Below are 71,889 nucleotides of genomic sequence, written 5' to 3'. Positions count from 1 at the left end.
TATCCTGAAGGCGGTACCGTGTATCAGGATGACAATGCACCAATACACACAGCAAGACTGGTGAAAGATTGGTTTGATGAACATGAAAGTGAAGTTGAACATCTCCCATGGCCTGCACAGTCACCAGATCTAAATATTATTGAGCCACTTTGGGGTGTTTTGGAGGAGCGAGTCAGGAAACGTTTTCCTCCACCAGTATCACGTAGTGACCTGGCCACTATCCTGCAAGAAGAATGGCTTAAAATCCCTCTGACCACTGTGCAGGACTTGTATATGTCATTCCCAAGACGAATTGATTGTATTGGCCGCAAAAGGTGGCCCTACACCATACTAATAAATTATTATGGGATAAAACCAGGTGTTTCAGTTTCATTGTCCAACCCCTGTAGCTCTAATCCATTCAAATTCAATGTAGAACTTCTGTGAACAGCGGTTTTCATGTTTTGCCACAGGTTTTTGGTTGGATTTAAGTCTGAGCTTTGATTAGACCTTTTTAACACCCGAATATGCTTTGATTGAAACCATTCCATTGTAGCTGTGGCTGTATGTTTAAAGCTGCTGTCCTGCTAGAAAGGAAACCTCCACCCCAATCTCAATTCTTTTGCAGCTTACAATTTTTTCTTCAAGGATTGTCCATCCTCCTTCCCATCAAATCCTAACAGCTTCCTTGTATCTGTTCCAGCATGATGCTGCCAAAATTGTTTGAACACAATGTTTAACTTGGAGGCCAAATAGTTAAATTCTGGTCCCATATGGCCACAGTACCTTCTTCTACATGTTTACTCTGTCTTCAACTTGACTTTTGTCAAACCTTAATCAGGATATGGTTTCTTTAACAATGGTTTTCTTTTTGCCACTCTTGGATAAAGGTCATCTTTGCATTGCTAATAGTCATCCTGTCGACAGACTCGCCCACCTGAACCTCTGCAACTCCTCCAGAGTAATTATAGGCCTCTGGACTACTTCTTTTATTAATGCTCTCCTTCGCAGACTTTCTCAGCTTAGATGGATTTAAGGTCTTAGGCCCACGGAACATCTGTATCTAATCAACAAGAGCTGTATACGCATACCACAGTTTTCAGATTTTTATTTGTAAAAATGTTTCACATTCATAAACTATATGTTGGTCTTTCACATAAAATCCCAGTATATCATACTAAAGTTTGTGGACATAATATGACAAAATGTGATAACTTTTAAAAGTTATGACAACAATTTAAAGGCACTATAGTTCTGTTGCTTGACTGCTTGACCTGGACCTTAGACGTGTTCACCAGATATGTGGCTGTTCACTCTAGTGGACAGATTTTAAAACCTATCCAAAAAATGGATTATGTGTTGTGCCTTTCTTTAATTACAGTTAAGAGAGTTGTGCCATCTGCTAAATGAGAATTACATGGAGGAAGATGACAACACAATCAGATTTGACTTCTCTCCAGAGTATCTACTGTGGTATGTTGCTGTGTTTAATGATTCCTAATCAATTAATTTTCAAATATTGACACATTTACAGATTAATAATTCAGTGGGCATTTTTAATTCAACCTACCTTCCAATTAATGTTCAGTTGAAATAGTTGGACAGATTCTAATCGGTGTTGTCACAGCCCAATAAATTCGGCTTCTGTGTTTTAAAGCAAGGGAACTGTCTATTCTAATCTCCTTTTTTAGAGATATGCATTGATATTTTTCAACCCCTTGGGCCACTAGCATCAAACCATATAACACTTTGGATTTAATATGTTCCATTAGTTTGAAAGGAGCTAAAGCTGATCGTTTGTCCCTGAGGATAAGGAAATATTCCTTGCATTTTGTATTATAATGAAAGAGAAAGTGTTATTTAGAGACATATGTAAGTGTCAACAATCTCCTAAGGGCTTTACAACCTCCGGACTGGCGGATCAGATGGCACTTGGGTGTGAGAGTAGACACTAACAAGAAGTTAGTCGGTTTCATTGCTGCTGTCCCTGCTGAGGTTCGCATTTACGAGACGTGAGTAACTCAAAATTCATGCAAAGATATGTGTGATGTAAAACTTTATGACTGGCATTAATGCACAGACCATCAACGCCGAGGGCCTGAAATATGTTTTGCAGGAAGAAACGACTGGTGCAGATCAAATTCCTGTGCGTTCATAAGAAGCTGCGCCTCAAGCGGATGACGCCGGTTCTGATTCGGGAACTTACCAGAAGGGTCAACCAGCAGGGGCTCCACCAGGCTGTTTACACAGCTGGCACAGTGCTGCCCACACCAATAAGCTCCTGCAGGTAGTATCTGCTGCATATGAGTCACATTAATGTAAAGGCAAAGCAGAACTATAACTATCAGTTATAGTTCTGCATATAGTTAGCGTCATACATAGTTCTGCATATAGTTAGCGTCATACAAAACAATGATTTGAAATTGCATTTTTTCTTATCTGTACATACAGGGCTTTGCCAACGTTTTCATCCCCTTTGACCTTTCCACAGTTTCACATTATGAATACAGACTTTAATGTATTTTAAGATTTTATGTAATGCAATATAGCTTAGAATAATACAGATTGGGAAGGAGAGTGAAAATGAAACCGTTTTAAATCTTGTTTCAAACGAAGGTCTGAGAAGTGTGGCAGGCATTTGAATTCAGTTCCGTTTACCATGATACCCTTAAATAAAATTAACTGCAACTGCTTTTAGTAGTTAATTAAATAGGATGACCGTGGCCTGTAACCAGTGGATTGCTGGTTCAAATCCCTGCTTCATCCGTCTCAGTCGTCATGTCTTTGGCCAAGACACTTCATCTGCCAAGTCTGCTGATGGTAGCCAGAGGGCCAGGTGGCGGCAGTTGCATGGCAACATCGCTTTTGTCAGTTTTCCCCAGGGCAGCTGTGGCTACAATGTAGCTTACCACTGTCAGGTTGTAAATGTGTGAATGACTGGGTGGATGACTGATTGTAGTGTAAAGCATTTTCCAGTCCTTGGACTAGATAAAAACACTATAGAAGCACAGGCCATTTACCATATAAACACAGTATAAATGGAATTGTTCTGTAAAGGCCTGATTGTTAAGAGAACATCAGTAATCAAACAGCATCATGAAAACCAAGGACAGAGCAGGGATATAGTTGTGGAGAGGTTTAAAGCAGGTTTAAGTCATTAAACAATATCCCACATTTTGAACATCTCATGGAGCTCCGTTCAAGCCATCTGAGAAAAGTATGATACAACTGCACAAAGACTGTCATGTTTCCAGAGAGTTTCCTGATCCAAATGCAGAATCAAACTCTGAACACTTGATAAATCCAATAAATGTTCATTTAAAAAGTGAAGATTTTCCAGGAGAGAACTTGTCGTAGAGAGGATTTGCTGAAGAGACCCTGGTTTGGTGTGGGAACCAACCAAAGGTAAAACCTGAGAAGTGCAGAAGTCACAGGAAGTGAGCTCAAGATGAAGTAAGCAGACAAACATAAGTAATCTTCCACAGAGAAGGAAAAGTACTTAAAGAATTTCATCAAGGATATACTTGGGCTTGACTCTACCATGAACAGTTGATCATCAGTCAACAACATCAACAAAGTCTGATCGTCCAACAGCTCCCTAAACCTCCAGGAGCCAAATGGAGGATTGTTGACAGGCTTTCAGCAGGCAGTGACGCCCTCCAGCTGAGATCATCTGTTCAAGAGAGTTCTCACACAAGTACACAAAATCACACTCACACACCAGGATCATGACAAAGACATAGCCATCCACAGACTGGGCAATGAGTGAAATAATCAAAGAAGTCCCCAAAAGGTTCACAATTCTGGAGGAGCTCCGGAAATCCACAGCTCAGATGGAAATTGACAGGACGACTGTCGGCCATGCATTTCACAAATCTAGCCTTTTTGGAAACGTGGCAAAAGGAACCGTTTGATGAAAGAAAGTCGTCTTGATATTTGCAGTGTGCCACAAACCTTGCATAGAACAAAGGAAAAAAGTGGAAGAAGGTGCTTGAATCAAACTAGATTAAAAAACTACGTTTGATGGTAAACTTAACACTGCAAGAAGGTTTACCTTCTAGCAGGACAACAAACCTAAACATATTATGTATTAAAATGGTACAGTTATAGTTCAGATCAAAACAAATTAAGAATCAGTGGCAGGAATTGAATTTCTTCGTTGTGGCTAGCCATCTACTCTGACTGAGCTTGAGTCATTTTGCACAGAAAAATGGGCAAACATTTCAGTTTCTACATGTGCAAAGCTTGTAAGAGACATAACCCAGGAGAGTGGCAAGTTAGATGCTGCAAAAATTGGTTCTACAGAGTATCACACAATGTATACCCATTGAGACAACCATTTAATATTTTCATTTCACTGAAAATCTATGTGACATGATCCAAGGAAGTAAAAACTTTTGCAAAGTTATTATTCAGTTAGGTCATACATTATCTTGAATATGGTTTCTTTTAAACATCTTTGGTAATTTTCTTCTAAACATCTGGTTTTGTTATCCCTGCTCTAAACTAATAAATCCTTCCAGCCAATGGCATCGCCCTTTGAATCCCCGTAAGCTAATGGAGGTCAACTACCCTGGTCTAAAGCAGAACATGAATCTGCAGCGAGCCTTGAAGTTTAACCGCTTACCTGAGGTTAGTGGGTGCTGCCATCTAGAGACAAGATATGTTACTGCTACGGAAGGGAAAGAAATGTTGGACTGGAAAGATATATTAAGGACACTGATTGAAGCATTAAAGTTTAGTCTTAAATATTTTTTTTACAAGGTGACAAAGATAAACGGTCTGCGTCCTATGAGCAAAGAAGATGCATCAGGGATCCAATCATTACTGGAAAAAAACCTCTGCAAGTTCCACCTCAGCCCCCTCTTATCTCTGCAGGAAGTAGAGCACTGGTTCTTACCAAAGGAGAATGTGAATGACACCTATGTGGTTGAGGTCTGACCTCCCTGTATTTCTACCTTTAATTCCTTATAACAGAGAAATACTTTTTTGTTAAGAATTTAAGCTGCGCTGAAGCGGTGAAAAATTGATTAACCTTCCGTTCCTTGCAAGCAGGCAGACGATGGCACTCTGACTGACATGGTGAGTTTCTATACCGTCTCCTCCAGGGTGCTAAACCATCCTGTCCACACCGGTCTCAGAGCAGCTTGTCTTCTTTGCATTGTTGGTAACCCCACAGGGGTGGCTGAACTCATGCAGGACACGCTGGTCCTGGCTAAATCTGTGAGTCTATCTGAATATAAGCATTTCTGATTTAACAAGCAAGCCCAATGCTGTAAAAACAATTACACTTTTCTTTTTTCTCACAAACAGAAGGGCTTTGACGTCTTCTGTACCCTCAATGTGATGGATAGCATAGGTTTTCTGGACAACCTCAAGTTCACCATTAGCGATAAGAGTGTCCATTACTACCTGTACAACTGGAAGTGTCCTCTCATAAGCCCAGACAAGGTACACAAAGTAGTGCATAATTGTGAAGTGGAAAGAAAAGCATACATGTCTTTTTGTTTTTACTAAACATAAAAATCTGAAAACATCCCAAGCACAGCAGGGTGGAAATTTGTCATAAACAGATTTTGTAGATTGTGGAAATTTGTTTGTACACAGTTCTCGTAAGTAGGCACCAGAGCTTTTACTTTGGGCAGAAGTCTTACTCTTTTCTTGTTAAATCATCATTGTGTAGATTTAGTTGCTGTGTTTGGGGTCATTGTCATTGTCATTGATAATTAAGGTTGAGCCAAGCTTCAGCCTTCAGGCAGATAGCCTTGCATTTGACTCGAGTCATTTGGTATACAGTGGGTTCAGTGATTGCCTCAGAGACTCTAAGGTGCCCAGACAAGATAAGTCCAAATCATCATACCTTTACCACCATGCTTGACAGTTGGTAGGAGGTGTTTGTGGATATACTGAGTTTTGTTTTCTCCACAGTACTGTGTACTGTGGCCAGACATCTCTACTTTGGGCTCATCTGTCTAAAGGACATTTGTCAAGTAGTCTTGTGATTCATTCAAATGCAGCCTTACAAAACTTATTTTAGGGAAAATAGACCTTCTGATGACAAATTCCAAAACAAGCAATACTTGTTAAGACATCCTCAAGCTGTTTTGCCATGAACATTAACCTACTAACTGAGAACTGTAAAATCAGACATCCTGGGTTTTCCCAGTTTATCTGAGCGTTGCACGATTTGATTTGGGGTGAATTTGCTAAAAAGCCAACTTTTGGGAAGATTAGTAACTGTATGACATATTTTCCACTTGTGAATACCCTCTTTCAACATAAAATAATGGACTTTACATTTTGGAAATAATTCTTCCTAGACTGATCGTCAGCAATAGTGGCTTCTCTAATGGCTTTGATATTCATATTGGTATTGATATCTTTCCTCTTTGACATTGTAATAAGACACACCTGTATGCATTCATAATTCACACTAACAGGTGTTTATTTTACAGGTTGGCCTCGTGTTACCCAACTAATCTGAAGCAATGAAGATGAAAGGATCTCCACCACTACCAGTGCTTTCTGGATTCATTCCAGTGTTCAAATATAAAAAGGAAAAGCACTAGGACCCCCATCCCACACACACACACACACACACACACACACACACCCCCCAAATAAACACATACATAGAAAAGTAGTCGTAATATTATTTGTAATTATGTGGTCCTTGCTTGAATGACAATTACTCCTTGTGTTTAATGTTTTCAGGGCATGCAAATATTGTTTTTGACTTGATGGAGCATCTAGTAAACAGGTCAGCTGGATGGATGCTCCTTTTACATTGTAATTTCTGAGTTTGTGTGTGTACTTGTCCATGCACGTGTGTAAGATTGTGCATGGGTTTATTGGTCATATATAGTGACAATGTATAGGCAATTCATAAACTCTGTGGTCATAATGTTAGTTTGAATCAGTCGAAAAACCTCATAATTCACTGTCACAGAAATGCCCATGCATCCATGTTTTGTGTGCCTGCTGCAGTTTTAGAATGTCAAGCATAAATGCAATCAAGTAAAACTCATCTTTTAAATCAGAAAGCAGATTAGACCAAAGGAAAATACAATAAAGTCCTTCCTGCTCTAATGTCTGAAATGTAATTCTGTTATTTTATTTTAGAATCAGAATCAGCTTTATTGCCAAGTCTGTACAGACAAACAAGGAATTTGACTCCTGTACACTTTGCTCTCAGTGAGGATTTATAAAGAACATCTTTTTAAATGTACAAATATATACAACTGACTTTACAATAGAATATAATGTGAGTCCAAGTATGCATGGTGTTGTTCTGGAACTCTGACTGTCAAATGTTCTTCAGAAAAACAGCCTGGGCGAAGAAACTGTCTATAGACAGCGGTCTGTAGCGCCGACCTGAAAGTTAACAGTCTTAACAGTTTGTGTGCAGGGTGTTTGGGGTCTGCAGAGATTTTAGCTGCTCTTTTCCTGACCCTAGACCTGTATAAGTCCTAGATAGAGGGAAGGTCAGCTCTGATGATTCTCTATGCAGACCTGATTATTCAGTTATTGTATTTCTGCAGAAGAGGCAAGCATTTTTGGTTAGATCTTTCAGCAGTTAATGATTACAACAACGACAATAAAGCGTAGCACTGTGTAATAGTTAGACTGTGTGAGCCAACTACAAACCAAAAGTCACATGTTGCATATTATTTTAGTTTGAGCAGTAGGGTGCGCTACAATATAATGTGATTATTGGCAGGTAATGCATCTGAAGCAAATAGTGTGATACTGCAGATGACAAACTACTTTGGCTTCCAAATAAATGTAATTTCTAAAAAATAAAAAAAGTATGGATTTGTAATTTGTAAGTAATGAACAGTGACAAAAGAAGTGAGAGAAAAAGACTTATTCTAATCAATATACCATAACCATATGTCATCAAAGGAAAGTAAATTTGTTGAACTACACAGATCAATCATTAAAGACATGTATATAGAATATTTTTTGCCTTTGTTTTTACTTGTTACAATAAATAAATAAGCAGTATTAATGCAACTGAGGCCAAATATTATTCTATGTATTCTTAGAGCTCTCCAAAACCTTTTTAGATGGAACAATAAAACACATTAGAATACAAAATTATGTATTTTTTCAGTAATATGGAATAATACAATCTACTTTATATAGAGGAAGGTTCCTCACCTTTCAAATTAAAGGTGATAGTTGTGTATTTTTAAAGTGAAATTCTATTATAAGGTTGTAAGCAATTAACACTCCACCTACAACTATTCTGGCATCTTTATTTAGAACAAATCCAGATAAACGGTTAGCAGAAAGCTTGTGGCTAGTTTGAGAGGGGCTCGTACCATCTTAAAATAACTGAAATCTCAGAAATGACAAAGCATTTAATGCTAACACTAGTTTGTGAACTTTAAAACATTGTTTAGTTTGCATGGATGGTTGTTCACAAAGCAATATTTTACACAGTAAATCGAGGTAGGAGGAGGTGTACCATCAATAATCTTAAAATGATGTGAAAACAAACCATATTGGACACTGAACTTGGGGCTGCTCTGTGAGCTCCAACTTTCTTGTTGTTTGTCCATGTTGGAACTCTGGGAATCTGGCTTCCCACTACAAAGAGAGAATGTCACTGGCCCTTGTCAGACTAGCTATTAGCTTCAGCCTCCACCACCACTTCTATGGACACATACATATAGTTGCATATAGACACGCCCAACGCCCAAAACCTTTTTCCTTTACCCCTCACCTTTGTCACCTTTCTTTTTTCCCTTGTTGTAGAGCAGGGCTGCCCAGGTCCAGTCCTCGAGGGTTACTCTCCTGAAACTTTGGGATGCATCCCTTCTCCAACCCCCCAGAATCAAATGGCTGAATTGCCTCATCAGAATGTTATTTGAGGCCTGCTAATGAGGAATTAATTTGATTCTGGTGTGTTCAAGAAGGAATACATCTAACTGAATAACTCTCCAGCGCTGGACTTGCGTACCCCTGTTGTAGAGAAAATCTGCCATGATATTATAAGGGATCCAGATCCATAAAACTTTTTCATCAAACTATCAGGACTGGATACACGGAAAATTTAAATGACAAAAATGAAAATGCCAGAAAGGTTATTAAGGTTTAATTAGACCATTACTTCAAATATCCAGAACTAAGAGAGAGAATTTATATTGCATAAATAGCAAATTAGCAGCAGTAATGTATTAAAGTAATCTACATTAAACACATTATTTTGTATTTTCTGCATTAAGTTAATATTTAAACTTTCAATTGGGTTTACGTTCTTGTATTTAGCAAAACGTCAAGAGACAATAGAGAATGGGGCGTTTACCAGCAGCACATGAACGCAACGCTGCGATGGGGTTTGACCAATCAGGAACCAGAAGGCATTTTAAGTTTGAGGAGACCCGACTTCGCAGCAACACTCACTGCCAGTTTTGCAGAACAGCGTGGAGCTGAACGTCTCCCTTCGATGTCTACGAGAAATGTCCGTTTAAAACCGGACTGCATTCCGAAAAAGAAGGCAAGTGTTGATTTATTTCTGGTTTCCTTCACGCTCTCACCGGCAGGACGTTAGTTACCGCCTAGAGCGACGTGCACAGGGCAACGTTAGCAGGAAAAAACAGCTGATGTGAGTTTATACTGTGCTGCGGTTTCCTCACACTTTTATTGGTGCGCTGACTTCTGAAGAGACCCTGATAAGATAAAAAAAAAAAAAAAAGCAGCTATCTGCTTGCCCGGGTATAAAATTGGGAGTTGCTGTTACTGTTTTGTAACAAATGAGTCGTTACAGTGTAACTTCTCTGTTCCTGTGGTGGTTAGCGAAAACTGTGCGCTTCCTGTGAAGATATCAAGTCATCTGAGTGCCGTTTTGTGCAATATTGATAATTGACTCTTATGATTATAGTACGAGAGGCTTCCCTTTCATTCATATTCAGCAGCTGTCACTGCAAGAACTGGTTCCTCCCTGTAAAGACACAACAAAGCATGCTGCCTTTCATCTGACACTTTTAAACCATTCAGTCTAGTCTTATGCTTTAACTTTTACTTGTTAGGTTTACTGGGTTTCTAAGGTTGTTACAGTAATAGGGCTTTTATGTTAGAGGTGTCCTGCCCTCCTTCCATCCCTTGCTCTGAACTCTCTTTCTGCAAACAGTCCCAGAAAGAGGTCAACATTTGGGACAGTGCTGTGCAAACCCAGCTGTGAAAACAAAGTGAGTTAAAAAAGTGTTAGGAAAGTAAAAAAAAAAAAAAAAAAACCCCACAGAGGCCTTCCGTTCTGTGGTGGAAATATTCTTGTACTTTACCACAGATTACATTATCAGAGTCTGCTTCAGAACAGTTTGGAAACAGCCCTATTTGTCTGTGTCTTTCTGCAACGCAACGCATACTTATTGAGCAATGCTGTAGGCCTAGGCAAGGGCCAGTGTGATATTTTTACAGTGTGATAATCATTAATAAAAATAGAACATCTTCACTGCATCACAACAATCAGAAAGATTTAAAGGCATATAAAATGATAAAAATGTATCTATAAATCTAGTCCATGTTCACACATACTGCTCAAGAGTTTTCTTGCAGTCATAAAGGCTACTAGTAAACCCCACCAGAGACGAAATGTGAATTACAAACAGAGAACATTAGGCGTATTTAATAACTTTCTGTTCTGTAAACTAATGCCTTCTGAGACCTCTCTGATGGGTGTATACAGAATGTGGAAGAATTGTGGTAAGGGTATTCATTTTTTCAAGTTTAATAACGATTTACAATTAAATAGCTAAATAAATAGAAAACAGATGTTGTTAGTTTGTTTAATAGAGGACAAAAATGTAACATGATCTAATTACTTTTATTTAAAACAGAAAAGAAACAATTATTTTAACAAAAATATTGATTAATAGAGCCTAATTATTTTAACATTTATTTAACTTTATTTCGATTTTGATGCAAAGACCTAAGTAAAACTGTAGAATAAAACACCAGCTAGTTTTAAGAGCGAATTGTGCATAAGTTTTCACATTAATCTGGTTTGACACCATCAATATTTCCACACCGGTTTTGTCCTTTTTTGTAAGGGAGGTAAAGTGTAATTCACTCATTTCAACCAGCTGACTGGCAGTTCCCTGCAACGAGTGGGGGAGGGGAAATACAGTCTGTCACTTTCTGTTGCATGTTTTTAAAAGAACTTCAAATTACAGGAAACGTATGACAGGAATGGTTCGATGGTTTTGAAACCGTAAAATTTTAAAACTTTGTTTTACATTGGTACTGGAAAATGGCCCATGCCTATATGGGATTTATTTAATTCCATTTTAAAGATGCTGTTGGTACTCTTATTGTGCAGCTGTTAACTCACCTCTGTGCATTTGTTCAGTTTGGACAAAGGTTTAACAGCTTCTCTTGGATCCAGTGTAATCTTGCAGTGTGTGTGCTCTGTTTTTACAGTTGCAGAAAGAAAGTTATCTTATTTTAGATGAGGTAACTATCATTTTAGGAGTAACTGTTTCTTTTTCCCTTCACATAATGAACAGAACGAATCTCAGTGAGCCATCATTTCCAGGGGTTATGGTATTTGAGGCTTTCCAAACTGTCATTTTCCTGCTCCAAGGCATCCCAGCTGCCTGTGTCTCGACAGGCCTCCAAAAAGCTTCCTGATTTACGGTGTTGTGCAAAATAGCAAGAAGAAAAGCGATGCATGGCTTTGTAAAACTTTTTATTTCTCCACCAAGCGTGACGTCACATGGTAAAAGTTGTCTTACTATTATTCCTGTGACTGTGTTGAGAAGTATAAGTGAGTTAATGATCTGCAGCCTGGATATAACACAGATCAGCTGGAGCAGAAGGTGTTCATGCAGGCGCCAATTTTCATCCATAGCCCAAATACATGTTTTGTTCTTTTTGTTGCATTTTCTTAAAATAATGTATAAACACCAAAACAAGAGACTGTTGTTGATGATGAACAAAAATGGATGTTATCTGGTATTATTCACCTGAACCACTTTTGACAGTCAATACGGGGTTGGTGTTACATTGTCCTTGCAGGAATCTTGTTTTTAAAATCAGGGAAGAGTTTCTCTATAACTGCTGTACAACTTTGTCCCAGATGAGGGCTTCTGTTGCAGAGACTTGTTTTGATCTGTACTGGAATTTCTTTAGTTCAACTTTTATAACCAGGAAATAGTCAGGTTTGAATTCCTGGACCACTAATTTACTGATATAAAACATTACAAGGTATGCAAGGCTCTGTATTACAGTCATGTATCCTTAACAGATGTGCAAAGTCAAGAAAAACTGAAAAGAAAAGTGTTGATCAAAGGTTTTACATTGCTTTGTCATTTTAGGATATTCAGATATTTTTCACAAATATAAGGCATTGTTTATTTTGCTTTGTGTAGTCAAACTTTACAGCATTACACTCCAGTCTTCCAAGGTTATGTTAGTGCTACCATCTTCCTGCATTAGTCACCGTCCCCAAGATTTGTTCAAAAATCAAATTAAAAACTTCTCTCTTTCTGTGAAATCATAATCCTGCAAGCAGTCAAGGGTGTGTTCTACAACCTCCTGATAACTTCATTGTTTGGGACTTTATGGTGTCTACTTTGTGACTTTTTAATGGGCTGTCATCACCAAGAACGTAACACATTAAGTACAATGTTGGAGGTCTGTGATGCTGCCCTGAGTGCTATTCATTAATGCACCGTCTCTACATAAGAGTAGTACATAAGATTTTCTCTTCAAAGCTCTAGTCTAACTGGAGATCTCCAGATCCTACCCCAAGTATCAGATCAGAGTCTTGATTTTGTCCATAAGTGCTTATGTGGAACTGCATTGAAATATTTTATAAATTCAATTATCAACAAGTCGTATAAAAACAGAGGAAAAATGTTATTACATCTTATTGTTAGCCTAGCTCTTTAGCAAGCTACTCTACATGAGCCAGATGGAGATGTGTCATTTGAAAAGTGTATATGTACCTTGAGGCAGATACACCTTTAGAAACAAATGATAAAGCCAAGTATGTGTTGTCAGAACACTGGTCACTAACTGAGTTAACATGTTGGAGCATTATACTAAAGCAGATGCTCCGGTTTGGAAAAAATATCTGCTGCTGTCAAGAAAAGCTCTTTGACGTAACTGTAAATCATCGTCACTTAGTAAGAATGTGTGTTATTGATAAAAGGTGGTGTTTTACTTGACTGTGTTGTATAGCTACCAGGTTTTCAAGAAATGCCATTGTTTTTTATGTAGTATTGTAGTGAGACTCTGCATTAGCAAGGGTCTAATCTTACCTTTTTTAATGTTATATCTGATTTCAGTTGCATTTTAGTTGCTGTAAATGTTCCAACTTTTCTTTCTTGTCTTGCTGATATGAAATAGTTGAATGTTCTCTAAGAGCACGAACAAGAAAGGAAACAACATTCAGTGAGTACTGCAGATTCTACTCCACCCTCTCAGAGAGATCTACCCTGACCATTACCCTGGCCTGAGCTGTGCAGTACTTGGCTTTTTCTGAACAGTTAAATAAAATGTGTCAGCTGAACTGTAAAAGTTGGCTGCAGTAATTTAGACAGTAAGCCCCCACGCACGACCATCCCTCTCTTTTTTCTGGGCCCATCTTTTTTCTCATTTGCTCTCAGTTATAGTTGAGCTGATCCAAAAAGTCTTGCAGTACAAATATTTACATAAGGCAGAAGGGAAATGATAGTGGGACAAAAACGATGTCCAGAAGGAAGAGTATGGGGGAGTCACCCTCAAGCTACGATTTATTTATAAAGCTCGCTTGCAGCTGTTGGACCCCTTCCAGCCTCTGAATCAAAGTTATTGCATGGCACCTTTGTTTTATAAGGACACATAGTAGTTTCCATTGCATAAGGGTAAGCCATGCTGCATTTACTCTTTGTGTTACAGAACTTCAGTTAAAACCACCAATGATGGAAAACAAAGCATTAGAATAAAATGTGCATTGGAAACAAGTGAAATAATGGCCAACACTTTCCATTTATGTCTACCAGGCGTTCGTTGCCTTAATGCCCACGTGAGTAACAGATGTTGCCAATAAACATCAATGAATAATACATGGATGCTCTAATGTATAATTGGTAAACCATATGTAGGCACCAGGCTGCTGCTTTCAATACAAATTGGAAAAGGGATTAATAAACAATGTGAACTGACCCGACTGAGAGAGCAATTCCTTTTTTATACCTTATTTTCACTTACATTCAGCAACCTCTGCAGTTGTATCTACATAAATCTGGTTTCTGCTTTAGAGTTCTAAAAAGACGATTCGGACTAATTTGGTAAACTTTTGTGGACTGGTATGAGACTTTCATTGTTCCATGGTTTGATGGTAATTACACAAGAACTGTAAAATAAAAATAAACATGAACAATTTAAACACTTTTAATTAAAACATATTCTACATATTGTGTAGAATGTTACACATTTTACCATTCTGCTCTTTTTACCTTGACGCTGGGAGTGTGACAAGCTGATATTAGTTCATTTTTCAGGCTATCTACTCGGGTAGCCAGCCTGCATTCTGCTGCTTTACAGAGATGCTGCTTTGTGCTTGCCAAATGTAGTTTGAAAACAGTGTTGGCCACTAATGATATAAAAAACAGGCATAAATGCAAATTGGTCGGCTTTTAAGTGTTCAAACCATCATTAAATGATCAATGCAACTACTGTAAATGCTCTATCTCTGTGTTAACCCATCCCCCTGCAAGACAGCAGACCCTTTAACTCTTCCGGCCCCCTGCCCAGTTGCATTCCAGCTGGCCAGATGGTGTGTGCTCTGCACAGTGGACACCAGAGAGCCGCCAGGAGGGAGAATCCCCACCAGCAGGATTCTCTGGATGAGACATTCCACCTCGATTTTCATCCCTCCTGATGTTTTTCTTCATCTAGTTTTCTTCTTGCTCTTATTTTACAGAGAGTCAGATATTCTGGGAATAGAGTCCACACTGAAGTATTGTTGGCTCGTAGAAAAATGTCATTAAGGTTTCTTTAGGATGACAGCTCTGTTGTTACTCAGCAGTGAACTCTGAGGGAGAGCAGCAGTAGAAGTAGGCCACGATTTACAGACAGTCCATACAGCAGCCAAAAGTATGGTTCATGTATACATACTTAGCCAGAGTTATTGTCAGAAGTGTGGTAATTGTTGGCCACATTTACTTTGATTGGAAAATAGGTTGTTGTCATTCATTTTCTGGCCAGAGAGCTTTTGCTTTAACCTGTCAAAATACATTTGTCTAATTTTAAATCAAAATCCTAGCACATCAGTGTAAAATAAGCACATCTAACAAAGTGGTGTCAGAAACTCGAAGGAAAGAAAATACACTAAATGTGCAATGGAATGAATAAAATTAAATAAAAAAGACAGGATCAGTGCTTTAAATAAGTCTGGTTGTCAAAAGCTATTGTTCATTTGGACAATGGCAAAAATGTATGCAAATGAAGTTTAACGGGATGGAGCAAATATAGCACTAAAGATGTAGCTTTAGAGGTAAGGGCTTTAATTGTAGCTCTTCCACTACATATGTCTTCCAAAAACTATGTTGGTGTTTGTTTCTGGCTTTCATGCCAGGCATTCAACTTACCATGTCCGTTGTGCATGGACACATGTGTGTATTTGATTGTTTGCATGCATATGATCCCCTGGCTAGATAAAGCCCCATAAACCCCACCCTTCCTTCTCATCCCTCCGGCTTCCTTGATTGCAGTCTTGTTGTGTGAATGCCTCATAGCCTGTTTTCTGTGATGTTCGTGTTGCATGTCTGTCAGTTTGCATGACATTGTGCGTGCTTGTGTATGTGTTTGCGTGTGTGTACATCTGCTGGTTTGCTTTCCCCTACGTCACATTTAATGGTTCCTGTGAAAGCAGCAAATGGAAAGCCGGAAGACTGGGACAAAGAGCCAGCCTGTAAATAGAGGGTGAAAACACACACACACATGCTGCTCTGATGTGTTTAACACTGAAGCTTTACAGAATGCAGGCAGCACTCTTTGTCGCTGTGGTGACAGAGACAGCTCAGACCTGAGCAGGTCAGTAGGTTTTTACAGTGTCAGTTACCTAAGGCATAGCTGAAAGCAGGCATGAGTATCCACCAGGGGGCTATTATGTCAACTGCCTTTCGGGTGACTGGCTGCAGTCAGCAAGAATTCTGGTGAAAGGGATTTAGGGGAGTTTGTGTCTTCGTGAGGCAGAGAGGGGGAGGAGGGAGGGAGGGATTACTCCCAGGCTCTGTTTTTGCTCCATCCTCCTCCTCCTCAACAGCAGATCTTTCCCCCTGTTCCTCCTTAGAACTTGACTACAGACCTTTGACATCCTGGAAACACATGTTCAGCAAAAACCAGTTCTGTCCAGCATTTATTATCTCCTTCCCTCGTTCTCCCTTCTTTGACCTCTGCAGTTCTTTTCATTCTCCTGATGTAGATGCTTTACTATTTCCTCTGAGCTCTGTGCATCCTCTTGTGCTTTTTGTATCCGTTTCTCCATCTAGGCTTCTTTTCTTCCTCCTGCTGCTTTTCCTTCCTCTGCCTCCTAATCCTCGTCACCCCCTCTGTCCTCCTTGTCGTTGTGGCTGAAAAGGTCGAGTGGAGTCCAGTCTTGTGAATGAAGAGCTTGTGCTGTAGTAGACAAACTCGCCCACCTGTCAGGATCATCCTTCGAACCTCTCTATTAATGGAGGCCCTTCTCCCCTCAATGGAGTGTTGTTCCTCTAAAATTGCAATTAAAACTTCGTTGTTGGAGGCAGCGTGCCTAAACCGCCTTTAGTGCACAAAGATTAGAGTTTATTGTGAAACACGTTGGCCGCGCTGCATGTGGCTGATTGCTGTTTAAGGGTGGCTTAAAAACGGATGACTCGTTCTCCTTCTCTCTCCCTCCTTTGCCTTGTTTGTGTCATTTTAATTTATTGAAGCCATTGCTTGATAATCACTCATTAGGTCAGAGTTAGTGGGTGAACATCAGCCTGTTTTCTTTCAGTTAGAGATGCACCAATCTGAAGTTTGTATCCAGGTTCAATCTCTACATATTAACATTTTTGCTAATATTTTAAAACGAAGGTAAAACTATTATTGATATTCTAAAGCCTCTTAAATTAAGAATTGGTGCAGCTAGCATAACACAACACGGGAGTCTCTATATGTATCTTCTACAAAATGTTTACCCTCACCTTAGCTGTGAGATTTCCAACAGGCTGCCAGCATTCATGAAATCCAGCACATTCCAGGACAGAGATTGAAAGTATAAAGCAGAGTCTTTATTTGCTGACTGGAAAACCTAAAGATATGTCGCTATTGTTTTCTAGCTAATTATGAAAATTAAATATGAGATTTAAAAATGTTTTGTACTTATTGACAATTGAATATTTGGAATTTACATTTTCACCCAGATATCCTGTATGTTTAATTTAACTCAGTGTTTCATTTTGAGCTTTTCATGAATCCTAAAACTAGCTGAAAATGACTATTTCTAGTGAAAAATATGTTGGATTTTTTTAGGTTTTTTTGTACAGACCCCAGGTTTTCTCTGTGAAGCAAACTTTCCGCTCTCCACCTTTTTCCCTCAGGAAGAAAGTGGGTCAGCTGCTGGCCGCCTTTTATACTGTTTCCTCTTGTTTTGTCCAGGGCTGCAAAGCGGTGTCTTAATGAGTTTCTGATGTCTGTGGTAATTTTAGGTGGATTCCTGAATGTTAACAGTGTTGGGATGTTGTACACATACAAAACAATTACAAAACCCTGTCCAAATGCTATTTCAGGTGCTTGAGGATTATGCAGGTTTGTGTATTTTAAACCAAGAATGTGTCAAAATTCCCACAGTTTCAGGGATAAATCTCTTAAATATCACTTCAGGGTTTAAAGTTGAGATAGGAAAGGTCTAAGAACACTGGTTAAGCAGGACCCAATGGAAGCCTATTTAGACTGGTTTAATTTGTCTTATTATAAGGTAACATAGTCTACTTGTGCCATGGCTATTGTCATTCGATAATGAATGGTAAAAGCTGGGGACTCTGCAGTGAAAAACAAAATGCTGGTGTAGATTCTAAGTCATCCAGGTCAGGGTAGTCAAAAAAGGATTTAAAAGCAACTGGACTTCTTGTATTTCTTGAAGACATTTTAACCTCTTTCAGAGGTCTTTGCATGTGAATTGAACCCAGGGGTTTAGAAATCTGGCTACTCCCCATCAAGAACTCAGAACTGGACAAGACTTTTAGAAAAAGTTGAAATGTCTTCAAGAATTACAAGAAGTCCAGTTGCTTTCGATTCAGTTTGTTAGAGACATAATGTTTGTCTTCAAAGTGCTTTCGCACTTACTTGATGAGTTTGTCTTTTTGTTTCCAGGCTTCAGGTTACTCACTTTGTAAAATAAAAAAGGTTGAATTTTATTGAGATCTGCAGCTTTTTCCATGCAAATTCACAGTTCTTGAGGAGGGCTGTGGCTGCATTCCTGTTCCATCATTCTTGTATGAGCATGTGATTTCTGCAGGAAAAAACAGTGCGTTGGGCAACAGGTCAGCATTTACCTTCAGACAGGTTTCTGCCTGCTCTTTATCTTGACCTGAAATATCCGTTTTGTGTGGTCGTTTTTTTTGCCCTTTTTGGTATGAATAAGAAGCATTCATTTCTGTGTGAAGCTGACATATAAATTAATTCTACATATAGTTGTATATTTCAAGCATGTATTTTTGCTAATGTTGGTGATTATGGCTTGAAGCCAATGAAAATCCAAAATGTACTTCCTCCAAAACTTAAAATATTATTTAGGACCAATAAAAAACATGATTTTTTTTTTTTACATGGAAATGGTATTTTATGCACCACACAATCATGGAGAAGACTGCTGACTTGACAGTTGTTCAGCGGGCAGTCATAAAAGCTGATTGTTCAGAGTGCTGAATCCAAGCATATGCATGGAAAGTTAAGTGGGAGGAAAATGTTTGGTGGAAATAGGTGCTCATTCAACTGGATTATAGCGCCCTTGGACAATACAGAATATGTGAACTGCAGTTGGTCATATCCAGCACGTGCTGCAAATGTCACACTGCTTGTGTTAAGTCACTCTTAGCTTTTTTCCACAGAAGGAACACTTGTTCTTGAACCAGTTTAGTTCGGGTCCCCTCGAACTTTGGTGTTTTGTTGAGCACCGACACGCGTTTCCACCAGTTTTGGGAACGAAGCATGAGTCATCAACAGTGGGTGTTACGCAACACGGGGGGACAGCTTGGTAGAGAGACAGCAGAGCTTGCTGAATGTGTACCCTGGAACCTCTGTTGGTGGAAACATGCGTCACCGGTTCAAAACCGGGCTCCGAACCACATTGGTGGAAAAGGGGTATCTGTAACCAGAGACAAAGCCATTAGCATCGTACCCGAGCTAAGCAGACCAAGGAAACAGTGTTGTTGCTCGATGGTCCAAAGTCCTCTTTTTACATGAAAGTAAATTTGGTTTTATTTGGAAATCAGTGTCCCAGAATCTGAAGAATGAGAGGAGAGGCACAGAATCCACGTTGCTTGAGGTCCAGTGAGAAGTTTCCATAGTCAGTGAGAATTTCAGTAGTAATGTCATCTGCTGGTGTTGGTCGAGTGTGCCTGATCAAGTCCAAAATCAGCGCAGCCATCCACCACGTCCTCTAACAGATGTTTTTTTCAGCTGTAATGGTTCTCTGTATTCATTTGTTGTACATTTCCACAAGAAGCACTGTGACAAGTGAAACAAGACGCTTTGGAGGCCCTTTGTTATTTGCTTTACACGTTGATCCTAAGGTTGCAGTACTTTTTTATTTTTTAAATGCAGATTCGCGTAAATATTTTTACACTAACTTCTTCCTCCTCTCAAGTTCAGCTGCGATTAATTTAATAGTCAAGACACTACAGCAGCTGTTGAGACTGTGTAACTAATGCTGACTAATGTTCAATGCTATAATTAAAGAATACTAATTTTGTGCACAAAGAAGTATATGAATTGCGTTCTTTCACAACATAGAAACAATGCAAACCCTAAACTGGAACGTCACACTTTTTATTGTGCACAAGTTTTATTTGTCTGGATGGATTCAAACGGATGAATTCAAACGGCTTGATACATCATGTTTAAGCGATGTTGTAACTTCTGCATTTGTGATAAATTACTACTGGTAATACGTCCAAGACATTCATTATGTAATCTCAAGTAATTGCTTGTAATCACTGATCTTTTGTTTGGGGTGGAGAGGGGGTTAACATTTAAACTGGTGTTTTAAAAGAGGAAATTACATTTACAGTGCCTTTCGATAGTATTTGGCCCCCTTGAACTTTTCAACCTCTTGCCACATTTCTGGCTTCAAACATAAAGATATAAAATTCTAATTTTTTGTGAAGAATCAACAACAAGTGGGACACAATCGTGAAGTGGAATGAAATTTATTGGATGTGTCAAACTTGTTTAACAAATAAAAAACTGAAAAGTGGGGCGTGCAATATTATTCGGCCCCCTTGCGTTAATACTTTGTAGCGCCACCCTTTGCTGCAATTACAGCTGCAAGTCACTTGGGGTTTGTCTCTATCAGTTTTGCACATCGAGAGACTGAAATTCTTGCCCATTCTTCCTTGAAAAACAACTCGAGCTCAGTGAGGTCGGATGGAGAGCATTCGTGAACAGCAGTCTTCAGCTCTTTCCACAGATTCTCGATTGGATTCAGGTCTGGACTTTGACTAGGCCATTCCAACACCTGGATACGTTTATTTGTGAACCATTCCATTGTAGATTTGGCTTTATGTTTTGGATCATTGTCTTGTTGGAAGATAAATCTCCGTCCCAGTCTCAGGTCTCTTGCAGACTCCAACAGGTTTTCTTCCAGAATTGTCCTGTATTTGGCCCCATCCATCTTCCCATCAATTTTGATCATCTTCCCTGTCCCTGCTGAAGAAAAGCAGGCCCAAACCATGATGCTGCCACCACCATGTTTGACAGTGGGGATGGTGTGTTCAGGGTGATGAGCTGTTTTGCTTTTACGCCAAACATATCGTTTTGCATTGTGGCCAAACAGTTCGATTTTGGTTTCATCTGACCAGAGCACCTTCTTCCACATGTTTGGTGTGTCTCCCAGGTGGCTTGTGGCAAACTTTAAACAAGACTTTTTATGGATATCTTTGAGAAAGGGCTTTCTTCTTGCCACTCTTCCATAAAGGCCAGATTTGTGCAATGTACGACTTATTGTTGTCCTATGGACAGACTCTCCCACCTCAGCTGTAGATCTCTGCAGTTCATCCAGAGTGATCATGGGCCTCTTGGCTGCATCTCTGATCAGTCTTCTCCTTGTTCAAGATGAGAGTTTAGAGGGACGGTCGGGTATTGGTAGATTTGCAGTGGTCTGATACTCCTTCCATTTCAATATGATTGCTTGCAAAGTGCTCCATGGGATGTTTAAAGCTTGGGAAATCTTTTTCTATCCAAATCCGGCTTTAAACTTCTCCACAACAGTATCTCGGACCTGCCTGGTGTGTTCCTTGGTCTTCATGATGCTCTCTGCGCTTTGAACAGAACCCTGAGACTGTCACAGAGCAGGTGCATTTATACGGAGACTTGATTACACAAAGGTGGATTCTATTTATCATCATCAGTCATTTGGGACAACATTGGATCATTCAGAGATCCTCACTGAACATCTGGAGTGAGTTTGCTGCACTGAAAGTAAAGGGCCCGAATAATATTGCACGCCCCATTTCTGTTTTTTATTTGTTAAAAAAGTTTACATATCCAATAAATTTAATTCCACTTCACAATTGTGTCCCACTTGTTGATTCTTCACAAAAAATTAGAATTTTATATCTTTATGTTTGAAGCCTGAAATGTGGCAAAAGGTTGACCAGTTCAAGGGGGGCCGAATACTTTCGCAAGGCACTGTATCTGCCTGTTAGAACAAGCTTTTTCATGGACTCTGCCTGTTCATTCTCTTGAAACGTTTTGTTGTATTGCCAGGTTCATGGGTAACTTCCCTTATTAAACAATTTCTTGTAGTGAAATATTTTGGTTATCGTCAGGAAGTAACATCGGGCCTTTGTTGAGACAGATCTTCCTTTCAGTTGCCAGTGACAAGTCAGCAACATGGGTGAAACAACAGGAACACCAAGGCAATATTTGTTCTTGAATATTTTCGTTTTCACTCCCAGCACCCCCTTTGTGATTACATCTAATGTGGTTCTGTCATTGATCACCTGTTAGATGTTATTGTCCCACTTCCCTGTCAAATACAGATGGAAGAAGATGTTTTGTTTCTCCAAATCTGTTCATGATTGTGAACAGTTTTTTTGTTCTCTGCATATCTGCTTGTTTCTGCACACTACCCCTTTGCTGTATTTCTGCTGAAATAACTGTAAATAGGTACATTTAGCACCAAACCATCATGCAGTGTTTCGTTGCTGTTAACAAAGCAAATGTTCTGGATACATGCGTATTTGCTGAAAGGAGTGAGACATGACTCACCATCATGTTTTCAGTCCCCTCTTTGTTTCTTAAAATAACTGTGGCAGCTTCCAAACAAAGCACCCTAGATGTTCTGGGTCTAAATGGCCAAACTTAAGCGGACTGTGTAGCACTCCTTTTATAGGTAGACGCCGAGTTGATTATGTAAGTGTGCGCATAGTCCTGAAATCATCATCCAAACTCAGGAGCTCTTGCCTTCATAAGGCAGGCTGTTTACTTTGTTTTGGAGTAAGATTCAGTTTACAGGAAGCCCTAAGCGTATAGTAACAGCTTTGTGCCGTGACTTTATCACGTTGTTTTATAAAGTACTCTGTTGGCCTGTTTTCTGCTTTGCTCATCCAGCTTGTTGTGAGGTCTGACGTACTAAAAGTCTCTGAACGATAAAGGTTTCTGTTGTACATAGGGTTTGTTGTAACGCTTTAAAATTGCCAGATTTTAGTGGTGGTGATCTTTTGGAGACTCGTAAAACTTTTGCTGCTTTACACTTATTTTTTCAATCCAGGCTTATCAGAATGACCATTTTCAGAGGAGCATTGATTCATTCTTTAGGTTTAGGTATCTTTTATTCTTGAATGCCATAAATAAGTGAGAATGTGGGCAACATTTATTACTTTTGCAGTTTTGGTGTCCTATTACACAACATTTTCTGGTACAAAAAGGAGATGTTTGCCAAAGGATACTTTTGGACTATTTCATACCTTCATGTTTCAAACCCATTTAACATGCAAATATTTAAAATTATTTTCTATAAGCTACAATAGGGGAATGTGAACATATCAATCCAACAAATAATCTCTGCAAGGCAGGTCGCTTGTAGTTATTTTAGTTTGATCGGGGGTCGTCATCTGTCATATTTCTAAGCATTGGCCTAAGCAGAATCACAATCGATTGAAATGGGTTTGTAAAAAGGCCAAATGATTTTCCATGATGTGAAAAAACTGATAGAATTGCAAAATATGGCAAAGAAAAAATCTCATCGGCCAAGAACATAACTGATGAACGAGTAATATAAAATCAATTTTACAGTGAAATCACACATAAAATTAAAAATCTAACTGCTAAGAGAAATAAACTGATACACAACGGATAAATATGTGAGTATGAACTGGAAACGGAAACGAAGTGACCTCTGCACAAACGTTTTTCTGATGAAGGGAAAGATTAGAAATTAACAGATCTCTCAAACAAAAGCCTGCATTTCAGTCTCCTTAATTCTATTTAAATGTACAGATTAGAGGAGTCCTGAGCTACACACACACACTTCTATTCATTAACAATTCGCTTCAGGATTTCAATTCAGCATTTTTTTAATGGGGCCAGAAAGCTCGGCTATGGGTCAGTATTTATAGACTAAAAAGGGATTCAGGGTCATAAAGGTTCAACTCAAGGTTTGTTCAAGCTTGTCAGCAGTGCAGAATGGACCCCTTGAGTCAGCTCGTTTATTTCCCTATTATCCTTCGTTCTTTCCCTTTAAGTCCCTCATTACTGACATTGTCCAGACACTGCACTCTGAAATACGTTTTCACATTTCCTATAAATGTGAAAACATATCTGTTGAGTTAGGTTAGGCCCTGTAATTTGAGGGAGACCTGGGTGTTTCAATAAATTGGTTTCCCTTAACAGTAGAAGTATACTTCTCTCTCTTTCTCTTGCTTCTCAAGGCATCATGAGCACACTTGAGCTGGGAGTAATCTCTGTGGAAAAGCCCCTAGGCTTGATGTACTGAGTGGTCAGATGCAGCTCATAATCATTATTGCTGTTGTCAGCTGGTTTGTATTTATGCGCATGCCATTTTCATGCCTCTACATCCATGCAAGTCGTGGTTTTCTGTCCTGACATTACTTAATGGAACAAAGTGACTTCAGCTCAACCTTGTGATCTTTCTACCTTTTCACTGAAGTCCTTAGTTTTTCACACTCAATTTAAATAATGTTTTTACTGTTAAAATATGCACATTATATACATGTCTTAGAATAGTCCAAAGGCCACACATAAATCCAGTAGGGAATCTGAGGAAAGACTTGACGGTCAGACACTGTGCATCCCACCGGACTCAGCTTGAGAAAATAGACATGCACGCCTCTTTCAGATTTTTATTGGTAAAAAAAAAGTTGAAAGCCATGCATCATTTTTCTTTTTATTCACAGTTGTGAATTATTGGTATTTCACATAAAATCCCAATAAAATGCAGGAATTTATGGTTGTAACCTGACAAAATGTAAAAAAGGTTCTAGAGGTATGCATACTTTGCAAGGCACTGTATATATCCATTATTACATATATAACATATATGTAATAATATAAGCTGAAACACTTTTATACTCATGCTGTATTTCTCTTGCTTTGGTTCTGTTTTAAATGTTGAGTCATTGTGAGGTTGGTGACTAGTACAAGTCCCAACTAAAATAAGCAATGAAGTGGGCTTATAAAGTTATTTTTATGCATTTTCACTTTCACTTTTTCTTTTTTTTCCTCTTTCTATTCTAACTCGGCATCATTTAGTGGAATAAATGTTAAATAATAATTTTAATGTTTTGAGCTTGCATGCATCATTTTTATGGGGTAAAAGAGTCCAGATGCCACAACTGTTAAGTCAATTATCTGAAATTATACAGTACGGTGCAATGATAAGCTAACACGGTTTTCTTTCTTTGTTTGCAGCATTGTCATAGTTTTGGAGTAAACCCTTGCTGTCCAGGGAGCATCCACTGAAAGCTAAAAACTAGATCAGTTTAACTACTCACCTAGAATCTCATCTCTCACAAAGATTTGAACTACCGGTACATGATGGATGCCGTAGACACCTTGCAGAGCTCAACCTCAGAGACCAAGGCTGAGCGGATTGCTCGCTACAAGGCAGAAAGAAGGAGGGAGTTGGCAGAGCGCTATGGCAACACGGAGGAATTTACCCCTAAATATATCCGAAGGGAGCAGAAAATTAGTGACACATCCGAAACAGAGTCCTCTGGAACTAAGGAGAGAGAAAAACATGAGGATAATGGGTCAGAGCCGAAGAACTCCAGGAGGGGTTTAAGAAATAAAGTTGCAGACAACAGTGATGAGGCCACCCAGGAATCGGAAACAAATACTGACCTTAAAGCAGAGACAAAATCAGAGGTTATGTCCTCCATAAAGGTGTCTTCTAATTTCAGGTGAGTGCAGAACTAACACAAAACTGTTTTGCTGAATGCTTGAGCTGGGCAGTCAGCGAGACATCAAGTTTACGAGTGTCGCTGCAAGCAGAGCTGCAGATGGCAGAGTCATTGGGAACGCAGCAGTACGCAGATCTGTTTTAAAACATGTTGCAACACGTGCTTTATTTCAATGTTCTTTTTGGAGTTGACTTGCATGTGCATCTGATAAGACTGTTACTGAGTCATGTATTATGAATTTCTTTTGAGGTATCTCCCAGCAAAGTAAAGGCAGCCTTTATATAAACGTAAAACAGTAGAGACAACTTGAGCCATTAAGGGAACACTTAGAGCTGTGTACTGTTTGAAGTAAACACCATGAGAAGCTCTTCCAAAAATGGGGATGTGCACAAAGCAGAGGCCTAACAAATTTAATTTGCCATTTTGCCTGCAGTTACACACGTACCGCTTCATTTGAATCATTTCATAGGTTGATGGAAGTATGGGGTTAAATAACTAACCAACCCATGTTATCAGGAGTGCTGGGAAGACTTAAAGTTTGCTCATTGCTTAATAGTAATGTTCCTCTGGGGTTCGCACATAAGTGGAGGAACAGCATCTCCATCTGCGTGCACATATCTGAACTTGTTTGTTCCTAAAGAAACTGCCAGAGGGAGCAGCAAAGGAGAGACATGATTTGGGACAGAGTCAAAGTTTTGGTCTTGTGGGGTAAAAAGGTATTAAACACAGTCTAGGTTTTTTATGCCTCTTGCTTAATTAAGTTAGATATAAAGATACCAGACATGTCTGATTTGTATTTGATTTACAGAAAGTTGCCAGAACAAAGACTATGAACAAGATTTAGATTTGAGCTCTAAACAGAATATTCTTGACTGAGTCTTGAGGTTTGGGACCTGGATATTATGAACAAACTTTATCTCATGTAGTCAGGGGTTATGTTCAGCTAATAATTGAGCCACAGACCACATCTCTGTCAGGAATGAGTTAAAGCCTTGATATGCCTCCTATATCTGCGAGCACAAGCTGCTTTCATCTCACCTACAAGCACTGACCTTAATCAGTGAATGCTTGAGCGTACAAGTGAACTCCAGTTTCCTTCAAAATTGGAAATCAGTTTTATCTTAACTTCAGAGTTGAACTATGATGGCTATTAAAAAATTAAGTAAGCAGAATGTCTTTATTTCAAGGCAGTATTTTCTTTTGCTGTTTTTAGTGGTGAAAGTATTCAAAAAGAAATGTTACCTTTTAACTGAATAAAACAAGTCAATTAACATTAATGCTAACAGCTAAAAAAAAAGGTCAAAGTTTATGGCATAAAAAGTATTTTATGCAGACCAGATGGCTTGAATTTAGATATAAAAACGTTTATTTCAGTCATTAAAGACTTGCCTTGGTTTCAGAAAAAATGACGTGAACATCTCTGGAAGATGCAGTACTTGTGACTGAATGCCTGTTAGATGTGAACTGATTTACTGCTTTAAGTTTACTTAATTTATTTAAGAAAAGAAATACGCAAGATTTTTTTTCCAGGTGAATCACAGAAATGAACAATTTTGGGTTAAGGTTTCATGTAGGGTGCTAAAGGTACTAGGTTCTGTTCCCTTGTTGATCTTGCATACCTATCATGTTTTTCGCATCACATCAGGTTTCAGACGGTGTTCACTGCATGCCGAGTCCTATTATGTTGTTTTTTAAGCGAGGACTCAATGCAAAACAATGAATATGTTTTTGTCAGCTAATACCAACATTTTCAGATGTTACCAGGGTTCTCACCATAAGGTGAAAGGAAGGGGGCACAGACTCAGCACATGTGCTATAGCCGACATAATAACCACACAAGGGAGCCCAGATGTCAGTCAAAGGGCGGATACGCTCATAAAAAATGAGCGTATGGACCTAATTTCAGCTTAGCAACTTTCAGTATAGCGTCCCACTACGCTGAAATGCGCTGGCAAAACCCTGGTTATGGGTTTTAGGTAGTAATTACATTGCTTGGGTTCATTCAAAGTATCGAAACAGATCTATGTAATTTCATTATCAAAAAGAAAATTAGCATTGGGACCTTTGTTTAGAGATTGGCACAAGTTTATTGCCTTCATAGTCAACATGTTTGTCACAGGAATAGTATAAAGGAAGCTGGAGCTAAGCTGCTCCAGTGATAAGGAAACCAGTCTGTCAGGACGTCTATCTGAGCCAAACAGCAGTTCTTCACTCAGAATATCAGACTTGATGGGTGTCATTCCAAAAATCTACTGTATGTTTACAGTCAGTTGTTAAAAATTTCCCTTAATTAAAACAGTAAGATTTTTTTTTTTATGACAACGGAAATTTGTTGTTGCGATCCCACTGCGGAAAAATGCGATGACGACGTTGATTGAACACTTTAGTATCTCAGTCACTAGAAACATAGATCAGGTGTTGGGATTAAGGGCAGTTAGAAGTCCAGCCAACTGGCAAAGTATATTATCAATATGTTGAGCATAGTGATGTTGCAATGACTGATTCTGTATACTGTGCAATTCTAATTAAATATTTTATTGAAAACCCTGTAATATAAAATGTCTTATTTTAACATCATATAATCAGTCAAATTGCAGTATGAACATGCATTAGTGAGATTCCATTAAAAAGGGGGATTCAGTTGTTGGAAAGTGCAGTTTTGTTTCAGAATTTTTTTTTATTAGGTGGGAATCCAAAATTATTAGCAATATTTGTTTGTGCAAAGCATAAAACATCTCCTGCACATGTGTTATATTTACACCCTATTGGTACAGTTTGTGTATGGCGTAGCTTATTGGAGCAAGAGCAGATTTACTTCAAGCAGCAGCTGTAGTGTAAATCTTTTTAACTTTCCTCTGAATTACGGTGTTCTCTTCTGTGAACTAACAATCTTAAGATCTTAAGGTTTTAAAAAATTTCAAAAAGCTCAGCAATGTTATGTTTTAAGTCCTTTTTAATGAGATTCCAGAAAATCTGGTTGAGTGTCCTTGAAGTTGTGTGACGTTTTCTTTGGCTGTATGGAACATAGAGTAACCAAGTGTTGCTCCTCCCCCACGTGTTGCTGCACATTGCCAGTCAGCTGACTAAAAAAAGGCTACTACACTTTTGCCAATTATGTCTGTTTGGAAACATTTCCAGGAGCTCAACCCATTGGTCTTAACATAAAGCAGTTTCTAAACTACAGTTGGCAAGCTGAGCCGTACAGAACTGCAAAATGGGTGAAAATATAATAAGCAATAAGCATAAAAAAAATGACTGCTGCATTTATTGGATATTTATTTAATATTTTTGCTTAAGTTTATATAAAAATAAAAAAAATAGATGTCAGAAATACTATTATGGGGTGGTTGTGTGGTTTAATGATAAAGTAGGTGCCCCATAAAAGGAGACGATGATCGTTGACGCAACAACCTGGGGTTCAATTCCCGACCTTGGGAACGTTGCTGCGTGTCTCCCCGCCTCTCTCTCTGCCTGTTTCCTATCTGATTACCGTCATAATAGCCACTAGTGCCACAAAATCTAAAAATAGTTAAAAGGATAAGTAAAAAGAATACTGTTATCATAACGGTAATAATTCATGTGTTGCAGCAGAAAAATAAACTTTTTGTTATAATTAAAAACCAAACCATGTTTAAACTTTTTGTGTTAATGCTGTGAACTGAATAAACTGTTTTTTTTATCCTACCATGAGAGTCTCAGTCTTACTGGATCACATAAACAGTATAAGCATTAACACTCATGCTCCTATAGTAACAGAAAAAATATCACATTCAATTTTAAATTAAACCAGCTTTATTTATGAATCTTGGCTCCATACCAAGTTTTCCAAGAGCACATGCTTATTGATCCAAAGTGACAAGTAACATGGTGTCATGCAGTTGCTTTTAACTTCTACTAATTGCCTGTCATGTGCTTACATATATTGCTTTGTTGTGTTTTTAACAGAGTCTAATACAGTTTAGAGAACATAAAGACTTTAAATCAACTGGAATTTATGGAGCCAACAGTAGCCTGGCTTAGGGCCTGGATTTTGATCTTGCAGCTTGCCACTTTCTGTCCCTAACTAACCTTTGACCCCTCGCAGATGTCCACTATGATTCTCCTTTTGTGTCCCAAGCATCCCCCTCCACTCCTCCTGTTGCATCATTGCTGCCCCCCCACAGGCAGCTGCTGTCTCCATCCATTTTTAACGGCCATTACTAAGAGATGAATTGCCCCCTTTAGATGCAACATAGGCAGTGCTGTTACATCACTGCAAACATGCGGCAAAAACAGGCGCATGTGTTAATGTGTTGAGTGCATAGCAAGTTAGACAAATTAACTGGGTAGCTGCCGTTCTATAGTTTCTAGATTTTCTGGACTGGGTTTTAAATGGGTCGATGGCTGTAAAATTTGCTCTATCTTTCTCTTTCTGAAAAGCTGTACTTATAACAGCCATCCAATTCCATTAGTCCATTATGCTTGTGAGCAAGCTCATTTATGTTTGCCTTTCTCTCACTTTGTTAGGCTGCTGGAAACTGATGACCCAGAGGAGCCTAAGGGTAAGATGAACCCTCTGCTTTCACTGCACTCAGATCCTCTATTGTTCCACATGCTGCTTTCTCATTCAACTGTTGCCTATTACTCAGTCTGAAAGGAACACTGATCTCACTGCTGATGTCAGATAACCTTTTGCATGCTGGCATTTTAGTAGCCTTCCAGTCAGGCAGGAGGGGTGAAACAAACTGTAATTCCTGATGCAATTAGAAATAAGATTTAGTTTTTAACATTCTGTCTAAATACTAACTTTGCTTGCTGATTTGTTCTTCTGTTGATTAGAATGTACAGTTATGTGGTACAGATGTTTAGTTCTGCATTCTTTACATTCTTATTTTTGAATCTACTGCTGTGTGAAGATCATTGGGTTGGACCACTGGCAGCTATCACCTCTAATCAGCCACCATCTGAGCTCATCCTGATCAGGATAGGTGCTTTTTTTCTAGGAAACTGGATTTGATCTGTTAGAGAATGTGTTATATTAAGGTCTACCTGACTCCAGGGGCTATAAGACACAGAGCTCCAAAGGGAATCAGAATCACCTGACCTTCTCAGGAGAGGACATACAGTGCATCAATAAAGGTTAGGGGTTAGGGTTATTGGGGTAATGGCTGGGGGTTGAGGTTATTAAGGGCTGGGTTAGGGCGCAACATGAAACAGCAACCTAATCCTGGAGATCCTGTCCTGTTGTCAAGCTTTTAATCCTGCACTAGCTGCTGTCAGACTCTTCAAACTGTGTAATGCACCCATGATACAGATTTTTACATCATTACCAAACATGGATATTTTCAAGATCAGGACTGTAACCCTAATAAACCTCAAGGATTGATAAGAAAACCTAATGACTGCATCCACCTGTGCTGCATGCGCTACTTTCTGATCTGTTTTTGTGGATGTGCTATACATCGGCAAAGCGGGACTAAGCTGCAACACCAGCCTGCCATCCTGCACTTTGCACACAAATTGTAATTTTTTGAGTACTGTGTTCTGAACAGATACCTCAGCTCGTCTAACCAGAAAGTTTGATGCACATAAAGCCGAAACCTGCTGCTCTGTTAATAAAGCTGGTTTCTTAGTGCTCAAAGTGTTGTTGGTGTCCTTACATCGCACACAAGGTTGTACATCTTATTAGGTGGACTTTCTAAGCTCTAAGCCTGCCTCCATCAGCAACATCAAGACTCTCCACTTCCTATGTGAACAATCCCTGAAAACGCTCATAGATTGTGCTGCTCTGGTAGTCCAGCCATGATAGACAAGAAAAACACGCACCATCTACTTTTTTACGAGGTAAAAAGTACATAACCAACTGACTGCAAGCATCAAGAGGCAGAGGAGGGTGGTGCGCTACTTTGTGCTTATGCAACCAGTAAAAACGTCCACACTGTCTCAGGCATCTTATCGTAAACAGTTTAAATCTTGGAGATCCGTACTAAAGGCTTGAAACAAGAATCAGGCCCGAGTCATATTACAGTGATGTTACTTTTATTTTTTATTTCACTTTGGGAAATAAAAGATACAGTTTCTTAAAATTTTTACCATGCATGAAATGCATTTGCATTTTTTAAGTCTTTCGCAAATAAAATCAAAACATTATATAGAATTTTTGATGACAATTTGATGTTACTTGACAAGTTTCCCTGATCATTCTGCCGGTTCACTCTGAACTTGTTATCCAGACTCAGCTCTGCTAAACTGTAACCATAAAACCCTTTTACTGCACACAGTTTGTAACTATTGTTAGTTTTGACTTTTGTTGATGATGGGAGGACTTCACCTCTGCTCCTAGTCTTATTAAACTGATGTAAAGTACTGCTCTACTCAGCCTACAAGCTTTATATTTGCTTATATTTTCTGCTCCAGGTCAGAGGTCCATCCAATAATCTCTCCACAGCTCTAAGAGGGCCATGTTGAAGGACAGATGCAAACACTTATTGAATAGTCTGTTAACCTTAGTGGGAGATTTTCCATTTCTTTAGTTTTCTTTTCTCTCTCCCCCTCCAGCTTTGGCCTTGAATCACTGATGATCTAAAAGAAAAATACTGGACCGAAGTCAAAACTATGAGTGCAGTTTGAGTGGAGTCACCAGTCTGCAATGCTTAATGTTTCCTCGTTTGAAGTAAATCATGCTAAGCTCTGAACAGCAGGGGAGCTTGGAAACATAAATCTTAATGTGGAGGCTTTTTCTTTCATTCAAAACACTTAGTTTTTCAGAGACAGGCCATTATTTTGGCCAAAAAACATTGTCAAGAAAATAAAAAGAATATTTAAAGAGAGAGAGTGGCAGAATTGGGGTGAATTAAGAAATTAATGTTGTGCTTGAATATTGTTAAATGTAATGGATTCCCCATGTTCATATTAGAAGATGATAATCTCAGTGCTGGTTTTCATCAAGTAGATCACATGAGACCTAATTCTACTTTTCCCCCTGCACTGATGTTTCTTTGCATGGAAAAATCTCATATTATCATTATTATAAAGATCTGTTGAGCCCTCAGTGACTCTTAAAACCCAACATGAGGCAATTTTTCCATTTACCATCTTGAACTAAAGACACTGAAGTTAACAATGATGGCGACTTCACTGTTTACATTTTTCAAGATGTTATCCCTTGTGAGGACAATTTTCACTTGAACCCCATACACTTCTCCATACAGATCGTGCTGTACAGAGTGCAGCCAATCACAATGGCAAACCAGTATGGAACAAACTGCATGAATATGTTTGCACTTGTATGGTTTTAAATATGTATGAGCTACATTTGCATAAATGTGTTAGATTTTGTGTTTTTTTTTTTTTTTTTTTGGCTTCTAGCCTCAAATAATCATCAACAGGACTGTAAATCTCATTAAAATGTCCCATTAAAAAGGACTGTAATTCATCTCAACCATTCACACTGACTTATCACGTTATGTTAGCACAGCGGTATTGTTTGAGCATTTCTGTACTCTGTAATTCTCATTTTTGTACTCATAGTAAACTTAAAGTAAGTTTGTGTTCTTTTCAGCTGATGAGACGCCTGCAGATTCTGCAAGCAAGATGTCTAATTTTAAGGTAAATATCCATCCATAGTCCTTCCCATTCTTAAAGGGCTGTGGGGAGGGGGTAATAGAGGGTGGGTCGGTGCCCATCTCCAGCAGTCATTGGGCAAGAGTCAATACACACCCTGTATGGGTTACCAGTCCATCACAGGGCAAAACAAAGACACACCGGACAAGCAACCATGCATGCATGCCCTCATACCGAAGGGTATTTTAGAGTAACCAATCTACCTAACGGTGAAGTTTTCGGACTGTGGGAGGAAGCCAGAGTACCCATAGATAGAGATAACCCATATCAGCACAGGTAGATAGTAATGCTGAAAGATCCCAGGTCGGTAACCAAACCCCAGACCTTCTTGCTGCAAGACAACAGTGGTACAGGCAACCTTATTAAGGTAAGTATTTTGGTTTGCATCTTTCTCTGTTACCTGTGTGATGGTGCAGTTGTTGCACTGTTGCTTTCCAGTAAGAAGGCCCTGGGTTGTGCCTTCTTTTTGTACCCCCGTATTGCTGTTTCATCCTTGTCTTCTTCCTTATAATATCCATGTAAGCCCTTTGCTATTGATTGTGGTCCTGATCCTCATCCCTGCATCCTTAATCAAACCAGCACGGGTGGCAAAATAATGCTTGATCAATACAAAACATCATTTGGCAAATGGGTCTTTTTCGTACTCGTACTCGTCGTCTTCCACTTCATCCGGGACCGTGTCGCTGGGGCAGCAGAGACACCCAGTCTTCCCTCTCCCCTTATAATTGGAACACACCAACTTATGAAGGGGGGCCACCACCCCGGTCTGCCTGTCCAAAGGCACTGTCCCCGACCGCCACGCAGTGTTGAAGCCAACCATGACAGCCTTACAACATCCAGAAACGTGAGGTACTCAGGGTGGATCTCATCCACCCCCAAAGCCCTGCCACCGTGGAGCTTTTTAACCACCTCGATGACTTCAGCCTGGGTAAGAGTCCAACCCCGAGTCCCCAGCCTCTGCTTCCACCAGGGAATGTGTGACGGCAGGATTGAGGAGATCCTTGAAGTACTCTTTTCACCACCCGTTAATGTCCCCAGTCGAGGTCAGCAGTTCCCCACCCCCACTGTAAACAGTGTTGACGAATAACTGCTTCCCCTTCCTGAGGCGCCGGACGGTTTGCCAGAATTGCTTCGAGGCCAACCGGTAGTCCTTCTCCACGCTTGGCCTCACGGTAACCGGCAGCCGCCCCAGGAGTCCCACAAACCAGGATCTTTTTCGGTCCTGGAAAAACTGAATAGGAATCAATGGAAACTGTAAAAGTACAAAGTGGCTTTTGGAGTGAAATGATCAGCACCAGCTTGCATATTGTCCCTGTTTATGCAAGGAACTACATGTTAATTGGCTCCTTTAGGTTGTCCTAGTTTGTCTTCTGTGGTGCCCTGTAGTGGATTGCCTCTCATGAGTCGACCGCTGGAGATAAGCACCAGGTCCATAGTGAATAGGATAGGCATTAAAAATTTACCCTTTTGCTTTCTCAAGGCTTTCAGATTATAGTACTGAACATGTGTTTTCTTTTGTCCTGGAAGGCATTAAATAAATATGACAAATAATTCTCTTTAGTTAGTTAAAATCCCCGAACTGTTTACATCCCAAGGAAATTAGCACAAGTAAATGTTATTCCACAGAAGTGTTAGGAACAAGAATAACTGAGTATGTTGTACAGTGCTCTCATTTCATCACGTATTCATGTTAAACCTGTCAATATGAACCTTTTTCTGGCAAAATGACTGCCACCTGTCTCTTGGTCTTTCTTGTTGTACATTTTGAATGGGAACAGCTCACATCTTTCTGAGCTGTCCTTCTTTTTTGCCAGTATTTAACTATGGAAATCCCCAGATGCGTCGGCATGACGCCATAAATTCAAGCTTAAAAAAACCTGAACTCAGATTTGTAGGTGATGTCACAACCTGTGTCTGTGTTTAGTTCTTTCCATTTCACTTGCTGCTTTACTCCCAGCCTTTTCCAGTGCAGCTGTTGCACACTTCAACGTTTCTCTGGACGTTTGGCTCCATTAATAACAAATTGAGCAATTTCTTAGCACACCGAATGCTCTTGCACCTGGTGGCAAACCTGGCCAAATTTATGACTTCAGCTTGCAGTCTGTGGAGATCTTAAAGCAGTTGTGGGAAGATTTTTTTATGCAAAAAGATGATCTATGGAACAAAATTTGAAAATATCCCAAATCCTAGGGGAGATCTGCACATGTGAGATTAAAAATGAACTGTGAACGCATATCTGGTTTTCCCAGGCTGCTTAGGTTTCAGAAGTGCTTTGAGTTCCTAATGTTTGATGTAAATAGCTGTTCTAATTTGGCATTTACAGACCAGCCGCAGAGCCAATCCTGGCCAAGTAAACCCAGATGGTAGCAAGTTGCTCCGACTAACAAACTTTGTGGGTAAACAGGTTCCCATCGTACCATATAATGCTTCATCCCATCCATGCTCTTTTCTGACTTGCGTCACTGTTATTGTACTGTGTCTCATTTGATGGTTAATTGTGTTGAGAGTTGCCATTTGTCTGTCTTTACTTTCCTCTGGTCATATTTCTCCTCCACAGTTTCTGCTGAAAATCAGCCAATGTTTAAATGAGAGGAGATGGCATCAGAATGAGGTTCATCACCTTTTTAACATAAATGAATGCAGAAACAAATTCAGATAGACTTCTGAAAGGAAGATTATCTCAGTTATAATTTACTTTTTTCAGTTAAAATATCTGTCTTGGAGAAGACAGTAAATCCTGCTGGGCGAAAAACAATTTCCCCTCTCAACGATCAGTGGGCAGCATTTAGTTCGTAAGAGGCTTCTCTAATTTGGGGTATTTAAACAATTTGGGGTATTTTCTTCACAGTTGGAGACCCACCTATCCTCACCAGGTCTGACCAGGGGTTTACTAAAGTGTTTACTCGCACAGCTGCAAGCTTCACTCTCAGCATGTGTGAAAAAGACTCAAAAAGACAGAAACGGTAGATGCATAAATCGTCTGTTCAACAAGTAGTTTGAACTAGTTTTGCACTTCTCAAGATAAATCTGTTTAAAAGATAAGGACTGCCAAACAGAAGTTGTACTTTTGTCCCAAAGTTATCTTAATAAGAAAAAAAGCAAGGTTTAATTTGAAAAGGTTGAATTATAGATTTTAGTTTAAACAATCTCATATAGATGTAACAACCTTGAATGTGGCATGAGATGACAGACGATATGCCTAAAAACAATCAGTATAACAAACAGTATTAAGAACAATACAGCAGAACAGAAATAGGACTATCCAAAGCCTCGGTATTTCACTGACTCACTTCCTGCCGGATATAAAGTGGCTTTCCAGGTGTGCCGTCCTGGTGCGACCACCTCTTGCCCTCGATGTGCCACGCCCTGGTCTATTTAGGGCGGCTGTTTGAAAACGCCTCAGCATAAGTTATGAAAATAACTATTTTTATGCATGTTCGTATGGACGTTTTCAAACTTCAAACAGTAAAGACAGAATAAATACATGAGGCAATCATAATGTCATTCTACATGCTGACTGTCCTCCTAAAAAGGACATGATTTCTGCTACATCCTGCAGGTAGCAATGAGCAAATGCCCTCTCCAGGAAGATCTGATGTGCTAATTGTATTGCAATATCTTGCCAGTGTTGCATTTATCTGTGAAAACCCCTAATAGTACTCTCATCTTGGTGTCAAACTGTTGATATGATCATATAGATGGTTTCTAACAACTATTTTTGAAATTTCATCACCAACATGTTTTAACAGCGCCAATTAGGGAATAAGTAAAAGTGACAACCAAGCCTGTTCTTTTCTAAATTACCTTTCATGGCAATTTTCTCCGTTTCATTTCTGGAAAAGAGGCGTGAAAAAAAAAATATTGCAAAAGTATTAAATGGGAAGGGGCACTCTTTGCAAATATCCAGAGGTTGAAAAAGTTAACACTGGGTGCGCATTGGAAACAATTTCTGTGGGTTGTTTAGATCAAAAGCGACATTTGGCCACAATGAACAACCTTTTGTGTAGAGGAAAAAAAGTGTGCAGCATCAGTCAGTCACAGAAGGAACATTTTGTTGGCTGAGGGAACACTGGATTCCACGAGTTACTCAAGGAAACATCCCACTGCTTGTTTTAGAGGGAAAATAGAACAACTCTAAACATGCCTCAAAAACACCTCAGAACCCACAGTAATCCAAAAATGTGAAAACTTTAGGGATTTGTTTCTATCCCTGGACTTAGATTTAATCAAAAATCTTTAGACAGGCTTTTAGAAGAGCAGTTTATGCAGAATTAAAACCATTTAAAAACGGTATAGGTGGGTTTCCATTACACTACCCCTAAACTTTTATGCCCTGAAACCTAATTATGCTGCATAATCTCACCTGGGCTGTTTGATGTCTGCATTTCTATGGAAGTTTATGTGTGTTTCTCTAAATTACATCCACTGATGCTGAGAGTCTTGCCCGGCTTGCTCCTCCTCAATCGCCTGCTGAGGGAGAAAAGAACAAAAGCGTCCCCTTCATGAAAGCTTCACTCTATAACTTTGCAGAGGTGAGACGAACTGCAGCGGCCATCAGGATTACAACCAGATGTTATATAGCCATAACTTCTGCTTTTCTTAATGATACATATTTCTTGGTGTTTGTGGTTGGTTTTTCATGTGTACCTCAGATGATAAATGCTGTACAACATTCCAACTGTTTAAAACACTTAAATGTACATTTGATTCTCCATATGCAGCCCAAAGCTGATTTAAAATCCATTACAGTTAAAAATTAACACAAAAACACAAACTGTAAAGAAGTTTAACTGAGATGACTAAAGTATAAGGCCGAGACAACTCAATTTATCCAAAATGCTTTGCTCCCTCCATCCACAAAGCTCCAACTGTAGGTTCAGGGTAATATCAAATGTCCTTCCTGCTTATGATGACTTTTTTCTGATGAATTTCTACCTGGGTGCTATGTATACCCTGCTAGATGCCCTGGAAACAGAAGAGGGTTATAACAGCTGCAGAAAGCCTCAGTGGTTCCTGAAAAAGTGAAAATACAACCCACATTTAGCTAAAACAAGTTGCTACATAGTTATAACTAGTGATGTACCTATTTTCTGGTAGAAATAGGAAAAAAGAAATCTACTGATTGTTCAATATTTAAGTTGCCTAACAAAGGAAAATGGGTCGATCTCTCTCTGTAGCTGACTGATTGGTGCATCTCTAGTTATAACTCAAATTTGTGTCCAAACAAAGGTTTTTCTTATATTGAAAAATATTTTATATAATCATGCCTGGAAAGGTTAGAAAAAACAATGTTCAGTCATCTGTCTCTTTCTTTGCTGTCTACAGCAACAGAAATTGTAACAGGACTGCATGGTGATGCAGGTGGTAGCGCTCTTGCCTCGCCGCAAGAAGGTCCAGGGTTTCAGTCCCTTCTGCATGGAGTTTGCGCGTACTCCCCATGCTTATAGGTTCTCTCAAGGTACTTTGTCGTCCTTCCACAGTCCAACAACATGACTGCTAAGTTAGATGTTTACTCTAAATTGCCCTTAGATATAAGCGCATTTGTGCATATGATAGTTTGTCCTGTGTGTCTCTGTTCTGCCCTGACATTGACTGGCGACCTAGCCTTGGTGTGAACCAACTCTTGCCCATTACCCACTTGACATGTTTGGGGTTTTTTTGTGTATGTATTTTGTCCTTTTCTTTTTATTTTAGTCTTTAGGTCTTCCTTCCTCAAATTTATTTCTCTGTGCTCATTATTGTTAGGTGTTTTCCTTATTAGTTCCTCCAATTTTCTTTCAGTATTCTTTATACATTAGAGTTATTTCCTGTTAGATTCTCCCTGGATGTCTGTGTGTTTCTTCTCTGCTCTGGTCAATTAGCCTCCCTCCCTCAGCTGCTCTGCCATCCATCTGCCTCAGCTGCTCTTCTTTCTATCTGATTAGCTCTTCCGGTTCACTTGTCATATTCCTCCCTTTGCCTCAGTATACTGTATATACTGGTTCTTACTGTTCATTACTGGATTCTCCTGTCTGCCTGTCTGTTTCCATGCCCGGCATTTCCACGGCTTCATGTTCGTTCTCCCTGTGAAAGACCACTTTTGTAAGTACTCCTCTTTACTTCGGTTTCTTTTTTCTGCGTTTGCATCCTTACAAAACTGAAACATGACACCTCTGGAGATAGGCACCAACCTTCAAGTTGGCATGCTGTTGTTGAGCAATATACTGCTCAGAGCAGCTCTGCTAGAGCATTGCAAGGGTTAACTGCCATTCTTAAAGGCAGGGGTGGAGCCTTATTTATTCAGTCACTTCCTATTTCAGGATATTCGTTACAGCTGGTGTGGGACTTGACAGGATTTCTTCCATATCTTGGGCTAATCATTATTCTCCTACTCCTCTATACTTGTAGGAAGCAGAGGGGACTGAGGATGGTAGCAGACTCCAGCGCTGTGATGATAGAACAAAGCATCAGTTAATCAGCAGTGACAGAGAGGAATCTTTGACCAGGTGAGCAGGTCACAGTGAAAACAGCCTAGGTGGACTATTTTGTTAGATTTTATTAAACCTCTTTCCTTCTTATGAAATTTGTGAGGTGTAGAACAAACACACTAATAATAGACTCAAACAACTTAGAAAGAAGTGCCACCCACATGCAGCAAACAGAGCATGGTAAATGGTGCACAGAGGTTATTACAGATCTATTGAATGCCTGACAAATGTCATAAGCAGCTGAAAGGAGAAAGTAGGTAGGTAAACCTGCACAACTAGCCTGCAACAGTCTATAAACACAAACACACAATGGTTTGTACCAAGCCAGAGTGAATGTATGATCAGACTGTAGACAGCATTGCATGGTATGTAACCTTTGAGTTTTGAGTGCATGTTAAAAATATGAGTTCATTCTTCCTTGACTGTTGGAATCCCTATTCACAATGTTCAGCTTCCCGCCTAATCAAGAAACATTAGAGTTCATGTTCCTATCTCCACTTGCATTGGTCTTTTTAGCAAACTTTAGTTACACACAATAAGATCTTTCACAGATTAAAAAGGAAGCTTTCAAGAAAAACATGATATTAACATTAAATAGTAATTTCTCTAAAAAAGCGAAGCTTGAGGAGACTAAAAGAAAATCCTCAAAACCAGTTAAATTAGATAAGTTTTTCGTCCACCTTTGGTGTTTTATGTCAAAGCACGGTGGTGCAGTTCGTAGCACTGTTGCCTTGCAGCAAGAAGGTCCTGGGTTCGATTCCCACCCAGGGGTCTTTCTGCATGGAGTTTGCATGTTCTCCCTCTGCATGCGTGGGTTCTCTCCGGGTACTCCGGCTTCCTCCCACAGTCCAAAGACATGCCTGTTAGGTTAATTGGTCACTCAAAATTGCCCTTAGGTGTATGAATGAATGTGTGCATGGTTGTTTGTGTATTGCCCTGTGATGGACTGGCGACCTGTCCAGGGTGTACCCCGCCTCTCACCCATAGACTGCTGGAGATAGGCACCAGCTTCCCTGTGACCCACTATGGAATAATCGGAAGAAAATGACCGACTGACTGACTGTCAAAGTTTCCTTTAGGAAGATGCTGAAAGCATAATTGCCATTGATGATCAGTGTATAATGCAGAAACAGAAATGCTGTATGGAGTGCTTGTATAATTGTGCCTCAGTGTAAAGCACATTGAGTGGTCAATAAAACGTTAGGGGCTCTTTATAAATGGACTTCCCTAACCATTAACAGATTTGTCTCTTATGATTATGCTGAATCAGTCTCCTATCAGACTCTTAGAAACAGGATGTAGTCTCGAGACGCATTCTCTCTGTCCATGTCTCCCCAACTAGGATGTATATATATATATATATATATATATATATATATATATATATATATATATATATATACATACATTAACATAACTAACGGTATAAAGCAGAATCTTTATGTATTCCATAGACAACATGAAGCCATATCTTACCTCAGAGGTTTGAAAAAGGCTGCCGACATTTCCAGAATGTTGATAAACAGGTTAAAAGCTCAAATACTTTGAGTCGTCTTCCTTCAGTAACAGCTTTCATACTGAAGGGTGTTGAGGTTATTGCGAATGTCTAGAACTGAGATTTGTAATCGTGTTTTCCACACATATTAGAAATTTATTGTCTCCTGCTAAGGTCTATCTTTATTGTGGCTGCACATTTTTAAGAGATGTTTCAGAGGAAATGCTTCGTGTGAAAGACAAATGGTTGCCCTAAATGTCATTTAGACATGTGTAGATTTTAAAAATTTAACAATTACTTGCTTAGACCAATAAAATGATAAAAGTATGTAATCTTGCCCATAGGCAGCAGATGTCCTAATATTTTGAGCAGTTATTTCATTTTGAGGGGGATTCCCTTGTTGTGGCAGATTTTGTTAGAAAGCACCAATTTATTATATGTTTTGTAAATATTAAAATCTCCAACCATTTGCATTTAACTTTACTTCATATAATGGATTTTTTCTGACATTTCCATCCTTCTATATTTAGAGTGTTTTTAGATAAATAAAATTTAAATAGTTGTTACATTGTTTTTTGTATACTTCCAATCAGCTTTGTCATTTATGCTATTATTTCAGCCTCTCCGATGCTGATAAAGCAAAGGCAATGGAAGAGTCCACAGAGGGATTTTCCTGGAAGGAGCATCAAGAGCCTACTGCCATTACAGAAGAGAAGCAGGTTAGCTTTAATATGAAAGTCGATGTATTGTGCAGCTCGAAAACCTAGATTTGGATGCTGTTATCTGTAACTCAACTACAGTATTAAAGGGGTCTCTGTGGATTGTGTTTGGATGGATTGTATCTTTTTGCACTGAAAAAGACCACATGCAAGCCAATTCCTAAACTCTTACGCACCTTGAAGTTTGGCTGGCTTTTTTCAGGCCTGGTTCAGTTTATTTTATTTATTTTTTTGTCTTTTGAAGTCAATTTGCAGTTTATAGTTCATTTCCTTAATATGGAGTTGCGACATAAATACTCACTCATTCTTTTCCATAAGCAGACATAATGTTATTTCTTTGCCCAAATCTTAAACTGACTCTCACAGGTGATGAAATTAACTCCACACAGTTCTTCATACACACAAAGGTCCTCAGCCACACTCTGCACTCTGGTATTTATTAAAGAAGACCACCACGTTAGCATTACGCTGTCACACCCAGGCGGGACTCACAATCTGCTTCTCCTCCTAAATCAGCACGCCCTCCCAACCTTTGGCCCATCAGAACAATGTGTGGGAATAGTTCCAGCTGCTGTTGGTTCTCCTAAGTGATAACATACTGAGCTCACACACTAAATACATTACTTGTGTTTTTTAAAAGAAAGTGGTGTTGCAGTTTTAAATTCCTGATCACAGCTTTAAAGTGTTGAATATTCTTAGATGGCTCAACCTCACAGCTTTATTTTACATCTGTTCCCCGTTAGACTGTAAAAGAAGGAGAAAAAAGTCTGAATTTTGATTTTGTTTTTTAAAGATGTATTACAGATTAGGGCTGCAACTAACGATTATTTTGCTAATCAATTAATCTGTCAACTATTTTGTCGATTAATAATCGGAGAGCAAAAGGTCCTTAATAGGAGATTTCTGGATAGAGCATATTTACAGAAATAGAAGGTTTTTCATCTTAAATGCAAAATGTATGTTTTTTGGTACAATTGTGGCCTAATAACTGCTCTGAGTGGATCGTTCTTTCAGCAAATGTTTCAGAGTCTGTATACTCCAGTCAATGATTATTCGATTACTAAATTAGTTGATGGTAATTGCAATAACCGATTAATCGTAATTAATCTAATCTAATCAGCCCTAATTACAGATTTTTTAACAAATAAAAATCCCCCTCAGTCCTTTAAAACAAAAAGGAAATCATGCATTTTTAAATTAATTACATTCTATACACCATGGTGTTGTTTCTAATGTCTGTTCTCTACATCTGCTTTTCTTGTAATTAACAAATTTGGTAATGCCCCTGATTTAACACACAACCCTACACTGTGGTTAATAGCTGGATGTCATTAAAAGCAGGAACCGAGGTTCTTGGGTGTAGAAGCTGATGTTTTTGCCATTATTTTTTATCATACTTTAGATGAACAAAATGTTTTGTCATTTCCTCCCATCACCATTGTATATATATTTTTGTACCCACTATTTTCAAGGAAAATTGGCCTAAACTTTTATTTTCTTCATATTTAAAATTGATATGAATTGGCAAAATTAACCTAGAGCCATATGAAATCTTCAGAAAATAATATACAATAAATAAATTATACCTGACATTTGAACAGTTTTTTTGTCAGTCCTCAAAAATACCAAATGCTAAAAGAATTAAACCGATACACATCGGTCTGAGTATATGGGTACGGATTGCTTGTAACATGGGTTTTCATGTTTTTTTGGGGAATATACAGAAAGATGAATTGTTGAAACTTGTCGTCTTAAATAGTTGTCTACAGGCAAAACCCATTGCAGGATGTACTGAAAGTTAAATCGGGTCTCTTTTTCTTTCCCTGCCACAGCCCATCAGGTTCCCCTCAGATAGAGCTTCTCCCCCTAGCAAGAACAGAGAAGCCTCACCCCCTCCCAGTCCTCTCGGCCAGTCTACGTCTTCACTGCAGCGCCAAGACTCTGGGCCTCAAGGCATCAAGGGAATCCTAAAGAAAAGCCGCTCCACCAGTGTGGAGTCAGACCACAGTGATGGCATAGCACCTGGGCACATTCCTCCTCGGCAAACCAGTGTCACCTTGAGCCACCCTGAGAGTGAGGAGGAGGAAGAAGAACAAGAAGAAAAAAAGGAGGGGGAGGAGGAGGAGGAGGAAGATGATTATAATGAAGTTGAACAAGAGGAGGAGATGGAGGAAGAGGTCAACAGGGAATTCTATAAAGAGGAGGACTCATCAACTGATGATCTCCCAGATGGTAGCAGCATCAGCATGCACAGAGAAGAGACCAATAGCAGCAGCAGCAGCAGAGAGAGCTTTGATGAGATGCGGAGTCCCTCACCTGATGAAAGCCTGGAGACCACCTCAACAGTGTCCGAGGACGTCGATGAGCTGGAGAGCAGTTTGGATCGCAGTCAAGGCTCAGCGGTGAAACAAAGGTCAGGATATACACAAACAGGCATATGGTGATGAAAGACAAAGTATAAGTAAAATGCAATCATTAACAGTGAAATAATTTCAAAACTCAAGCCTAACCATTTAGGTTTTAAATGTATCTTCTGCCCATGTAATCTGTGGAGGTGCTGGTCAGATGAGACCAAATTGTAGCTTTTGGCCTGTATGCAACAGTAAAACTGCACGTCACTCTGAGCACACCACTGTGAAACACGACGGTGGCAGCATCATGCTGTGAGGATAAAAATCTTCAGTGGCAGGGAAGCTGATCCGAACTGATCGACAACATTTTTCTGTTTCCTCTTTAGCATGTTGTTGGTAATTATGGGATATAGCATGATTATGTGAGTCTATCCTGGGTTTAACATCATGTGTTTGACTTAAATTATCAGAACAAACAAAATATATTTACACAAACCTGAGCAGTAGATGTTGCTGCTTAATGCTGTTATTATCTTACAATAGAATATTGAATCCAATTAAAAACTAAACTGTGGTGATGCCTTTAAAAAATAGAGATGACACCTTTTTTTCAGACTGGCAGTTCTGTCTGGTGGGGACGGTGAAACGAAAGACAAACTAAAGAAGGCAAAGCCGTCGGAACTGATCCAAACGCCACTGGCTAATCGCTTCAGCCAGCTCCACGATGCTGAGAACGCCTGGAAGAAAAAGGTCAGTTCCCATGAGAGCCCATGAAGGTTGCTGAGTTTATCACACCTAAAAATGCTTCATCAAATAAGCTTGACACAAATGAAATAAGCTTTTTTCATTCAAAATACTTTAGCCGTGCCAGACAGTCAATTAAGATATAAAAATATTGAACTGCAAAATAGTTTTTCTTTGGACATGTTTGAGCATTTGTAAGAAAGTGGAACCAAACTTAACTTGACTGTTGATTTCACTTAAAGTTTTTGTAAGAATCACAAAGCAGAATTGGAGGTTATAGATGACCCATATCTGACGCATTTCTGACCAGCCAACAAACTTGCTGACGTGCTGTTTTCTTGCTGAGTTCCTCTGCAGTCTGGCAGACAATTTATTTCAGATTGGGATAAGTATGGAAAAAGTAAAGAAAAATATGAGTATTTCTAGACTTTATTCAATATCCCATTATCTCAATATTCTGTCAATTCCTTCTTCCTTTCTTCTTTTGGTTCTTTCTTTCCGCTTTTCTTCTTTGTGTCCTTCCTTATCTTCCTTATGTACTCCCTTTGTTTAATTCCTTGGATCCTTGTTTTATTCATTGTGTTACCTTCATTTTCTTCTTTTCTTGTACTTTCATTTTTTCTTCTATCCTTCCCTGTGTTCTTCCTTGTATCCTTTCTTTCCTCTTATCCCTCTTTTCTTGCTTGTGTCTTTCCTTCCTATGCTCCTTCCTTCTTTCTTTCTTCCTTGAAAAAGATTGTTTTGATCTTACTGAAGTAATGAAGTGAAGTACGCCCAACCAATATATGGAACGTTTTTGGGTCTGGGAGGGTCACAGCAGCTTTTCAGAGCAGACGATACCACGTTTTTTCCTCTAAATTTTACAGCCGTATTTTGTGCGTGTGGCAATATGATTTTAATCATTAACTTTCATTTGAGTAGATAAATTTAGTTTGGCTTTGATGTGACAAAGCCAAAGCACATTTATTATCGTCTTACTCAGACTTTGATGATGGGAGCCATATTTATAGCCATGCATTTGTTTTACGATGGCACCAAGTAAAGAAAGTAAAGATTTTTTTATTTTTTTTGTACAAGTGGCAGTAATGAGCGAACCCAGCCAAACACTGCAGCCTCCACTTGGCTATGTGCAGAAGTAAAGAAAAACTTGGCTGTGGACACATCTCTCCTGCTGCTTCATCAGCATATTTCTTCCTGCTGCAGCCAGGAGGGCTTGTGGTTCAGAGCTCTGGGGTTGTAACAGGTTTAAGAGAGCAGATCCAGGGCTCAGCTTACGAAGAGAATAGGAACCCCCAGCTTCCATCCACTTGTAAAAATAAAATTCTACACCATGACCAAACACCTGAAAACACTCCAACCTAATGCTTCCCTCTTCTTTAGCTTTGATACTCCTATTTTCTCTGCTGTTCTCTAGGTTGGAAAAATAAATTTCTCCACAAGCCAGCTTTTGTGTTCATCACGGAATTTCAATTCTCACCAATATTCGTATAAACATTCAGGTCAAACTGTTTTGTACATCTAATCGTGGATTAGTTGTGCATATTTTCTTGTGCAGCTTGCACACCTGTACAGATGGGCCTTTAAACTAACAGAATATATACTAGCTCATATATATTCAACGTGGACAAAGTGAAACAGTCCGTTGTTGTGTATTTATGCAGAGCATCTTTTGGCCTAATGTCTGTGAAGATCAGTGATCCTCTTTTGGGATTTCTGGTTTGAGCTCATGCTTCATCCAAAGATGAGCTAACCTTAGATCCACTCCAGGTCTGGAAAAAGCTACACAACAAAATTAGACCCTTTTCCCTTGTAACATGCTCAATTATTATGTCATATTTTATTAGTGTGGTCTGTGTTGATAATGATCCATCAGCCCAAACTCTGTGGAGATTTTGTAAATTTTCCATTGACAGCACAAAAACGGCATCATCAACACTTTCAAGGACGAGCGAGGGCTAAGCTGTTGTCCAGAAAGTCTTTGGATTTCTCCCTGATGTACAGACCTGAAATACTAACACATGTTACTGGCCCTAAGATACTAGCACTGATGCCATTTCTGCATCAGCTCACAGAAGACCATTCCTGTGACATTTTTCTCTTCCCTTTTTGAGGAAAGTGCTTTGTATTTGAAGTTCTGGTGTTAACGTTCATTCGGGCTTACACAGCTTGATCAGACATTTGCGCTCTTTGGTGGAAATGTGAAAGGAAGGAGAATGAAACATGCACGTTTTTTTGACTGTGATTAGGTCCAGATGTTTGCTGCTAAGCCTTTCTGTACACCATGGTGTTGTAAAGTGATGCCTGGCTGTAAATCTGATTTAAAAGGAGGCCAGTGGTGTCATGAAGAATATTTGTTAGCCATATGTTGCCTGAATATGATGACTGATGAGAACGTCTTATTTTCCTGCGAGAAAGTCAGACAACAGCACGGAAGAAGCTGCATTGTGACTGTAAATGAAACTCTGACATTGTGTTAAGATAGCATTTCAAATATGTTATATTAAATCAGTGTTTGAGGGTATTTGAAAATGCAGGATTTCCCTTTGAGATGTCCCAGTTTTATACACTTGTAAGAAGTCAACAAACCCTGGTTCAGTGTTTCTTTTAAAGTCAAAACCCTCAGCAGTGTTCAAAGTGGTGGCCTGCTATTGCAGATTTTAGCCAATTTGAAAGTGTTTTTTTCTTCCTGCCATAAGTGGTAATTAATTATTTATTTAGCATATTTTATTAGCAATTAGCACAGCTAGATTTATATGGAAGCAAATCGTTACCATATTTCAAATGAAAAAACATTTTCAGAAATGCTTTTTCATTTTAAGAATGTGGCTGCATTATTTGACCCATAAATAAAATTAGTACCGTATTTTCCGCCCTATAAGGCGCACTTAAAAACCTTTAATGTTTTCAAAAAATGACAGTGTGCCTTGTAATCCGGAGCGCCTTATATATGGATCAATTGGTTAATTGGTTGATCCATACTGGTTGTACACGGCGCTCTGTCAAAATGTTTCAGTACGACTGGTAAACTACAAAGCCGCACCGCTTGCAGCATTACGGCTACCGTAGTCAGGGGCGTCGCCGAAGTAATAGCGGTAAACACCTGTACTGTGCTTACTTCTAGTCCAACACCACTTGTGTGTGTATAACGTTTGAATGTACTGTTGCAGGAATTGCCTGAACTATATGTGATTAGAAGCTCAGTGTGTGGGGTGTATGTTTCGTGTGTGTGTGTGGAAGATGTTGACATTACTCCTCCGGACAGAGGTGGCGCTGTGTGCTGCCGTAGCTGAGAATCAAGAGTGAAGGAGTGACGTCGGTATTATTGTGTGTGTGGGGTGGGTAGAGACGGCGACCGGAGCATCGGTGTATGAGTCTGTAAGCCCTGTGTTTTTACGTGCTGCAAAGTCATTAAAAAGAACCCCGAATCTCGTCAACAACTCAGTGTTTTGATGCTGTTTCTTCATACTCAACTCAGCAACGTATGAGTGAGGGAGTTAACCCCGAGGAAACTAGTAACTTCGGCCCTGGAGAAAGCGTCTCCCCTGTGTCATCAGACTACGGTCAGGGGACAGAAACAGGAAAGGTTAACAGTACTAACGTTTGGTTTAGTGCATCAAACTGTTTCTTTTACGTGTTTACTGAATCAGGGAAAAGTTCCCTTTCACGTTTTAACTAACGTTTGATTTCAACTTCATAGACTCCAATGCATTCCTAACGTGCGGTTGGCTTTATTCAATAGAATTCTATGTAGAGGAGACCTTACCATGAGAGTGAATGGAGTTATTAAAACGCTGGTTTGTAGTGTATTAATAAAGTTTGACTGACTGACTTATCTGACTGTTTTGTTGACATTCTCTTTAGCACAGCTCCATCTAGTGGATGCATAACGCAACCCCAGTCAAACGTTTGACTGCAGTAGCTTCTATTCTATGCGCCTTATAATCCGGTGCGCCCTATATATGAAAAAAGTTCTAAAATAGGCCATTCATTGAAGGTGCGCCTTATAATCCGGTGCGCCTTATAGTGCGGAAAATACGGTAATCAATCATCCTATTTGCATTTTCTTCTTCATGACTGCACATTTTATGCCATAATCAAAAAGAAAACAAAGCAGACATTGCTTTTTCGTTTTCGTGGTCTGCCCGCAAAGTACTGCCCAGAACTCGAAAACGAAAAAGCATTCCGAGCGGCGGGCGCAGCAGAGTGACGTCAGCAGCCGCTGTTCCTCAGCTCCCTGCTGACCGAGCTACCCATCTTGTTCGGTAGGAGGCGCTGTGCATGTCTGCATTGCATTATATTGCAAACTTGCCGAGAAATTGATTGAATTGCAGCAGGGCCGAGCTCAATTTGTGGCAGTGACAGGCAGAACTGGCAGTTCCGCCACAGCCTGCCGCAGGGTGGCAGGGGATTCTGCGAGGATGCCAAAAGGTGCCAGACCGGCCGTAAAAGCTTTCCAATGCGGTTGCCGCTGTTTTTGTGGAAGCTGATGCTGATTATCGGCAAACGGGATGTCATTGTTGTTATAGCCTGTTACCTTTAAATAATGATTTCATTATTGATTATTATTTAATAAACAGCTTTAGAACCATAACATAAGGTGATTGTATTTACTAGACATGGAAAATAAATAGCACTATATGTATGTGTGACGTGTTGAAAGGATGACAAAGATTTATTGCACAAACAGCCGGTTTATTATAGAGCGGCTATTCTGAATTGTCACTCACAGAAAATTATAAATACATGCTTAAAAACACGCTGAATGTCCCAGGCCATAAGGCTGCCACCGGAACTACCAGTTCTGCCTGCCACTGCCACTTATTGAGCTCGGTCCTGCAGCAATTCAATCAATTTCTCGGCACGTTATCAATGTAATGCAATGCAGACGTGCACAGCGCCCCCTACCGAACAAGATGGGTAGCTCGGTCAGCAGGGAGCTGAGGAAGAGCGGCTGCTGACGTCACTCTTTTGCGCCCGCCGCTCGGAATGCTTTTTCGTTTTCGAGTTCTGGGCAGTACTTTGCGGGCAGACCACGAAAACGAAAAAGCAATGTCTGCTTTGTTTTCTTTTTGATTATGGCATAAAATGTGCAGTCGTGAAGAAGAAAATGCAAATGCAAATAGGATTATTGATCACTAATTTTATTTATGGGTCAAATAATGCGGCCACATTCTTAAAATGAAAAAGCATTTCTGGAAATGCTTTTTCATTTTCAAATTTTACATTTCAAATTGAATTTTGGGATCTATTTGCTGGGGTACATCTTGAAAAATAAATCTCAAATGTCTTTTTCTTTTTCATTTTAATTAAGTGAAAGAATGAGCAGTCTTGAAGAAGAAAATTAAAATGCAAATAGGATTATTGATTACTAATTTCGTTTATGAGTCAAACAATGCAGCCACATTCTTAAAATGAAAAAGCATTTCTGAAAATGCTTTTTCATTTGAAATATGGGAACGATTTGCTTCCATAGATTTACTAGCATCACAGTCTTCATGTGTATTCCCTCGACATTGAGGTTCTTACCTTTACTCTGAGTTATTCAAAACACTGGTGACCAGCCGTCGACAAACTTAACTTTATTTATTGTGCACATTGCAGTTTGTTATCGTTGCATCTCCAAATGCATATAAACATTTTTCATCCCACGAACCTAATGCCAAGCAAATGACCCATGCTTCCTGTAGTCATCCCATTTAAAATCTTGAAACAATAATCTGCATCTTCCCTATTCTCCGCTTTCTTTTTCCTTCCCTTCTCTCCTTATTTCTTACTCCTTTATTGTTCTTTTAGTTCTTACTGCCCTCTATGGCTCCTGTCTACATCTACAGACCCTACTTCTTTCTTTGACTTTGACACCTGCCTGTCTACCTTTCCCCATGTCCTCAGGTGAGTGTCTGTTTAGCATGGACTTGCTTACTATGTTGCTCTTTTCATTTAGCATGTATCCTGGACAAGCTGTCTCCATTTCTGTTTCCCACAGAGACGTCAGAGCTAAAGTAAATGTATTTTGCTGCTTCGCAGGTGGTTAATGTATGTGTCAGTAATTCAGCAGAGAAAGTTCTGATGCTGTAGAGTACATCTGGGTTAGAGGGAAAAACCCTCTGGGCCTCACCATCTCTGGAGTCCTGTCAGGCCATGGTATTTCCCCTCTCTGATTGACTCCAGAGAGAGGTTTTTAGTTACGGTTGAGACAAGTGGAAGACTGTTTAGAGCGTACGTGTTTAGGTATTTGTGTATTTATGGTAGCATCAGTGAATGGGATAAGGACACTGTGTGGTAAAAAGAGTCTAATGTGGTGCTTTAAGCATTCCAAGCTTTAAGAAACAGGAATTACTCACATTTAAACATGAAGACATTGGTGTTTTTAAAACATGACAGCATACCATTAATGTCTTCATCATTCTGTTAAAAGACAGAGCATTCAGCCGGTCCCTCGTGATATGCATAGTTTTATTGACAGGCCGAGAGAAAAGGGGGCAAAGAGGTATATGTGTGCTAGTTGGCGTTCATGCAGGACTCGACAGAAAATCAAGTGAATTATTTCAGTTCCAACTGGCATGCTGCATTATGTTTGTTAAATATGATTGAATTTGAACTTCTAGAGGATATTAATGTTTAATCAGTCCCAGAACTGATTAATCTCATTCTCAAACATTTCAGGACACTTTTATTTTCATTTTGACTGTCATTGTTGTGCATGTGTAATGGGGACCAATTTTTTTCAGAACAGGATTGGAAAATGTACCAAAAAACCTCCAGGGTGCTCATTAAGACACAGATGTTCAGTCTCCATCTTTTCAATAAAATGCAGTGCATGTCTGAAAGGGGGTTTACTCACACATGTCCCCCTCTACTTCTCTTTTTACATGCAATGTAAACAATGACCTCATTTTGATGTTCAGCTCCAGTGTTTTTAGTAGGGCTCTGGCTCAGTAGGTGGACTCATGAAATCCATGATGTGGAGTTGAACCACCCTTGTGTTTTAGAGTGTGTGGATGTGTGTGATGGAGACAGGATTGTAAACACTTAGTAGTGTGTAAGGTTGTCTCTGTGCATAAGCTGACTTGTCTAGCTGGGATTCCTTTGACCTTTTCTTACTTATTGTTTGTTTCATTCTTATATCAAACAGTCAGTCATTTTCTACCACTTATTCCATAGTGGGTCGCAGGAAAGCCAGTGCCTATCTCCAGCAGTCTATGAGCAGGAGGCGGGGTACACCCTGGACAGGTCGCCAGTCCATCACAGGGCAACACACAAACAACCATGCACACACTCATTCATAAACCTAAGGGCAATTTAGAGTTACCAATTAACCTAACAGGCATGTCTTTGGACTGTGGGAGGAAGCTGGAGTACCCACGCATGCATAGGGAGAACATGCAAACTCCTTGCAGAAAGACCCCCGGTCGGGAATCAAACCCAGGACCTTCTTGCTGCAAGGCAACAGTGCTACCAACTGCACCGCCGTGCAGCCCTATATCAAACATGCAATTTAAAAAAATCTGTTCTGCAAACTGTTGAAAGATACAAGAAACAACGGCTTCCTGTAACTGTCAGCTTTAATACATGTCTGGTTCATTACTAGACAAACTACAGAATAAAAACTCATGGCTCTTGCTACTTATTTAGGGGTATCCTTTGTCTGAAAAATCCCATCTCTGCATATTTTCTACATTACTGAATAGAATCCAATATACTCTTTTTGTTTTCTCTCTTTAAATAATCCTGTCAAATGATAACGATCGGCCTCAATGTGATGATAAAAGAAATGTAAAGATGGACAACCCGTTTATTTTCCAATGCCAGAGTGCCTCTCAGCAGTGCTTCAGTCTGACATGTTTTCCCTTTAAAGTTGCAGACATCTGCAAATGCTTAAAATGACTCTGCAGAGCGTGAAGATGACGACAGTCAGGAGATCCCACCGATCATCATTCAGCCACAAAGAAAAACGTCCGCTGGGACTCAAACGCGCTGTTAGCTGCAGGAGTCCTGAACATTTGTCTTTTACTCTAATTTCAAGTAGTTTAAGTTGTGTTACAGTTGCTCTGATGTGAACAAACGCCACATGTTTCACATTAAGGCACAGAAAGCAGGGTTACTTGTTAGTTGATGAATGTGTGCGAGTTCCTTTTTTGAGTAAACATTTTTCTTCTTGGAATTGCTTTCTATCGTGCTGTCATTACATTAATGGGTAAGCTTCTGCTGCAGCCTACTGCTGAAATGAAGTCACCAGTCATAGTGAATTACACACTCTTGAGTCGCTCATTATTAATGAAAAAGGAGCGTGTGGTAGAAATATTTCATGTGTAAACTTAAAATGCTGCAAAGGGGGTATTCATATTTACTGTAGCAGTGCTGCTGAGCTCCAGAGAGGCAGGGGAGTCTAATAAAGAACTGTTCATTTTCAATCATTGACTTCAGGTGCTTAGATGACAGGAGAGTCGATCACAGAAGGACACAATGAGCACTAGACGATGAGTGCTAGAGAACAGACAACCAGGGGATAAACTTGCTTCTGTCTCTTTATAACTGCACTCCCTTGAAAAAGCATTCATACTAATTTAATTTCTTCACATTTTGTTACGTTACAATCACAAACTTTAAATCATTTCACCTGGATTTGTGTGAAAGAGCAACACAAGGTAGTGCACAGTTGGGAAGAGGAAGGAAAAAGAAAATAGAAATGTGAAACCTGTGGTGTATTCATCCTTTGTTCTCTGATACATCTAAATAAAATCCCTGCCACCAACTGCCTTCACGAGTCTTAAGTAAAAGAAATCCATACGTGTGAATTGGAACGCAACAGACATGTCAGGGATAAAGTTGTGGAGATGTTTAAAGCGGAAGATCTGGAGCACTAAAAATCTCACAATGCACTGTTCAATCGATCATCCGAAAATAAAAAAGTTGGTAAAACTGGAAACCTATGAAGACATTGCCATCTACCTTAAAAGAGGACAGCATTGGTCACTACAGCAGTCAAAATGGCCGCTGGTAACTCTGGAGCTCATGAGCTCAGGTGGGAGAATCAGTCGTCATGACAACAATTATGGAGTGTTCCTGAATCAATTTCCGACCTCCAAGTAGGAAATTTCCACTGAAACACCCCCAAAAGTCGGAATTACGAGTCGGAAAGTCGGGGAAACACGACCATCCCTGACTTCCGCATTCAAGATGGTTGCCACTCACATCAATAGTAGTAAAACGTTCTTACTTTGACTTCTTTATTATTTATGCAACATTTAGTCAGTCGTACATGTACTACTTTTCAGTGTTTATAAGACGAGATGTTTCAGTACTGTTTATATGCACGAAATACCGCTTAGAACAGTGTTATTGTCATTCTTATTGTTGTGAGACCGCTGTTACAGTTGCTAGCAATAATACGAACGAAAAAAGCAGGAACCTGGAATGCAACTCAGGGTTGACATAAACTCCTACTTCCCAGTTCTGACTTCCGAAGTTAATGGAGCACAGCATTAGTAAAGTCTGCCACTCTCTTGTAGAAGCTGTAGTTAAAGGTAAACTCGAGCACACTACACTTTTTAGTTTTTTATTTGTGTCCCTTTCACTTTACAATCATGAGCTTCTTTGTGTTGCTCTCATACATGTGGTTGTAAGAATAATTGTAAGGCACAATCTATATGAATGCTTATTGTTCAGTCAGTTTGTGTCATGCAATACTTTCCATGATTACTTCTTTGCGTCCTTGTAAATCTGTCTGTTAATGTGTGAAATAAGAGAAACATTGAGTTAAGAAAAATCTATCACAGGCACTTGTGAAACCCAGTGATCTGGCAGTTTTTACTGAGCTGTATCTAAATCTCAACAGAAGTCCAATGCAGATCCAGAGCCCAAAATGTCTCTGGCAGAGAGGATGAAGATCCTTAAAGACAAGGAGGAGCAGTGGAAGGGCAAAGGCAAAGGAGCAGCCAATGACTCTGTTCAGTTCACAGTGGCTGGGCGAATGGCCAAGAAAGGTATTTTCTTTCCATTTGTTTAATGTGTGTTTGTATCGGTGTCTTCTTTCCCCAGCCTGAGCAGGCGTGTTGTTGAGCAGTGTCGGGTACAACAACTTCCTTTGCAAACAACGTTCAGGAAGACACAAAAGCTCAGTAGAAACTATAATCCAAATAAATATACAAAGAAAGGTCACATTTGACCTGAGCTACTGCAACCAACTGACACAGGATAATACTGTAGATCTTTGAAGAACCTGGAAAAAAAATTACTTTCATGTTGTACTGCACCAGGTCTCGTGTCCAGCGACGAGTCACCTATCATCTCTCTCAAGAAGTCCAGCGCCACACCAGTGAAACCACATGAAGGTACTGTCTGGGATTCAGCTTCAACCATTTCTTTGAGCCGCTCCTGGTGGTTTGAGGAGACTGTTTTATGTGCCCCAACCTACCAGCTGATTTCACATGGAATTGTTTTAACCGAAATGCTTTTAGAAATGTTATCAGAAACTCAAACGGTTTATATTGTCTAGATTTTTTTCCGTATGTCTGGAGAAAGCTACCACTGACTAAGTCTTTCTGTCCACTGGGCAGAAATCTCCAGTAGGACTGACGTCAAAGTGGAGGGAGATAAACGACTCGACAAGCTGGAGTCCTTCCTCGATAAACTCCACAGTAAAGGTACAATCTGCGCTTTTATTTACATTAAATATTTATTTTGCACACATTTAAATGTTTTTTGGAAGGGCACAATTTACTCTTACCTTTAAACTACCCTGAGTTGTGAATATTACAGAAAAGCTTTCACCAGCTAAACCTACACCAGCTTAACTGTTTGAAAATAAATTCCTGGAGGTCGTTAGATTTTTTTTAAATCATTTTTCCTGTTTAAGAACATAAATCTATATTTAATGCTTCCTTCGTTTCCATTCCTCCTGTTTCCTAACATTCTTCCTCGGCATTGGGGGATCAGGTGCGAGCAAAACCAAGTCATCCACCATCGAAGTGACTGCAGAGGCGGAGAAAGAGGTGATGACTCTGGATGACGAGGAGACTTTTGGCAACTTCTACAAACCTGTCTCCCCCTCCACCCTCCTGGAGTCTAGTATGGTTTGGACTGAGGAAGACCTAAGTGAGATCCAGGCTGATACACCAAAGTTAGTTTAAAAGAATCCTAGATGCGTTTCTGTTTTTCTCTGGCAAAGATTATGGAATCATTACTGTATTAACATGATAAATACAGATGTAAGAAGATATTTACCACCGTTTTGTTGTATGCTGTACAGTGCAAAGGTGCTTGGCTGATATATGCTTTTGTATCCTACCTAGGATAGTTGTACTGTAAAAATGCTTACAGTGTATATCAGAAACCTTGATGCCGTGTATTACTTTTTATGTAATTTCCCCTTTAGGCTGACCTCAGCTGTAGCAGAACACAAGCGAGCTGTGCGACCAGCCAGAAGGAATCAAGGCTCCAGGAATCCCCTGCGGGCTCTTGCTGCCCGTAATGACCTCCGGCAGGGTTACACCGAGCAGAGGCTTAATGTGGCGTCAGTGGAGACCAAGAGGATTCAGGTGGAAAGAAGTGAGACTACTCACATTTCCCTAAAGCAAACGTGGTGTTTACATAGAGCAATCTAACAAATAAGATGAATTACAGCACACACTGTGAAGAGGCTCTTTGATTATCTTCAGGGTTTTTCCACTTCTCTTAGAGCAGTTTGTGAAGTAAATTATGTATTTATTGGAAATATTTCAGAAAGCAAATTTACAGTGCCTTGCAGAAGTATTCACACCCCTTAAACTTCACATTTTGTCACATCACAACTAGAAACGTCAATATACGAATGGGATTTTATCTGATACCAATACATGATGTATAATAGTGAAGTGGAATAACAAAGGATTCGTGGCTTTTTAAATCTTTACAAATAAAAAAGTATTTTCAGCCCGTTTTACTCTTGTACCCTAAAAAGAATCTCAGTACAAATGCAGCAAACATTAGAGAACAAACATCATCACAAAGACCAAGGAACACAGGAGACTGATCAGTGAGGAAGCTACAACATCCCAAGCTTTGGACATCTCACAGAGCTCTGTTTGATCCATCATCTCACATGGAAGAAGCTTGGCACAACTGCAAACCTACCAACACACTGGCAGGGAGGGGAAGGACAGCATTATTCAGAGAAGCAGCCAGGTTGCTCATGGTAACTCTGGATGAGCTGCAGATATTCACAGCTCAGGTGGGAGAATCTGTTGACAGGACAGTGATGAGTCATACACACCACAAAGTTCAGGGACCTCATTGTAAATGCAAACCACACTTTCGCTTTGTTTAGCATCGTTTCCCTTTCACTTCACAGTAATGCACAAGTTTGTGTTGGTCTGCCACATAAAATCCCAGTAAAGCGTATTTAACTTTGTAGTTGTAACGTGACAACATGTAAAAAAGCTTCCAGGATCTGAATACTTTCGCAGAGCATTTAGAAACTAAACACATTGATAGTAGAAATGTTGGAGCTGGATACCAGCTGGATGTATTTGATGACAGATGTTCTGGTTTCCAGCTAGACATTTGTAGGCTGCATCACAAGCTTATTTTGCTGTTTGCATGTTTCTGCACTCAGTTCCTGTCTGTGGATGCCCTCCAGACTACACCAACCTCAGTCACCTTTTCATACTTTGCATTTGAGGAAGTGGGCATGATTACAACATAAGTGCTGTCTAGTAGACCTCACGTGAACGTAGTAATTTGAAAGCATGACCCCATCCCAAACATTCCACTGAAGTCAGAGCATGTTAGCTTGAAGCACAGAAATGATAACCTTGTGTGTTAGATGAAAGGAGCATCAGTGAAAATGATCACATCTTTGTTTTTTGTTTTTTTCACACAAAGTGGCAAAGCATTCCAACTTGGCCGACGTGGCCTTGGCTGGGCTCGCCAGCAAGGAAAACTTTCGCAAGGTCAGCCTGCGCAGTGTGAAGTCCACAGAGGTTGTGACTAACAACAGTGCGGTGCCTTTTCACAAGCTCATGCTTATTCGCATCAAAGGTCAGAAAACACAAAAGAACTCACTGTTTGAGTGGTCAGCATATGACTAATGAATAGTGACTACAGTTTAATTAGAAAAAGTGACTGGTTTGTATTTTCTGTTGTCATGGATTGAGAATGAAAGAGAAACTACTGTAATAACGTTCTGTTTAAGATCTATTTTAGTAAATGTTTTATTCAGGGTTCCTATGCAGCCTAGAAAACTATGGAAAAGTCTGGAATTAGTTTTTCCAGGCATGGATAAGTATAGAAAAAGAAAAATATTTGTCTTTCTGGACAGTTTTTCTTCGATCCTTCCTTCTTTGTGTCCTACCTTCAATCCTTTTTTGTTCCATTGCTTCTTTCCTTCCTTGCATCTCTCCTTCTATCCTGCTTTTTTACTCATCTCTTTAATTTCTTCCTTTCTTTTTTCCTGTCCTTCTTTGTATACTTATTTTCATTGTCTCCTTCCTCGAATACTTACGTTTTTCCATTCTTTGCTTTGATCCTTTTGTCTTTACCTTCTTTCCTACCTTGTGTGCCTTTTTTCCTTCGTTCCTTCCTTTCAATGTCTTGCATCTGCAAAAACCAAATTTACATCCTGCCCACTGTAGAAATATCTGCCATAAATGTACATTCATTTTAAAATTAACGTACACGACTAAACTCTGTAAAGCTGAATTTGAAAAAATCTGCAATTTTACATGAAAACATTTTTTTGGACCCTGATTATGGAAGTGAAAACTGTTGTTTTCCGCAGGTCGAAGGCACATCCAGGTGCGCTTGGTTGAGCCGACGGCTCGCTCACTGAACAGTGGTGATTGCTTCCTCCTTATAACCCCAAAGCACTGTTTTATGTGGAGCGGAGAATTTGCCAATGTCATTGAGAAAGCCAAGGTACTAAAGCTCACACACAGAATCAAAGGCTTTATAGTTCCTGAGAAGGGGATTTTCACAACTTGTATTGACATGTTTAGACAGGTAACAGTGCACCTGATGAATCATCTGTATTAAAGAAAACAAGGTCCTGTTGTGGGAAACCTGTTAGACCATTAAAGAAACACTCATGCATCCAAATCTTGTACTTGTTCTAAGTTTTTCAATATAATCTATTTTCGTTGTAGTTGTTTTCCCTTTTTGTCATTTCTACAGATGTTGGCATAGGAATTTGCAAATAATGAAAACAGTTTGACTAAAGCCATCTTGTTTGTATTTGTAGTTGGATTCTGTGTTTTTAGCCTACTTTAGTTGCAGACAAGCTGCAGAGCCAGGGCCAGCCCGGTTGCTCCAAATTAGAATGTAGCAACTAATGATTGTCATCAGGTTTAGCTTTGCACAACATGATGTGACACACACTCTAGACTTCAGAATATAAATATGTGGTTGTAACCTAATCTACTGATTAAGCTGTTTCACAATTTAGAATGTTCTAAACCCAAATGGCTAATGTTTGGACAAAAGGCTTTCTAGAAGGACTTTGAAAGCTGTAGGTAGGGCTCTACTCTTTATTTATTTTTTATGGGACGCTGCAAGTCAGCATGCACACATTGCGCAATCTGACATGCCGCAGACTGTCTGGCGCTAATCAAGGCCAGGATTTTAGTGGATCCATCCTGCATAGAATACTTTAAAGATGCATTATTTTCATTTGGTAAATCTTCCACCTTTGCACATGTATAATGTGTTAATTATGCTTTATGTGGCCAGGCATCAGAGATGGCATCTTTTGTTCAGGCCAAGCGGGACCTTGGCTGTAAGGCTCCCCAGGTATCTGTGCTGGAGGAAGGCATCAACACTGAAAACAGATGGGCCAAAGAGTTCTGGAGCCTGCTTGGGGGGAAGACCAAATATAGAGGTACAAAACCAAATCTTATCATTTTCCGATGAACAGAAACATCTACACATGAGCACTGCCTGCGCCTGTATGCACACACTGATTCTGACTGATGTACTGTTTCTGTGTCTCCGTGTGGGGTGTGTTACAGGGGCAGGGGATCCAGAGGAGGATGAGCTCTACGAGAGTGGGGTGGTTGACTCTAATGGAGTGTACAGACTCCAGGGAGACAAACTGGTACCTCACGAAGACGCTTGGGCTTCCATCCCCAGTGTGTCTTTGCTCGATTCTAAAGAGGTAACCTTATTCAAATAGAGATAAATTTGATCATAAATCTGCAAAACAAACTGTGATCAATGTAAGAGATCCGTAACAGGATCTAACAGGATAGATGCAGCAATCAGTCATCCAAACATTGTTTATTGGCTCAGACCTGCAGGTCAAATACTGAAAAGTCATTTTTTTATTTTATTAAATTATCATCCATTAAATGAATCAAAAATAAGAACTCCTACAGTTTTAGGTCTATATAGTTAAATAATAATACACTTTATAAAAAAGCACTATACTACAATTTTTTTTCTCAATGTCTAACATCAAGTTAAGACTAAATTTCCCAAATTTAGGTCATTTAGGATTATCATTAGATCAAATGACTTCCTCCTAAATGCCAGAATGTTGAGAGATGTTTTTATATTAATTCCTTCTAATTCAGGAACTAATTTGGTTCTATGGTTAGGACAATTGTCTGTTTGCAAGATCCATTTATACCGAAGATTCAACTTCCTGTCCGGTATATTGAGAAATTTCTTCAATATATCGACATATTGTTCTTTCTTCATGACCCCATCTATTTACTGAAGTGCATCTGACTTGTGGAGCGCCAAAACGCTCTTCCTGATATCTTTGTTGGTTTGATTTTTACACCATGTCACACAAGGAAATGGTGTGTTTGAGGTTTACTACTAATTACTAAAGTCTTAAGAATTAACCTATCAGAGGTGTCCAAAGCCATGATATCATCTGAGCATTTCCAAGTTTTTTAAAGGCATGGCAGTATATGTGTTCGTGAACTTCTGACCTTGAATTAAGTTTAAAAAAATCGATGAAATACTGGTGCCCCATTTATGGAGGCTATTACACCTGTGATCCAGGTCTTCCCATTGCTCTCACTCTCGCCAATTCAATTCAATTCAAAAATACTTTATTAATCCCAAAGGGAAATTAAATGTTGTAGCTCATTATGAAGGTTTCTTCAAAGAGCCATTGTAGATGCTGATGGCTGTGGGCAGGAAGGATCTCCTGTAGCGCTCCGTCTTACAGCAGATCTGAAGAAGCCTTTGACTCAAGACAGTGTTGTTGTAGGACAGTCTCATGAAGAGGATGTTCAGGGTTCTCCATAATGTTCTTCATTTTATGAAGAACCCTTCTTTGCACAATGATCTCCAGAGGTTCCAGAGGAGTCCCCAGAACAGAGCCAGCCTTCTTTATCAGCTTGTTGAGCTTTTTTAAGTCCTTGGCTCTGATGCTGCTTCCCCAGCAGATGATGGCAGAAGAGATCACACTTTCCACAACAGACTTATAGAAGATATGCAGCATCTTGCTGCAAACACCAAATGACCTAAGCTTCCTCCAGAAGTACAGTCTGCTCTGTCCCTTCTTGTAGATGGCTTCACAGTTGCATCTCCACTCTAGTCTGTTGTTCAGGTGAACATCGAGGTATTTATACTCCTCCACCACCTCCACTTCTTCTCCCATGATAGAAATAGTTTTTGACTTATTCCTGTTTCTCTTAAAATCTACAATCATCTCCTTTGTTTTAGTCACGTTCAACATGAGATGATTATTTCCACACCATGCCACAAAGTGGTCCACCACCTTCCTGTACTCAGCTTCTTGTCCATCTCTGATCCACCCCACGACTGCAGAATCATCCGAGTATTTCTGCAGATGACATGAGTCTGTCTTGTACTGGAAGTCTGAGGTGTACAGAGTGAAAAGGAATGGTGAGAGTACAGTCCCCTGTGGTGCTCCTGTGCTGCTGACTACCTGGTTAGACTCACAACCCTTCAGTCTCACAAACTGTGGTCTGTTTGTCAGGTAGTCTTTGATCCAGGAGATTGTTGAGGCCTCTACCTGAGTCTTCTGGAGTTTCTGGCAAAGCAAATCAGGTTGGATTGTATTAAATGCACTGGAGAAATCAAAGAACATGATCCTCAGAGTGCTGCTGGCTTTGTCCAGATGACAGTGGGTTTGTTGAAGCAGGTGTATGATGGCATCTTCAACTCCAACTCCACAGCGATAAGCAAACTGAAGGGGGTCCTGATGCTTTACTGTTTGCTTACTCAGGTGGGCCAACAGGAGTCTCTCTAGGACCTTCATGATGTGAGATGTCAGGGCAACAGGTCTATAGTCATTGAGGACTGATGGGTGAGTTTTCTTTGGTACCAGAACAAGACAGGAGGTCTTCCACAACACTGGAACCTTCTTCTGGGCCAGGCTAAGGTTGAAGAGGTGCTGCAGAATCCCACAGAGCTGCTCTGCACAGGCCTTCAGGACTCTAGGGCTGACATGATCTGGACCTGCAGCCTTATTCCGATTCAGTCTCCCCAGTTGCATCTTCACCTGACTTCTTGAGACACACAGGTGGAAGGGGGAAGCAAAGGAAGCATCAGCATCTTCTGATATGGTTGAAGGCAAACATGTAGAAGCAGAAGGGTCTAGGGCTGAGGTGGAAGATAAAACATTTGAGGTGTTACTGGACAGCTGTGGGTCCTGTGGGTCAAAGGAAGTTGGAATGTCTGTTTGGCTGTGAGCAGGAGAGAAGGATGCTGAGCTTGTTTCTGAACTGAACCTATTGAAGAATATGTTCAGTTCATTGGCTCTGTCCAGACCTCCATCGGTCTGATCATCCTTCTGCTTGAAGCCTGTGATCTTCTTCATCCCTGACCACACATCTCTGATATTGTTTTGCTGGAGCTTGCTCTCCAGCATCTTCTTGTACACCTCCTTGCGTTCTCTTATCTTGACTTTAAGTTGCTTCTGTAAACTCCTCAATAATTCTCTGTCTCTCTCTCTGAAGGCTCTTTTTTTCTTGTTAAGCAGGTCCTTCAGGTCACTGGTGATCCAAGGTTTGTTATTGGGGAAGCATCTCACGGTTCTGGTGGGGATGATGTTATCCACACAGAAGTTTATATAGTCGGTTACACACTCAGTCATGGCATTGATGTCCTCTCCATGTGGCTGGCACAGTGCGTCCCAGTCTGTAGCCTCAAAGCAACCTTGCAGGGCTTCTTCAGCTTCCTGTGACCATTTTCTCACAGTCCTCTTTATTACAGGTTGCCTCTGAACAAGGGGCTTATATTTTGAGCAGAGAAAAACAAGATTGTGATCTGATTTGCCTAGAGGAGGTCTTGCTGTAGAGATGTATGAGTCCTTGACATTTGCATAAAACAAATCCAATGTTTTGTTTTCTCTGGTAGAGCAGCTGACAAATTGTTGAAACGTTGAAAGTGTAGCAGAGAGTGAAGCATGGTTAAAATCACCAGAAATTGCCACAAAAGCATTGGGGTTTTGTGTCTGTAGCTTAGCAACAACTGAGCTGATGGCATCACATGCAGTGTCAGCAACAGCGGAAGGTGGAACGTAAACTGTTGCCAAAATAATACTGGTGAACTCTCTGGGTAAACAGAGTTCAATATCTGGACTGCAGAGATGACACTTCACAGTTACATGTCCTGGATTACACCATCTGTTGTTCACAAGTACTGCCAGTCCACCTCCTTTACATTTGCCGCTCCTCTTTAAATCTCTGTCTGCTCGTATGGTTAAAAAGCCCGGCAGAGAGACGCTGGAGTCGGGGATATGATCCTGCAGCCATGTCTCAGTAAAACTCATAATACTGCATGCCCGGTACTCTGGCTGGGTCCTTTGTAGGGTTTGGAGTTCATCCAACTTGTTTCCCAACGATCTCACATTGCCCATCAAAATCGACGGAAGAGAAGGTTTGAACTTCCTCCTTCTCTCTCTTCTCTTAGTTCCTGCTCTACATCCACAGCGTCTCCTTTTCAACTCATCAGGGATTTGGGGTTGTAGCTGAAGTATTATTTGAGCTTTTGAGATATTACTCAGCTGCACCTGGTTGTAAGAAACAACCCTGTTGCCATGGCAATGCATCATAACAAATGTCCAAAAATAGAAAGTATTAGGAAAAATCCTCCAAGCTGCACAGCATCCAACACCAGAGTGGACAGTCGTCCAAAAAAAATCAACTGTATCCACCACAAGAGGAATAGTTCCCAAAAAAGAATAAATCAGAATCAAAAGTAACAGAGCTACTTCAACCTGCTGCCACCTTGAGCGGCACAATTTCCTGCCTATTTACTATTAATAAAGAACACCAAATCCCTCTCTGCCATTTGTTGGGATTTAAGAAGTAGAATTATTTTGGTAATCCTAACTAAGCTAAAATGAGAAGCTTTTAGTACATTTTGTCAGGTACAGGTGAAGCCTGTAAAGGTGAAACATTGACTTTGATGTAATGATAATTAAATATAAGTGAAGGACATATGCTTTTATGCACAAATGGGGGTAATGTTATACCCTCTTCATTTTCAGTTGGATTTAAAATTACTTCCTCTGTCAAAAAACCTGTCACACATTTTTGTTTTTTTCTCTTTGACATTTATCGCTTCAGTTAATCGGATTGAGTGAAAATCAGAAACGGCAGGTCAGATTTAACAGAAAATCTTACATAGGACTCAGACGGGAAAAGCTGCATTGGTGCATCCCTAGCCCATGAGCATCTACAACTCCTATTTTGAATGTTGTCTGTTTTTATGCATGTTTTAGTGTCTATGTTAACCTTTCCAATCTTCATTTCTCCTGCTAATACCACACACCAGGTTTTAGTCTTTGACTTTGGCAGTGAATTGTATGTCTGGCATGGAAAAGATGTGCCCTTGGGGGACAGAAAAGTAGCTGTCAAACTGGGCAAACAGCTATACAGTGGCAACTACGACTACAGTAGCTGCAGAGTCAACCCTTTAGATGCCTCCTGCACAAATAAGGATGTGCCACAGTGAGTATGAGAAGTTAATAATACCAAAGCACATGATTCATTTAGATGGAACATTTTGACGGTTAAGCAACTCATCTTTAAGGTGTGCATAAACAGAGAAACAGCTGAAATATTATGTTTTGTGTTTTTGTAGCCCCTAGTGGTTTAAATGCTGCAGTGCAGCTGCAGACACAGAGCAGTATATGTGTGTAAGTGTGTTTGTGTGTGACCTGCAGGAAGGGGGAGGGACGTCCGAGCTGGACTCTGTTTGGCCGGCTGTCGGAGCACAACGAGACATCCCTGTTCAGGGAGAAGTTCCTCGACTGGGCCGAGAGGAAGAAAGAGGAAGCAGCTCAAACAGAGGAACTCAAGGTAGATAAGATTGGAACAGGCCTTTCTTCCATGTTTGACCCATCATCAGTGAAAGCTGTCATAAGGCTGTTTGGAGTCATTTCTTGCTATTGTTTCATAATTTGTTTTCCCTTGTAGCCTGTTCAGCTGTAGAAGTCAGGACAATTTTTGATAAATTATTTTGGGAAGCTGGTCAGAGTAGAATGAAGATGGATGGAGCTAAATAAAGGGTAATCCTATAAGAAAACCTGCCAGAGGCTGCAGAAGGCCTTATATTGAAGAGGAGGTTCACCTTCCAACAACACAACGGCCCTAAAGGATTTTCATGTTAGAATGGCCCAGTCAAAGTCTGTACCTAAATTCATTAGAGAATCTGTGGTATACTTGAAAATTGGGCTTCAGACACTTTCCATCCAATCTGATTATGGTAAACATTTCAGTCTGCAGATCAGCAAAAATGACTGAGACATGTACTTGTAGCTATAGTTATAGGCAAAAAAGGTTGAATGAAGTATTGACTAGAAGGGGACAAATATAAATATGAGCCACATTTTGTTTTATATGTAACATTTTAAAACCATATACCATATAGTACGTCATGTTGATATAAAGGTCCATCAAAACACATTGAATTTCATGGGGAAAAGTTCAAGGGGTGTAAACACTTCTGAAAGGCACTTTCCTCTATAATTTGCAACATAGTTATGACATTTAAAACTGAATTTTGCTGCATCCTACTTCTATCCTCTGAAACTTGACATTTGGCAACTTTTCCTTGAAAAATAAGAACTGTCTGTTGAGTCTTGTTGAAACTAACAGCAAAATAATTGGCATTGAACAGCGCCCCCTACCTGAAATCTAAAAGATTTAGAAAAAGGCCAAAACCTTCCTTCAGGTCGAAGATACAGGCTGTCAACTATAAGGTGCAATTAGTACAAATATTCTTTAGACCCAAGTGCAGTATGTTTGATAATTATTTAGTGTGGAAATTGTGTTGACATATATGAATTATGCCTTTACTGTCTTTATCTGCTGCACCTATTCTCCCCTTGTCAAACAATAACGTTGTTTTCTCTATTTAAGGTTTTTTAACCAACTATAAAGTTCTGTTTCAGATTTAAGAACACAGCAAACACAAAAGTCCTGAAATTGTTCTTGTTGTACAGCTTTGCTCCAACTTTGCTCCAGCAACAAAACTGACAAAAAAAAACTTTTCATGTTTACTCAGAGCCCAGAAAACTCCACCATGCGCTCCCCTTTTGACTCGGACTTGCAGCCATGTGACGCTAAAGCCCTGCTGGACAATGAACCTGAGCCGGTGAAGACCGTTCTGGAGGGCGTGGATGTGCAGCGGGGTTACGGCCTGGTGAAGACAGAGGATGGAAGACAGGCAGAGTTGGCCACCGTGGCAGTGGAAGCATGGCACATCAAGGAGCACGGAGAGGAGGAATTGCCTGAAGGGAGCCTCGGCCACCTTCACGAGGACGACGCCTACGTCATCCGATGGAAATACTCCATCACCACACTTGGTAAGTCATATGAAAACAAGTACATTTAAGAGATTATGAATCTGGGCAGAGGGGCGAGCAGGGCTTCTGATTCATTTGGTCTCTCTCACTGGTTTTGCTCGGTCGTGTCAGTTGGGAAGCGGCAGAAACCCGGAGAACTGAGCGTGGCGGCTCCTGGCAGAGAGAGGATAGCTTGTTTTTTCTGGCAAGGCCGTCACTCCAGCGCCAGTGAGAAAGGAACGTCAGCTCTGATGACCGTGGAGCTGGGCAGCCACCGGGGGTCACAGGTGGGCTCTAAACACATGCTTCCTCCATGCAGTACTTACTTGACTAAAACGTGCCTCCTTCCATCTGATTGTTTGTGATTGGCTTGTGCAGGTGTTGGTGACTCAAGGTAAAGAGCCTCCGTGCTTCCTGCAGCTCTTCCAGGGAGGTTTGATCATCCATAAAGGCAGCAGAGACGACAGTTCCAACAGCACAGGTATAAACAGATGGATTCAGTATGTTAACAGGGTTCCTGCACAGTTTTGATCTGGATTAGTATGCAAAAAGAAAAATAGAGTCAGTCATTTTCTATACTGCTTCTTCCATAGTGGGTGACGGATATTAGAGTATGTTTAAAAAAAAAACGTATTTCCAGACTTTATTCCCACTGTCTAAATGTTGTGGCATTCCTTTCTTCCTTGTGTTGTTCCTTCCTTATTTCCTTTGTCATGTCTTTGCTTTTTCATTCCTAATGTCTTTCCTTCTTAGTGTCCTTACTTTCCTTCCCTTTTTTCTGTGTCTCATTTCTTCTGTTCTTCCTTTCCTCTCTACTTCCCTTTCTCATGTCCTTCCTTTTTTCCTTTCTTCCTGTTGTTCTTCCTGCCTCTTGTCCTGCCTTCTTTTTTCCTGTCTTTCCTTTTCTCTATTCTTCCTGCCGTCCTTCCTTCCTTCTTTCTTTACATGCATCCTGGCTTCATCCTTTGATCTTCCCTCATGTCTTTCCCTCTTCTCTTCCTTTCTTACTTGTTTATTTCTGTCTGTCCTTCTTCCGTCCCTTCTTTGCTCAGCTTTCCTTTTTTGCACAAATCCTTCCTCCTCTGTGTCCTCCCTCTGCTCTACCATGGGACCTTCCTTCCTTCCTTTCTTCCTCCCTCCCTTGTGTCTTTCCTTACATCCCCTTTTGTGTCCTTTCTTTCCTTCTTGCTCTTGTCCTTCCTTCCTTTCTTCCTTGTTTCCCTACTTTCTTTCCTTCTCTTTTATCTTTACGTCCATTCTTGAGCTTTTGTGTTTAATATTTTAAAATAAGTGTAAAGCACTGAGATCTTGGGAAATTAAATCTGGAGATGTGTTTATTTTTTACATGAAAAATATGTAGGAATCCTTTGTTAAGCAAACATATTCTATGATTGGAGTAACATTCTGACATAGCGCTCTGCATGACATCTCTGCTCGTTGTGTCCAGACGGTTGGAGGTTGTTCTGTGTCCGCGGCGAGGCAGAGGTGGAGGCCACCCTGGTGGAGGTGGCGTGCGAGCTTTCCAGTCTGCGTTCTCGTGCCAGCCTTGTGCTGCTTAACGCTCAGAAATCTGTCCTCTTCTTGTGGCATGGATGCAAAGCACAGGCAGATTCTAAGCAGGTGGCTAAAAGAGCAGCAGACAAACTAAAGCTGAGGTAAGACTGGGGATGAAGATACCGCTCCTTTCAAAAGTATTCATACCCCTTGAAATGTTTTATGTCATGTTACAACTACAAACTTCAGTATGCCCTGCAGGGTACTCATACGTTTTTCTTTTCTTAAGGTGTCCCTCAGAGTTGGGACTGAACAGCAGGAGCAAGTTGATGGTGGAGGAGGTGGAGGAAGGTTCTGAACCTGCAGAGTTTTTGAAGCCTTTAGGCCCGCAGGACAAGAAGGCTTATGATTGTATGCTGCAAGGTAGGGCCTGTTAAAGTACCGAAAGACTTTTAGCAGCTTCCTAAGTGAAAGTGATCATCAGTAAGGGTTTGTTTGTTGTCAAGATCCTGGAAAGTACAACTACACGCCCCGACTCTTCTGGCTGAGTGCCAGCTCTGGGGTGTTCGAAGGGGAGGAGCAGCTGTACCCCGCCAGGGTGACGGAGGGAGTCATGGCCATGCCTTTTCTGCAGGAGAATCTCTACTCTGCACAGCAGCCAGGTAACACTCAGTCAGGTCCGCTGCCAGAAATGTATTTCTACAATTTATAACAATATAAACACGTCTGTAAGAAAAGAAGAAATACATTCTCCATTAAGGCCAGATCACCTTTGACCACAAAGTGATCCAAATATCTGCTCAATTTTTTTGGTTTCTTCTTTTTTTCTGGTGATACTCCTGAAACAATTAGCGTTTGTGTAAACTTTCAGGAAACACAAACAGGATTGGTGACATACTTCCACCATGCAGGAATAATTATTGGCAAGACACAAATCACAGAAAACATGTCACATAAATCAAAGAAGCCATTTTTTGTAACATTATACCTGGGAGCTCTCTCTTTACTCCTTAGATACTTTCCTAGTATGAGTTCTTTGCAGCAGCTGTTATTAACATTTATCTACTTCTTCTGGAGTTCATCTTATCCATTTCTCATGTCATTCCTTCCCCAGCCTTGTTTCTTCTGGACAACCGCATGGAGGTGTATCTGTGGCAAGGCTGGCAGCCCGAGGACACTCAGTGCACTGGATCTGCAAAGATGCGCTGGGACAGTGAGAGGAAGTGTGCCATGGAAACTGTGTTGCAGTACTGCAAAGGTTAAAGCTGAAACATGTGCATTTAGACCCTTTGACTCAAGTGTGTGCTGTGTATTTTCAGCCCAGTTCATTTCATCAAAAGGATTGAAATGAGGAGGCATATATATATATATATATATATATATATAATTGATGTTACAGGACTTTGAGCTTAGAACAGAATAATCAGTGATGGTTATACAGTCCAACAGTTGCTGGGAGGGAAGACCTACAATAACGGTCCTTTGTGCATTTAGGACGCAGCATCCTGTCACTTTGCTGCTTGTACAACAGAATTTCCCCACTGAGGGACAATAAAGGATGTTTCTATTCTATTTTTAGTTTTGCTTGCATTGATCTGGAGGTGGTTCTGCTGATCCCAGTCCACTAAGTCTTTGGGGCCGTGCTTGGGGCATTGGTGGAGAAGTTTATCAATGGAAAACATTTTGAATTATTATTTGTTTTATTTGAAGACCATGTGTCCTTTTTCTTCCACTTCCGCAATTATCCTGAACTCGGAGCTGTTCTATCACATCCCCAGAGAATATGTTGTAAATTATAAGATTTCAATTATAACATGACAAAATGGAGAAGTACATGGGGTAAGAATATTTTACCAAGGAAATGCAAAAGTCATGTTTTTCTTGAAAGACTTTCCTCACAAAAAGGCTTATTTGATCAGATTTGTTCTGGCTGAAAATCAGAAACCCCTTCATAAACGTTTGTACCAAAAATAACATTTCACTAGATTTTTTCTTAAAGTATTGTCTTCCTGATTTACAGAGAAGAATCCTCGGCGCCCCCCTCTGGCCTATTTGGTCCTCGCAGGCTTTGAGCCCCTCACATTCACAAACATTTTCCCATACTGGGAGAAGAACACCAACATCACTTCTAAGGTAACTAACACTACTTCTTCTCCATCTGCATCTTTTATATCTGAGTGTTTTATAATAAAAGTGTGTATACAGGCTGGAAGCACCAAGAACAAAGTGATCCTGGTGAAAGACGCGCTGTCGAAACTCAGTAAGCAGCAGTTCTCCATCGAGGAGCTGACCAAGAAGCCTCTGCCGGAGGGAGTGGACCCTTTACGCCTGGAGGACTACCTGTCAGACCAGGACTTCAAGGTAGCCCACTCTAAGTGGAGTTGATGCTTGTGTACAAATACAAGAGAAGTAAGTACTGACATCAACATGTTCTGCTTGTTGTCCCGCAGACTCTCTTTGAGATGAGTCGAGTTGAGTTCAACGCCCTGCCAAACTGGAAGCAGAAGAACCTGAAGAAGAGCAAGGGTTTATTTTAAAAACACATTGTGCTGTACAAAGATTCTTCTGTTGTTTATTTTTTACTCTCCTCTGCAGCTTTTAGTTCCATTTTTATTCGACTTAAAGGAAAAAAAAAAAAAACCTCATTTGTAAAGACTAAAAAATGGAAATGTATAATTATGTTTTAATGTTTATCTGGTTTTAATAACTGTGCCACTTTTTTATTCTCTTGTGTCTCTAAAACATTGTAACCAATGATTACGTGCAATTAATCTTTTCCCTTCACACTATTATAAATATGTAATATAATGAATTAATGTTTGTTTATGTTTACTCAGATATCTTATCTATTGTTTGTGGTTTAAAACCGTTTTCTTCCATTTAAACTGAAAGAGCAGGCTCTGTCAACGAGGACAAGACTGCTAATCAAAACGTTCAGATGATTGGTTCAAACCAACATTTTTGCTTAAATACCAAACTTGTTTACAATTTTATTTTTGTTTTAATTTTCAGACTTCACATCTGCAGGAAACCAACTAAAAAACATTGCAAGTTTTGTTTGGTACTGGATAATAATCCTTTAATTAGGCTCTTCTTGGCCTCCTTTTGGTTGTTGGGACCAAACCTGAGCTGTCTGTCTCCATATATAAGTTTTGGTCAATTCTGAACTTTAAAAGCATTACATGTGTTACTGTGCGCCTATGAGAGAATGTGAGTGAGAAACTGGCTGTATAGAAAAACTCTGTGTCTTTGTGTTGATATGCCACTCTTTTTTTTTGTAATCATGTTTTTATTCGTGGCAATCAGCATCTTGTATGCGATAAATTGGGTCTGTATTATTGGTTGAGGGAGATTTGGGAATGAGATGATCAGTATTCCTTTTAAAATAAAATATATATATAAGAAAAAGGTTCAACTGAGTGTTTCAGATCATGAAACAAAGATAAACTTATTAGGTAGATACAAAACAGAGTTGATTTCATTTATTAAGGGAGGGTATCCAAACTGGCCTGGCCCTGTATGAAGAAGGTTACAAGTTACCGGGAATCACCGTCTGCCCCATGACAGACAACTTCCATTTATTTACTACGTCTCACCGGATGTTGGTCACCACCCACCCAGTCCATACATGCAAAGAAATCAAAACACATATTTCAAAAAGCTAATTTATGTGTAATGAAATGTTTGTG

The 71,889-nt window shown here is 39.9% G+C and overlaps 2 protein-coding genes across 6 annotated transcripts in view; both read left to right on the top strand.

Annotated features, from left to right (window-relative positions):
• nmt1b (N-myristoyltransferase 1b) overlaps positions 1-7,072 on the top strand; it is a 12,525-nt gene extending 5,453 nt beyond the window's left edge. For 2 of the 3 annotated variants that reach the window (XM_047376282.1, XM_047376283.1), the window contains 7 exons: positions 1,361-1,452; positions 1,875-1,991; positions 2,096-2,266; positions 4,503-4,914; positions 5,035-5,202; positions 5,293-5,430; positions 6,435-7,072. In XM_047376282.1, the coding sequence (XP_047232238.1) occupies positions 1,361-1,452; positions 1,875-1,991; positions 2,096-2,266; positions 4,503-4,914; positions 5,035-5,202; positions 5,293-5,430; positions 6,435-6,458 (1,122 nt within the window). In that variant the 3' untranslated portion in view covers positions 6,459-7,072. The remainder of the gene's footprint in view (positions 1-1,360; positions 1,453-1,874; positions 1,992-2,095; positions 2,267-4,502; positions 4,915-5,034; positions 5,203-5,292; positions 5,431-6,434) is intronic. The other variant, XM_047376284.1, reaches the window with a different exon arrangement.
• Positions 7,073-25,093: 18,021 nt separating this feature from the next.
• Positions 25,094-71,608, top strand: svild (supervillin d). 3 transcript variants are annotated; one of them, XM_047376900.1, is made up of 29 exons: positions 25,094-25,580; positions 30,087-30,121; positions 33,121-33,167; positions 39,255-39,263; positions 39,570-39,667; positions 41,764-41,863; positions 43,696-44,276; positions 44,829-44,964; positions 54,794-54,941; positions 55,215-55,289; positions 55,515-55,601; positions 55,894-56,077; positions 56,333-56,505; positions 57,820-57,975; positions 58,715-58,851; positions 59,662-59,809; positions 59,940-60,085; positions 64,693-64,868; positions 65,084-65,219; positions 66,427-66,727; positions 66,839-66,993; positions 67,085-67,187; positions 68,154-68,361; positions 68,490-68,623; positions 68,707-68,862; positions 69,315-69,458; positions 70,221-70,333; positions 70,406-70,561; positions 70,651-71,608. In XM_047376900.1, exons 1-29 carry the CDS (start codon positions 25,213-25,215, stop codon positions 70,735-70,737), a joined length of 4,497 nt encoding a protein of 1,498 aa, XP_047232856.1. In that variant the 5' UTR covers positions 25,094-25,212; the 3' UTR covers positions 70,738-71,608. The 3 variants fall into 3 exon arrangements, with proteins under 3 accessions (XP_047232856.1, XP_047232857.1, XP_047232858.1); XM_047376901.1 differs by lacking the exon at positions 39,255-39,263; XM_047376902.1 differs by lacking the exons at positions 25,094-25,580; positions 30,087-30,121; positions 33,121-33,167 and adding an exon at positions 37,670-37,714.
• Positions 71,609-71,889: the final 281 nt, after the last annotated feature.

Source organism: Girardinichthys multiradiatus, chromosome 10 (assembly GCF_021462225.1).
Source record: "Girardinichthys multiradiatus isolate DD_20200921_A chromosome 10, DD_fGirMul_XY1, whole genome shotgun sequence".
Classification (NCBI taxonomy): Eukaryota; Metazoa; Chordata; class Actinopteri; order Cyprinodontiformes; family Goodeidae; genus Girardinichthys; species Girardinichthys multiradiatus.
Note: the sequence above shows the minus strand (reverse complement) of the source record. Positions and strands in the feature narration are given on the sequence as shown.

Bases quoted from the DNA above. Each gene is read 5' to 3' on its own strand.
- svild (XM_047376900.1), top strand. From the start codon at position 25,213: ATGATGGATGCCGTAGACACCTTGCAGAGCTCAACCTCAGAGACCAAG. The intron at 56,078-56,332 runs GTTAGTTTAAAA...TTTCCCCTTTAG, and splicing joins ATCCAGGCTGATACACCAAA to GCTGACCTCAGCTGTAGCAG. The intron at 60,086-64,692 runs GTAACCTTATTC...ACCACACACCAG, and splicing joins CTTTGCTCGATTCTAAAGAG to GTTTTAGTCTTTGACTTTGG.